This window comes from Mytilus edulis, chromosome 2 (assembly GCF_963676685.1).
Source record: "Mytilus edulis chromosome 2, xbMytEdul2.2, whole genome shotgun sequence".
Lineage (NCBI taxonomy): Eukaryota > Metazoa > Mollusca > Bivalvia > Mytilida > Mytilidae > Mytilus > Mytilus edulis.
The window spans coordinates 74,859,236-74,931,324 of NC_092345.1; the positions used below are offsets into that span (position 1 = coordinate 74,859,236).

The following is a 72,089-nucleotide window of genomic DNA, read 5'->3' on the forward strand; positions in this document are numbered from 1 at the left end:
ACGTCAACAACAATCACTTTTCCATTGTGGCGTCAGACATTTTGTTTTATGACGTCAAAATTTTACGGGAACCTGTGTGATTTCCAGCAATGGCGGACAAATAGCGATAAGGTGTATGAAAGATGTTCGTTGTAACGACCATTATTTTATTCGTCTGTGCGTTTCTCTGTGCTTATGTGTTCTTGTGTTTGTTTGTCCTGTATACCTGTCACACAGTGTTGTCATTTTAGGGGTATTTTTAAAATTGCCATATAAACGGGATATTTGGCTGGCCATAAAACCAGGATCAACCCAGCTTTTTTTCTTAAATTGTAGCGAGTCAGGAATTAGGCAGTTGCTACCAAATAGTTCTTTTCTATGTATGTTGGCGTTTGTTTTTGTTGCACTTCAGCGTTTCTTTTGTTCAGTTGTTTTTCTTTTATGATTGATGTGTTTCCATCAGTTTTAGTTTGTAAACCGGATATGTTTTCTCTCAATCGTTTTATGACTTTTGAACAGAGGTATACTCCTGTTGCCTTTATTTAACGTTTTATTTGCCATGAAGCCGGATTTTACATGGTAAACGTTTTAGGTAACATGACGCTCGCCAATAAAATGTTTTTGATTGCCAAAAGATACCTTTTACTTCTAAGCAGAATAATTTGCCCTGTTAATAGACTGATACAGAAGTTATATTAATCTGTTTGCAATTTTAAATTGTTGTTGAAAAATTCTTCTGGATTGAAGCAACATCAACCTGTAAAAGGAAACATTTAAAAAAATAAAACCGTTTACTTTACGAATGTCTTCCTTTTATTATAATACAACTCACCACAAAAAAAATGAAACAAAATAATAGAATATCAGAATTCATTAAAACCATTTTTCAAACTTGATACAATATGCAATTCATCAAAATGTGTTCTCAATTTTTATCATATTATGTGTAAATAAATTTCTAGCAAATAGAGAGACTATTATGTTTATTCTTTCTTGTTCAGGAATTCAGAGAAATAATAATCAACTAGTAGGCAGCCAAACATCGTACTTATTGCATGTATCAGAGGTGAACGCACCAAACCTGTATATCTCATATTTTGTCTGTTTCGGGACTTTTAACTTCACAAGGTGTCCACCTTAAAAGATAAAAGTGTTAAAACATATTGTAAAAAACTGAAAATAACATGAATTACTAATTTGAATATTGCAATGTAAATGGAGCATTCTTAGGAATGGTCCTTTCCCTTCCAACAAAACAAATATATTACGTTATCGCAAAGATTATGCATTACAGCGGTTAGCATCCTAACTTATTATCGTTTACTTGTATCAACGTAAAATATGTTCGACAAAATTATTTTTAATGATAGCATTTTAAACATTAAATTGTTTATATGTTTGTTCGTGAGATTTTGAGTCAGCCCTTTTATATGATAGCTTAAATAGTTCTTGGACCGTGTTTAAAAGGTCACAGCTTGTGATAAAACATTTTATCATAACCACGCCAATTCTACTTTAAGAACGATATTTTAAGATATTTTAAGGAACAAATGTGAAAAATAATATAATGTTCAAAACAAATGGCGTTGATCTGTTGACTGCGACGTCAATCGCCCCCCACTCATTTTTATTATTTTGATAATTTTATTTGCCTGTTTTTATTTGTAAGTACGTGAACTTTTGTCAGCCTTGTATGGAAAGCCGTTTTTTTTAAATTTTATTCCATTCTCCAGATATCTTAGTAGAAATTAAGAACTTTATTAATTTGATGAGATATATTATAAACGAAATGAGACATCTTTATATAAGATATCTGATAAATATCGTCTTAAACAGTCTATAAATATATCTTTAAATAAAACAAGAACTATCTTTAAAACAGATATCCGACGTATTTAAAATTTGAGTATATGTTTTAAACTATCATTTCGATAACCTCCAGAAGCACAATGACTTAATGATGCAGGACCTCTTTAATTAAATCTCCATCTGAATGTAACTACAAGAAGGCGATTGCAGTGCACTGAAAACCTGCATAGTTTGACACAATTTGTCCTTGGTGGCAACGCCCGTTCACTACCTTCATCTTGTGAACAACAATGCTCTAACTATCTAAAAAGCAATGAATTGCCAACAAAAGAACGTTACAAATTGTTTTGTGAATATTCCGATTATATTTAAATAAGTGATTTACCATTTAAATAACGTTTTCTCTGTTTGTGTTCAGTATTCTCGGTCCTCGTACCTTTCTGTTTACATTCACCAAAACCCCGCGGAAATCTCACATGCGTAGGTGCGTTCTAAAAGTCATGTTCGTTCGTACAACAAAGTTTACATTAAAAATTATATAATTGTCCCGAATAAACAGCTGTCATGGATGCAAAGAGCTATTGGAGAATCAATTATTTTAATAAAAATATAAATCTTTGTAAGATCTAGTTCAAATATTTATAGTTTTTCACTTGCTTTCCATCACGATATAATTAACGAGACGTTTATTCAAACACAACCAAATCACCCACCATGACAGCATTTTGTCCAATCACAGAAAGGATTTTCGAGCATGCGTATTCTGTTGCCATAGTTAAGCGTTCTTAAGTTCAAAGGGCACAAACCGAAACTATACCGACTACGTCGGAAAAAAGTTTGATTAGTTTATTACATAACTTATTTAGGTTATACATATAGAATATCTGATTTTGTTAAAATGTTATCTTGTTTATTGTAAAAGATATCTGTAAGTTATGAACTATTATTACAATGTATCTTATACGTTACATATGATTATGAATATTCTGATTCTTAATGTCAGTCCATGTAAAATTTGATTTTTTTCAGATTTTTGGCGTATTTACTCTCCTGGCATTTCTCGCAGGAATGTAAGTATAAATAATGAGTGTGGGGTTTTAAGTAAAAAATAGCAGAGTTGTGGGGAAAATACGAAAAAAGAAATGAAAAAAATGGGCAATAAAAATAATAGAACTACATTTAGAACGTCTCGTCCTTTTTCTAAAAAAAGTCATGGAAGGTACCAAGACCTTGTTGATAAATATTCCCTATCAACTTCACAAATAATACCTGATTGTCTTGATGTATATATTCTGCGCACTGATGTTATCATCTTAACAACGTGTTTTTATTGTTCTTTCATTGGTCTTTTATCTATTATCAATATTACTGTTGCATTGTTTTATGTGATATCCATTTAACGTGGCTCGGACCTTAAACATCCCGTCAATGTGTTTGTATTGTCCTTCATTTTTTGCTGGTGTGTTTTGTATATGCGACTTTTTGTATTTCTTTGGTTCTTATAACGTTACTCTGTACTTTAAAAGATCCCGTCAGTATGATATTGTTCTATTTTATGTCATTATGATATATTTCCATTATGAATCAGAAAATACGTGAACCACAAACGTCAAAATTATTCAATCGCGTAGTGGAATGAACTATTTGTGGATTCTTATAAATTCTATATAACCTTTGGACTATTTTAAATCTCGGTCTATTTCTGAAATTAATTCTTACATACTTTTGATTTTTTAACCCTGTATGCTAACATTGCCTATGTGAAATTTTAAAATTGTTTGTATATACATTAAACGACAAATATATGTGCCGTATAAAATTTTCTGACGTCAGACATGCGAATCAATGAATGTGTTTGTAGATAGATGTTTTTGTGTTCTGTTAAATTGTTCCTTTTAAAATTGTTACACGATGATGACTGCTGTACCCATATGTTGACTATTTTATTTATTATGTCTGTTTAGTTCACGCATCATTGTAAATATAACGGAATTTGATGAGACTGTCATCAAAGTGAGAGGGTTAGCGCTATAAAACCAGGTTTAATCCACCATTTTCTACATTTGAAAATGCCTGTACCTAGTCAGGAATATGACAGTTCTGGTCCATTCGTTTTTGATGTGTTTTGTTTTTTTATTTTGCCATGTGATTATGGACTTTCCGATAGGATTTTCCTCTAAGTTCAGTATTTTTGTGATTTTACTTTTTATCAATACAAAAATACCAATTAAAGTCAACAACACATTATGCAGAAATCTATGAATTGAACTACAGTAACACACTTACAACGGTTGCCACATGTGGAGCAGGATCTGCTCACCCTTTCTCTTCCTACCCGAGATCACCCGTAGATTTTGTTGGGGTTCGTGTTGCTTAGTCCTCAGTTTTCTATGTTGTGTCGTGTGTACTATTATTTGTCTGTTTGTCTTTTTCTTTTTTAGCCATGGCGTTGCAAATTTATTTTCGATCTATGAGTTTGAATGCTCTTCTGGTATCTTTCGCCTCTCTTTTACAAATCATACTAACAATATAATATCAATCTAATCCACCATTAACAAACTAAACTAACGATTAAGTTGACAAAAATTCTAATATGATTACTTTTTAGCGGTTTCCTTCACGAATTTGTTTTTCGATACAGTCAGTCTGAACACACAAACCCTTTCAATATTCACCAATATTGTTTGTCTGTTATACCGTGGTTTATGCTTATTTATTGACGTTGGTATACTATCACTACCTTCCATTTTACAGTCTTGCGGATTCTGAACCTCAGAGAGAGCAAATATTATTTGAAAAAGTGGATAAAAATTTGGATGGATATTTGACGAGGGCAGAACTTGATTCAGTTTTTCTTCTGTTTGATACAAATGGTAAGTCACGTAAAATATGTTTGTTTGTCAAGGTAAACACACGTGATGTTAAAGACTTTATTGACTCCAGGATATTGAAAACATATGGCCATACATATATACAAGTGGTCATATAAAACCCAAGACTCATAAAATCTCTATAAGAGATTTAACGTTCGGAAGATATTGCTATATGTAGCATGCACAAAAAATGTATACTATCAAAAGTAATGTAAGGCCATTCTTTTATTTGAAAAAACCCTTAAAATTTGAAAGGCAAGAACCATTTCAGAAGACTATAACCTAAAGTTGCTTAAATCCACATCATTTGGACTCTGTTGGATAGTCATTGACAATCATACCAAATCTTTTAATTCTATATGTGCATATTTCCATTTGGTTTTTATTTCTCATATTAATACAATCCTAGAAAAATATCTCAAACTTATTATATTATATCTGTATATGTTGTGTACAAATTATAATTTGTATTTTGACTTTGTACAAAATTTTACAAAAATTCAATTATAACTTGTAATTCGTACAAGCACTTTATGTACACATTACAATTTGTACAAAGTCAAAATATAAATAAGCCCTACATTATTATAATTTGTACATTTATATTAGTACAAATTATAATTTGAACAAAATGATAACTTGTACACAATATATACATATGAGTACATCTCTTACAATGTATAAAAGTTATGTATGTAACAGTGGTTTGAATTTCCTTTTAAAAGTTGCCGCATTATCATATTCGGTGTTTCAAGGAAAGACGGATACTTGCTAATGAAATAAAACATTATACACCCGATCTTTGTTTGAATTAAGTATATTAATTATTTGATTTTAGGAGACACGAATATAACTAAACAGGAGTTTGATACTGACTGGATATTTGATAAAGCTGATGCCAACGACGACTTAATTATCGATGCAGCTGATTTGCCATTTATCTTTAAATTCTTCGATGTAAATTGTAAGTTTTCTGATCAGTACCCGATGTCAATCGATGACAATGCCTTTACTCAATTCTTTATTTTATGAATTGTATAAATTCAGTGGAAACAGTATTTTTACAAAATTATAACCAAATTTAATTGTTTCGATATCAAGGTACGACAACCATATCACATTCAAAAGATTAAAGTTAGTTTCGGTATCAAGGTATGGCAACCATATCACATTCAAAAGATTAAAGTTAGTTTCTGTATCAAGATACGGCAACCATATCACATTCAAAGGATTAAAGTTAGTTTCTGTATCAAGGTACGCCAATCATATCATACCCAAATAAATTTAATAAGCATACATCTGTTGTATCTGAACAGAATACATCCATTCAAAAAGCTACAGATATACATTCTCTAACGTAATAAATTGTTTAAAGCCAGGCAAATGGTTCTGAAAAAAATATCTACAGGGAGTCATTTTGTCTATGTGTCCATGTGTCACCGTTCTGGTCTTATAAATTCTCTCACACGTACAATTCGTGCAAAAACTCACTTATTAAAAATTTGATATTTATGGAATTATTCTAAACCATTTTTTTCAAAAGTTATAACTACTAAACATATAGCCTATGCGAATAGATGGGGCGCTCTTCTCATTTATGTATGGGGACCTTTATCCACTCACTTTTATGTAATCAGAGATGTTTTTTTTTATATGAAATTTGTTTTCCACTTTTTAAAAGAAGAATATACCAAGGGGATTATAAAAAACCGCCAGACAAAGAAGTTCAGATAACATGTGGACAAAAGACAAACTATGAAAAAAAACCTCCAGAACACAATACACTGCACTGAAATCTAAAACGTGAGCAACACGATCTTCATAAAAAAAAAAGGATGAGATCATAATTTCGGAATGGTCAGCAGTCCTAGTCAACTGTTGACACCTGTCCGCTTTTCGTTATATTACATTTCTACTTTCTAAATGTCTATCCGATTATTATTCTTCAATACACACAATTTATTGATAACCATATCGTCAATATATTTTAGCTGACAATACAGTGAGTATTGATGAGTTTTTGACACAGTGGGGACAACTGACTCTAATGGCGTTTGGAACAGCACCAACAGTAACTCCAGACAGTACCACTACAAGTTGACAAGCCCATACTACACCAGGATTTTAATTTGACATTCCTTATAATCCATTCTACTAGTATTAATGAAAATAAAAGCAAGTGCATTAAACGACAAATAATTATTTTTCTATATTTTTTACTAATAAAAGTGATTTTGAAGTCGATTATTGGTGTATCAGCTTGACAGACTAACCTCATTGGTTGATATCTTTGGCGGAAGTACATGTGATACATCCTCATTCTTTCAATATCCAAGCTGTGGGAAGGTCGTGCTCCACGTGTTGTCGGCAAAGTAACTATATTATTTAACTTTTACTTACATTTGCCTTGGTGGCAATATAGCCTTGGTGGCTTTAAGACCTTGGTGGTCATTTATATATGCCTTGGTGGCAAAAGACCTAGGTGGTCATTTATATATGCCTTGGTGGCAATAGACCTAGGTGGTCATTTTTATATGCCTTGGTGGCAATAGACCTAGGTGGTCATTTTTAAGATATGTTACATTTGCCTTGTTTCTAACAATGAATTAAAAATACTAGCCTTGGGGACGTCAAGACCTTGGTGGTCATTTATATTCGCCTTGGCGGCTTCTTGATAATACTAGATGGTAATGTTTGACCTTGGTGGCAAAATGTTTTGGGATTTAGACCTTAGGTAGTTATTATCAACCCAGGTGGTCAGATATTTGTTATGCCGTGTGCCGGTTAAACGCAGGGCAAAGTGCTATCGCTATATAAAATACATGTGGAAGTGGGGACTCTGGCCATTTTGGAAAATTGTAGTTGAAAGGAAAATAATAAATTGTTTATAGGGTAAATAGTTTCTTTTGTTACTTTTGACTGTGTTGTGGAGTTTTCATTTATTTTTTCTTCGTACATACTGATCGAAATGCTATTTAAAGACTTTGTTAGAAAAGAATAGAATTATTGAGAAAGTGGAATAATGTAGTGTGACATGTCACTTGATATTCATGTTTTTTATCGGAGTGATGTGTATTGAATTATAAGGTGTCTTCGTCGAGGTCCGCGTTCAGCGGTCTGTTTGATTGTACATAGAATTGAATAGAATGTTTTTGTTTTCAGATGGTGTTACCTACAGCTTTGACAGGGTGACGAATGAAGGAGAAGTAATATGACATTGCACGATGATTCATGTCAATGAGTTCGAACAACCTTTTTAAAAGGAAAGGATTTTTTGTAATCAGAATATGGTGAGAACAAATTGCAATTGAAGTAATGTTTTGATATCTGAAAATAGGAAAATAATGAATGGGGAAAATATTGATACTACACTAAATTATGTATGTCTGTGTTGAGAAAGGCAGAATATGGCACAGTACTAAAAAAAAAAAAAAAAAAAAAAAAAAAAATCTGTGATGGAAGCAGCTTTATGTTCAAATGAACCTATTTAAAAGTAATGCTCATAATTTTTCCGTAATTTCATGATGTTTTCTATTGGATGTGTATTTAATTTCATTGATGTGTTGAAATATGTCACAAAAATCTTTTTGTCATGGGAGATTAAATAATGGTTGCAATATTTTTGTTTTGTTTTGTTTTATCTAAATTAATAAATAAATATAATGTTGAATGATTTTATATACTGGTACAAATGTATACTTTAATTTTGTGTATGGTTGAATTTTTTAATTTAAATTTCTTTGTCTACAGTTCGAGGGACACTGATTCCCTAGTGGTTTTCCACGTGGATTGTAGGCAAAGGGATTTTTCCTTTTCAAAGTGTGACTAATGCTGTCTTCAGTACAAATAAACAATTTGTTATTGGTTAATATATTTTCAGCAGACATGTGAAGAATCGAGTGGAAATACAATTGTCAATGTTCCTGATTATGAAGTAAAGAGTGTGTTTGATTCAACAACAGTAAAGAAAGAGACAAGCCAGCATAGTTTACACTTGGAGGTTAAGTCCCTTTGCTTACAAGCTTTCCACATGCTGAAGATGTTATTAGAATAATGACAATGTTCATTTTGATATGAGTTCATTGCCTTAACTCAATTTTTAAAAGTCAGTATGTGGTCAAATTCATGAGAATTTATTGAATTATGAACGATTTATAAAGAACTGTTTACATGCATCTTAAAATGTTTAGAAGTGTTTTAAAGTAATTTTAAAAGGAATAATATTTAATAAAAGTGTTGAATTTGTTTTGAGTATTGGGAATACTATTCCTTAAGTGAAAGCCTTGCTAGTGGTGTATTTTGAGATTGGCCTGTAAATATGCTGTATGGACTATAGAGTTTTCTATGCCCATAACTTAACATGAACTGGATGCAAGATTATATCAATCACTGAGGATATGTGTATAACCTCATTGGTTGATATCTTTGGCGGAAGTACATGTGATACATCCTCATTCTTTCAATATCCAAGTGGTGGTTGGTTTAAGGGCTATGTTTGGTCAGGCAATACATATTGCCTGTTTGGGTTGATGAGGTTATTGATAAGTTCCCCCCCTCTCCCACCCATAAGTACCAAAATGTGGATATGTTTTTATATTTATATTTCAATATTGGTATTACATGAATGCATTTTGGGTTGATGAGCACGAGACAACATTAGAAAAACATGAGCATTACCATGGTATCATGTTGACAAAACAAACCTTCGCTTTATCGATTTTCAAGGGAAAGGTCAATTAGGGCAAGTGTATTGGCAGTTTGTGTTTGCTTTTTCATTACAATGGTAAAAATAAGATTATATATCTCGGATGACAATAATGTTGATTTTAATGCTCTTCATTTTATGAGCTCCAGAGTAGTTTTATAACTGAAAAACAACTGTGCACTATATCCAGTGAGCTCTTCTGCATTGCATTGTGCATGGTAGTCCACATTTTGGTTTCTGAAACGTTAAGATATTATCTTGTATTCGGTTCTTTCCTCTAGAGTTTTCTATGCCCATAACTTAACATGAACTGGATGCAAGATTATATCAATCACTGAGGATATGTGTATCTTCAAAGCTAGATTATAATAATAAGTAAGATGGATTTTTGTTTAGTTTGTGAGTGAAAGGTTAAATTAACACATTTAACCCACTCTGTGATAATACGTGTTAAATACTTATATATCCAACAAATTACTATAACATTTATACCTTGATATCAAACATTTAATCAACACTTATCTAACGTCTTTTCCTGTGTAAATAAATCCTTCTGGTGATGTCATGAAACCTGTTTATACAGTGATGGTACATTTTGGTTTCTATTAAACCAGTTAATACAGGTTTACGTATTGGTTGCCATGATTACAGATTATACAGTGTTAATACTGGTCTTTTTAATCGACAATATATTTGATGAGTTCAGAGGGTTGACATTTAAATAGACAGTCGGTATTCCAATGGATACTAATTGTGCACCCCTTCTCGCCGAGTTGTATTTGTACTCGTATGAAGTAGAATTCATTCCGAATCTTCTAAATGACAAAAAGTACCACGCAAACATTTTTTAATTTTACTTTCAGCTATATGGATTTCCTTTCACTGAATAATCCATAATTTAATCAGTAGTTGCATCATATATATCTCAGTGAATTTGAAATTAAAGATACTAATGGTACTAGAAGGTCTGCTTCATGCATTGATCTTTTCCTCACTATTTACACAGATGGACAATTCACACTAAAATCTATGAAAAACGGGATGATTTCAACTTCCAAATTATCAATTTATCATTTCGCAACAGTAAGATACCCTCTGCTACGTCGTATGGTGTTTACATATCCTAATTGATACGTTATAGTCGTGCATTTTCACACTATATGCAATTCATATACAAGAGCATGCTCCTTACACAGAAACTGCTTCAGTAGAGTTTTGTGGAGAAAGATTCAAATTGACACTCCGTAAATCTTGTGGACACCATCATGGATTGGTTTATCAATACGATGTGTCTGTGTCTATACTATCTAAAGACATTTTTACCACATCTTAGATTGTGGTTTAACATATATGTCGTCTGTCTGCTAAGTATTGAACTTGACATACTTTCGAAAATAATGTTTTGCCGAGTGTGTATTTATACACTTTATAAATATTTTGATATGAGCGTCACTGATGAGTCTTATGTAGACGAAACGCGCGTCTGGCGTACTAAATTATAATCCTGGTACCTTTGATAACTATTTACACCACTGGGTCGATGCAACTGCTGGTGGACGTTTCGTCCCCGAGGGTATCACCAGCCCAGTAGTCAACATTTAGTTGTTGACATGAATATCAATAATATGGTCATTTTTATAAATTTTCTGTTCACAAAACTTTGAATTTTACGAAAAACTAAGGATTTTCTTATCCCAGGCATAGATTACCTCAGCCGTATTTGGCACAACTTTTTGGAATTGTGGATTCTCAATGCTCTTCAACTTTGTACTTGTTTGACTTTATAAATATTTTGATATGAGCGTCACTGATGAGTCTTATGTAGACGAAACGCGCGTCTGGCGTACTAAATTATAATCCTGGTACCTTTGATAACTATTTACACCACTGGGTCGATGCAACTGCTGGTGGACGTTTCGTCCCCGAGGGTATCACCAGCCCAGTAGTCAACATTTAGTTGATGACATGAATATCAATAATATGGTCATTTTCATAAATTTCCTGTTCACAAAATTTGAATTTTACGAAAAACTAAGGATTTTCTTATCCCAGGCATAGATTACCTTAGTCGTATCTGGCACAACTTTTTGGAATTTTGGATCCTCAATGCTCTTCAACTTTGTACTTGTTTGACTTTATAAATATTTTGATATGAGCGTCACTGATGAGTCTTATGTAGACGAAACGCGCGTCTGGCGTACTAAATTATAATCCTGGTACCTTTGATAACTATTTGCATTGCTATACGATGTGTCTCTGTATCAATACATCCAACAATCATTTATTTAGCTAGGATGATTCTGTTGTGGGTGCATTGGACATTGTGTTATGGCTTATCGTTTGTAGTTTGAATTCTGTATTTTTGGTACATTTAACATATGTCTTATTTGTCAGTATAGTGGAGTTAATTTCTATTTTCCATGGATAAAGTATTTTATAAGTCCAAATAACGCTATCACAACATTTATTTTAAATAGTCTTTCAGTACCGTTATAATCATAATAATTGTTTGGACTAGTATTGTGACAATAATTGTATGAATTTCAAGTTGATTTATTTGTCACAAAAATACGACACTTTTTGTTTTGTACTGTGCTGTCTTTAATGAAAGATGTTCGTTGTAACGACCATTATTTTATTCGTCTGTGCGTTTCTCTGTGCTTATGTGTTCTTGTGTTTGTTTGTCCTGTATACCTGTCACACAGTGTTGTCATTTTAGGGGTATTTTTAAAATTGCCATATAAACGGGATATTTGGCTGGCCATCAAACCAGGATTAACCCAGCTTTTTTCTTAAATTGTAGCGAGTCAGGAATTTGGCAGTTGTTACCAAATAGTTCTTTTCTATGTATGTTGGCGTTTGTTTTTGTTGCACTTCAGCGTTTCTTTTGTTCCGTTGTTTTTCTTTTATGATTTATGTGTTTCCATCAGTTTTAGTTTGTAAACCGGATATGTTTTCTCTCAATCGATTTATGACTTTTGAACAGAGGTATACTCCTGTTGCCTTTAATTAACGTTTTATTTGCCATGAAACCGGATTTTACATGGTAAACGTTTTAGGTAACATGACGCTCGCCAATGTTTTTGATTGCCAAAAGATACCTTTTACTTCTAAGCAGAATAATGTGCCCTGTTAATAGACTGATACAGAAGTTATATTAATCTGTTTGCAATTTTATATTGTTGTTGAAAAATTCTTCTGGATTGAAGCAGCATCAACCTGTAAAAGGAGACATTTAAAAAAATAAAACCGTTTACTTTACGAATGTCTTCCTTTTATTATGATACAACTCACCACAAAAAAAATGAAACAAAATAATAGAATATCAGAATTCATTAAAACCATTTTTCAAACTTGATACAATATGCAATTCATCAAAATTTATTCTCAATTTTTATCATATTATGTGTAAATAAATTTCTAGCAAATAGAGAGACTATTATGTTTATTCTTTCTTGTTCAGGAATTCAGAGAAATAATAATCAACTAGTAGGCAGCCAAACATCGTACTTATTGCATGTATCAGAAGGGAATTACTGCTTTTAGTGATAATTTCCTAGGATTCCTTTCTCTTGTATTTGTCAAAACTTTTAGGAATTTTTGGTCCTCAATGCTCTTCTACTTCGTACTCTATTTGGCCTTTTAAACATTTTTGATTCAAGCGTCACTGATGAGTCTTTTGTAAACGAAACGCGCGTCTAGCGTAAATATAAAATTTTAATCCTAGTATCTATGATGAGTTTATTTGTATAACATTTAAATATCATCATGATAGATTTTTTTCGCAGACTTTGTCAAAATGTTTCATGTGATTTACAAGTACATTGTATAATCAAAAATATCAAAAATGATATGATATCGAGCTTGTTTTCAAGTAAACGGTTGTAAAACAATTACACATTCGATTTGGACTATACAGTGAACAAGATAATATGTGATTAGAAGGTAAACTAAAATACATAATTTAAAAAAATATATATTTAAAGATTGCTATTATTAACAGAAAATTGAAAATAAAAAGGATGTCACTGTACGTTACTTCCTTATATAACAAAACTAGGAGAAACAAAATCCTTTAGATTCCTTTATAAATTAAACAATTTCTGAGTAAACGTCCCTTAATAAACCGAATAATAAAATGTGTTCGTTAAATATTATAGTAATTATAAGATAAAATCACACAAACTTGGTTCATTTAAATGCTTATCCCTAATCCCCATTCCAAGTGTACTCCTACGTCGATTGCATTATTATCTTGACTTATTGTGTTCTGCTATTTTACATATCGAAGAAGACTGAAGACTCCCATACTGCCTCAATTCAAAACACTAAATGTATTTTTTGTAACTATAATAAGAAACGATCAGTTCCATAAGATACCTGGATTGCTCTCATTTCATTACTACTTAGTGAAGATTAACTGGTGGAAGAAGTAGGGACATCTGAAATACACAAAACACCCAAGTCTTAAAAAAAGTCATTGTTTGTGAAAAAACTAAGCAATAGGAAACAAAATAACAAGACGAATTATAATGTGGTAAACTCATTGTCGAAAATCTTTTTGAAAAATCTCTTTTATTTCTACGCTAAAATGAGACCAAACAAGTTCAATATATTTCTGAAAATAAAAGTAGCTAACTTTGCTGTTTCTATTTCATTCGAGTAAGAAAATTGTTCGCAACAACAATGTATATATTTGAAGTCAATTGGGATGAATTCATTCAAATCTTCGTAGTTCTACAACTGTATTAACACGCAATATATATAGTTTCAATACTTTAAACTGTTGTTGTAATAAAAACTATAACTTACCTTAACTGTTTCAATAATATCAAGGTGGCTGTCATCTACAAAGAAAGTACATTTTTTGGTAATTTTGATAATAAAGTTTCAAATATTTAGTATTTTAGTAAGTTTATGCTATCTATTAGGTACAAAATAAGCGAAAAACTAAAATAAAATTTAGAATGGAAATGGGGATAGTGTCAAAGCGACAACAACCCGACCATAGAGCAGACACAAACCGAAGGCCACCAATGGGTCTTCAATGTAGCGAGAAACACCTGCACCAGGAGGCGTCCTTCAGCTTGCCCCTAAACAAATATGCATACTAGTTTAGTGACAACGGACGTCATACTAAACTCCAAATTATACACAAGAATACCATGCCAGCTTTCAGTAACTGCGAGTACTCTTACTTCGGTGCTTCGTGTCTATTGTTTTATTATATTTGTTTTGTACCTTTATCCGACCGTTTAAGTTAGGCCAATTGTAACTGAGACTACCGAATGTTCTTATGCAGTGCGTAAACACCAATGTCCTAACAGTGGAGAATTCAGAGCTCACACACATGTTTAACCCCCCCCCCCCCCACACACACACACACACACACAAACACACTCTCTGTATGTGTCTTTCCCAAGATAGGAGCCTGTAGTTTAGTGCTTCTCGTTGGTTGATGTCGGTCATATTTGTTTTTCGTATACTATTATGTTATAAATATACAGTTATTTGTTTTCAATTGAATTATTTCACATTTTTCATGTCGTAGCCTTTTATAGACAACTATATGGTATAGGCTTTTCTCATTGTTGAAGGCTGTACGGTTGTCTATAATTGCTTACATCCATTTCCTTTGAACCTTGGTGGGTAGTTGTCTCATAAGTGGGTTTTTGAATATTACGCAAAAATTAAGTGCTCTCGTCCCAACATTTCCATTTTACTGGCTCTGTCGATGTTGACCGATGAATAACTCATTATATACTCACGGTTAGTGTCGTAAAAGTGAAACCATCAACCGGTGATTAACTCATTATATACTCACGGCTAGTGTCGTAAACGTTAAACCATTAACCGGTGAATAACTCATTATATACTCACGGTTAGTGTCGTAAACGTTAAACCAATGGCTCATGTCTGGACTGGATAAAAATCCATCGTGATTGTTGTCTAGTTTATCGAATAGAATATCAGAGTCTTTTACAGTATCGGCAAACCCATTTGCCTTCCAAGCCGTCTCGATCTCAGATTTACTCACTTTACCATCATCTTAAATAAGTGAAATACAAATTAGGATTGAATATGATTGAGTCCCGTAGTTTAAAACTTAATACAAAAGAATAAGATTAAAATTATGCCCGATGGTACACCAGCCCTGTAGTCAGCACTTCGGTGTTGACATGAATATCAATTATATGTTATATTTAACATTGCCATTAAAGCGCGAGGTTTGGCATTCCACAAAACCAGGTTCAACCCACCATTTTTTTCTTTAAAAATGTCCTGTACCAAGTCAGGAATATGGACATTGTTATATTATAGCTCGTTTCTGTGTGTGCTACATTTTAACGTTGTGTTTCCGTTATGTCGTTTGTTTTCTCTTATATTTGAATGTGAATTCACATTACTATAAGACGTGTCGCGGTACTTTTCTATCCCCAATTCATGTATTTGGTTTTGATGTTATATTTGTTATTCTCATCGGATTTTGTCTAATGCTTAGTCCGTTTCTGTGTGTGTTACATTTTAATGTTGTGTCGTTGTTCTCCTCTGATATTTAATGCGTTTTCCTCAGTTTGAGTTTGTTACCCCGATTTTGTTTTTTGTCCATCGATTTACGAGTTTTGAAAAGCGGTATACTCCTGTTGCCTTTATTTATATGGTCATTTTTATAGATTTACTGTTTACAAAAGTACTGATTATTCGAAATACTAAGGATATTCGGATCCCAGGCATTGATAACCTTAGCCGTATTTGCCACATTTTTTTGGAATTTTTGGTTATTATACTCTTCCCCTTTGTACTTGTTTTTCTTTCTAATTATTTTGATCTGCGCGTCACCGATTAGTCTTAGGTAGATGAAACGCGAGTCTTGCGTAATAAATTATAAGCCTGATACCTTGATAACTACTTATGATTAAAAGTTCATTCTTAGTAAGATGGATTACTTATATGATCTATAAAAAATATGTCTTATGCATATTGTTTTCTTATCGCTGTGTGGGTATATGAAGCAATACATTAAATTAAAGCATAAAGTAGGTTAAAGAGTAATAAAATAAACAATAAGTCGATTTCTACTAGGATTTTATTTTAAATGGAAACTTCATTGCACATATTTCAATTAATCGACATATTCATTAAGGAATACAACACAACTTACGATCTGCATCGAATGATATGAAGAAGTTATTGTATTCTGTCTTATTGAGGAGGTTGTTTTTATTCAAGTCAGACCTCACAAATAACACTGTGAATGGTGTTTCTCTTATTATCTGGAAAATATTGCATCACAGGGCAATATGATAAAAATGCAATCAATTGTATAAGAAAAATTGTGCCTTGTACAAAGCTAAAACTGTGTTGTCGATTGATTAACTTTCATCTGTGTAAGGTGGAGACCAACCTACATTAACAGACCATCAATATAACACTGAGTTCAACTTTGCTCGACAAAATTCCTCCTTGTTTCTTATAAAAAATATATTTACAATCACAATCAAGTAAATCCTTTGATGAAACTTGTTGAAAGCATTTGCATTTCGACCTAATAACAAAATGTTTATGTTAATTATACTGAAATAGACTTTCAATAGTCTTTCAATACCGTCATTATCAATATGATTGCTTGCTTGGACTTGTATTATGATATAATCAAGATTACATATTCGTTACAAAAATGCGTCACTGTTAGCATATTCGTTACAAAAATGCGTCACTGTTTGTGATGTCCTCTGCTGTCTGTCGTTGATGGGAGATGTTCGTTGTTGTTCTGTGGTTTGCATGTTGTGTGGACTTATGTAAAACTTGTATGTGTGTTTCTCTGTGATTAGTGTTCTTGTGTGTGTTTGTGCTGTATTTCTATCACGTAGTGTTGTCATTTTAGCGATAGTTTTTAATAAAGTCATATAAACGGGATGTTTGGCTAGCCATAAAACCAGACTCAACCCACCATTTGATTTCAAAATGTCTATACTAAGTCATGAATATTGCAGTTGTTATTAAATAGTTCCTGTGTATGTTGGCGTTCGTATTTGTTACACTTCAGTGTGCTGTTGTTCCTTTGTTTTCCACTTATAGTTGATGTGTTTCTTTCGGTTTTAGTTTGTAACCCGTATTCGTTTCTCTCAATCGATAAATGACTTTTAAACAACGGTATTCTACTGTTGGCTTTATTTACTTACACCCATCCACTTTTCACCAAACTCTTTGGCAGTCACATTACCATTACCTATAAAATTCAAGATTATGATAGTGAATCCATTTTAATATCTCCTTCAAATAAGCTTTTACAATATTATGTAGACAGACAAAGAAAAGTTATTCATATTTATGAATATCTGTAAATGTGTCCACATTACATTTTCATATACTTTAAAATTTCATTTAAATTATGATTATGCCGACTTTGCTATTTTAGGACTACACGATGACTGGTATCGTATTTCGTACTTGATAAAGGAGCTATAGACTCTTAGTTTACCATCAAGATCAAAAACATGGTGCAGTGGTGCTAAATCTTTAGAGTTTATAATTCCATCGTCATTTAGATCTGCCAGATAGAAATATGCTTCCGAATGCTCTTTTGACTGGTGTGTCAGTAACTGCCAGAAACTCACAAACTCCTGTTTTGTCACTGTGCCATCGTCTGCAAGAGAGAGAGAGGAGATCAATAAGAGGTAATCAAAAATAGTCTGTCGAATCAAATATGCAACATCATGGCCAAACAAAAAAACTATCCATTCTACATTTTACCTTAAAATTGGTTATTTTTTTTAATTACTTATCATTTCTTACTTCATTCTAAATGATTTTGTTTGAACCTGACAATATTATCAAATTGGAACCCTTCCAATGATACAATGACATTTCTTAAGCACCTTTTATGCAACAGTAGTTTACCAAAGTCCGAATGTCATAAATCGATCAAAAATACAAATCAAGGTATCAGACAAGAATGGACTCGCATAGCAAACTCGGCTGCATCGACAGGGTAATCAGACTTGCGTTTTTAAATGCACAGGTGAAGGGTGATCGACACTAAACGATGAAAATTTGACAAGTGTCGTCTAAACTTGTAATGAAAATGATGAAATAAGTAAAACGAACTCGGAGGAAAATTAAAAACGCAAAACCCTTTTTGATTTGCAAAATCAAACGCTCAAACACATAAAACGACTGCATAACAGCTGTAATATTTCTGACTTGGTACAGGCATTTCTGATGTAGAAAATGGTAGATTAAACCTAGTTTTATAGCTATCTAAACTTCTCACATGTACGACAGTCGCATACAATTCCATTATACTGACATCAAAAGAGGGACGAAAGATACCAGAGGGAAAGTCAAACTCATAGATTGAAAATAAACTGACAACGCCATGGCTAAAAATAAAAAGGCAAACAAACAGTACAAAAAAGTACAGAAGACAAAACATAGAAAACTAAAGACTAAGCAACACGAACCCCACTAAAACAGGGGATGATATCAGTGCTCCGAAAGGGTAAGCAGATCCTGCTCCACATGTAACACCCGTCGTGTTGCTTATGTTATTACAAATCCGTTAAAAATCTAATTTGGTAGGTCAAAATCGTGAAAAGGGAAGGATATTGTAGTAACGACACAAGAAACATATCCGATATCCTCTGTGAAACTGTTATCCCATAACGGTCAACCAACTCGTGATGGCGTTCGTAAAATTTAAGAAGGGATGCTTTCAACTTCACCATTTTAGAATTCTTGCTTTAATAGCTTCCTTGTGAGCAGCAATCATCTATCAAGGAAACCATGATGGGAAATACAAGCCCGGGAATATCGTATCAATCAATGTTTTAACAAAACAAACAGTCATGATAGATATTATTTCAAAATGGAGTGCAGCAGTCCACATTGTTTTATAATCTTGCTCACTATAAATACAAACAAATATGTCAACTACGAAAAACAAACAGGCAAAAACACTCGCAAATAGAGATTGGTGTACGATCTTAACAAAAGTACTGTAGGTAGGCTGTTTGTAGAATATGCATCTATTCACAACTTTTCTGGGGCAAACCTCCTTTTACATGTGCATTATTTAAAAAAAAAACTTACGGTTGACATCAAATCCTTGGTAAACACCATCTAATTCTGGTATGGTGATAATACCGTTGGCATCTCTGTCTGCTTTTAAGTACAGTACATTGATTACGCCGTATAAATCTAAGACGCTAAAAACAAATTTAAAAAAAAATGTTGAAAAGTAATGATTGAAAAAGTATATTATATATTTTGAAAAGATACCGTTCTCTTTTTATGAACGTTAAGTTCTCGTGGTTCAATCAAACGTTTCACTGAACGTATTTATACTGATTTGCAAATGCCTATAGTGTTGACAATTTTAGTCAAGCAAAAACATACATATTACTAGTATTCGAATATAAGAAGAAATTAGAAACAGTCTCCGCCATTTTCAGTTGCCCCTTGCTAGTTAGCCTATCCCTGAAGAGTTTAATGAACATTTAAATTCAGTAATAATGTACTCAACTCCAGTTTTTCAATGCTACTGATGTTTTGTATATTTTTGTTAATTCATTATTTTAAAATTGAGAATGGAAATGGGGAATGCGCCAAAGAGACAACAACCCGACCATAGAAAAAAACAACAGCAGAAGGTCACCAACAGGTCTTCAATGTAGCGAGAAATTCCCGCACCCGGAGGCGTCCTTCAACTGGCCCCTAAACAAATATATTGATCGAGTATACTACTATTTTGAAGTCGTACTTTCAAATAATACATTTTTAGGGGGTGTTTGTCATCCTTTTCTGCCGTTTTTTATTTTATATTCTTTGACACAGATGATCCACAAGAGTCAATTTTAGATGATCAATATCACTTCTAATTATTCCTGTATTTCTGCTTGATTGTCGTTAAATCGGAAAGGCATGTTTTAGGTTATTCATCCTCTCTTCTGTTCTGATACACCTCAACTTATTATTTGTATATGACATGTATAGTATTAATTTAAAGCATGTTTACATAGACTTTCCTCTAAATGTAACAAAATCGTCTATCATCTTCTATTGTCTTCCCATGCCTGTGAGAAATTTGACAATTTCACAGCGTAAGTGCGTAACAAAAATCCGGGGTGATTGAACAAGTAAAAGAAAGTGGAAGGAAGGTAGTAGATCATGATACAAAAATATACACCAAAACATTAAACTATTAAATGGTAGCTGTCGATTAAGTAATAAATGTGAAAAACGTGTACAGGGGTTAATGCATATTCATGGATCGGTGCAATAGTTTCCATGTCATTATAATTACTTACCTAGAGGCGCATGTAATTGCAAAGAAACCCACCAACAATAGAGATTTCTGGGGAAAAAAAAAGATTTATTATCAGTACTTAAAATCAGATAAAAGACAGAAGAGATGAAGATCCGCAAATTCAAACGTCGAATCATAGAACTTAGAACACGAGCTTTTTTCTAAATAGTGTTTAACAGGTTAGGCCAATTTCTATCTCGAATTTTGTTTTAAGAAACAATTGTTTCTGTAAGAGGAACAATATTACGGATTGCAAATTTGAAGTGATGAACAATCAAAAAGGTGTATTTATTCACGTAGCGAATACTACTTTTTATGACGTGAATTTTACGTGTCTTATAACTTTTGCTAGGTTGCTAACATTACTGTTTGACTGATGGTCTTTGAGGTTGTATCTACCCGGAAGACAGTGCTTTGGTTTTGGTATGATTCGAATAACACATTTTGATACTACGTATGTCATGTCCTTCCGGTTAAGCTCAGTTTCTATTGATTTTCTAAACATTTGATTAAGAAGGAGTCTGATGAAGATTATTTTTCCTTAAAAGGGTATAATTTCCTTTTGCAGTATAATTTTAAATAACACTTTAACAATTAATCAAATGTTAAACCCATGTTAAAGTTCACAAATTCTGGTTCCGGTGTATTTGGCCTTTAAAAACCGATATAGCAGTGTTTTGTCAGAAAGTTTTATTATACCTTTTTTATCTTATTTTTTTGTGGAATATATGATGGAATTTTTTAAAAAGTGAACTGAAAGAAAAACTACTTTAATCATTTTGTTTTTTTAGTAAAAACCACAGATTCATTGGAACTTTTAAGGTAAATTTATAAATGTTACGTTTTTTGTGGTTTTGTTCAATGCAGTTTATAACCACGACAGATATCAGTGCGATCTACAACACATCTTCCGTTATTCCAAACGAAGTTTCATTGAATTTTAAAGTTTAAAGAAAAACTATATATTGCATTATGTAAATAGATAATCTGCATCAAGTGTCTGGAAAAGTGCAGTACAGATTTATTTTTAAAGTCAAGTAATATTCTGACCTGCGTTATAGATCTTATAAAATCTTACCATATTGCTGCGTTTAGATATTCAGGAAAATGATTGTAAGATAACCTCATATAAAGACAAAGGTCATAGTCAACAGTACCTTATCTTTCTTTATTCAAATGATAATCTTTGTATTTACGTCGACGAAATTAACATATGTTACATAATGTGTTACTACGTTTGGACACATTTAATCTCAATCTATGTCTTTAGTACTTCGGCACTGACATGAAAATATGGATACTGTGATAATAAAGTTTGCTGATAGAAAAGTGTTAATATCATTCGAAACTAATGAATATATTTCCCTCTTGCAAAAATTTGATTCCTTGCCCGATTTTGGCTATAATAATTTGTTTATTTTTGTTAAATATTGAAAACAACACGTTATTAATTTCTTGCGTCCGAAGCGCTTTTCTGGATTTACCTTCATCAGGAACGCTCAAAGCCAAACATTTGAAATCCGAAGATGTATAAGTACCGAAACCGTTGAAGAGCTGTATGTCAAAAAATACCTAAAATAATAGCCAAATTCATCTAAAGCCAACTTTGCCTGAGGGAGTTGAAACCTTAGTTTCTTAATAATTTATAAATTTATAAACGGACAATTTTAGTAAAGTTTGTTAAATCATGTCAGTACCGAAATACTGACTACCGAGCTGATGATACCCTCGGGGACTGATAGTCCACCAGCAGAGGTATCGACCCAGTGATGTAAAATATTGAAAACAACACGTTATTAATTTCTTGCGTCCGAAGCGCTTTTCTGGGTTTACCTTCATCAGGAACGCTCAAAGCCAAACATTTGAAATCCGAAGATGTATAAGTACCGAAACCGTTGAAGAGCTGTATGTCAAAAAATACCTAAAATAATAGCCAAATTCATCTAAAGCCAACTTTGCCTGAGGGAGTTGAAACCTTAGTTTCTTAATAATTTATAAATTTATAAACGGACAATTTTAGTAAAGTTTGTTAAATCATGTCAGTACCGAATATGCTATTATTTCTTTAATACGTTTTGCTTTTTTCAAATATTTTTTGGCTCGAGCACCACGGAAAAGACATTTATAGTCGGATACGTATCTGTTGCAGTAAAATTGGTATCGTTTATATTATCATTTATAGTTGTCTTGTTCAAATAAACTTTGGTTGGGATATATTCTGATATACATTTCCTTTTTTTTCTAATGCATGGCTGCCTATAATATGTGAAGAACTGGCTTTTAAGTATATTTTTTACCATGTAAATATAGAAATATTTGTTTTTGTTGCAATATTTATACTTCCTCATTTATTTTTAAAATCAATCACTTTGTTTTTTGGTACATATTATATATACCAAATCGGACTTTGTTTAAAAGAGGGACGAAAGATACCAAAGGGACAGTCAAACTCATAAATCTAAAACAAACTGACAACGCCATGGCTAAAAATGAAAAAGACAAACAGAAAAACTATAGTATACATGACACAACATAGAAAACTAAAGAATAAACAACACGAACCCCACCAAAAACTAGGGGTGATCTCAGGTGCTCCGGAAGGGTAAGCAGATCCTGCTCCACATGTGGCACCCGTCGTGTTGTTTATGTGATTACAAATCCGGTAAATAGTCTAATTCGGTAGGTCACATTCATGAAAGGGAAGGGGATTGTAGTTACGACGTAAGGAACATATCCGATATCATTTGTGAAACGGTTATTTCATAACGGTCAACCAACTCGTGATGGCGTCCGTAAAATTTACGAAGGGATGATTTCAACTTCACCATTTGGAACTCTTGGTTTAATAGCTTCCTTGTGAGCAGTAACCCTCTATCAAGAAAATCATGATAGGAAATGCAAGCACGGGAATATCGTATCAATTGGGAGATATATACCCCGTATGCAGGTGCTGCTGGAATGTTGCTACTTAGAAATGGAAAGTTCACAATTGGAAAGCTGAAATCATCTCTTTTGTCGTAAAGTTTAGTTTTCAATCGACCCTCATTGTCAATTTCTAGATGTAAGTCAAGATATGAAGCCGACTTAACTGTATCTGTAGTATCCTTTATCTCCAATTCGATGGGATAGATGCGTTCCACATAGTCACCAAATTTTGAATTGTTTAGTGAAAGAACGTCATAAGGTGTGTTTATATTAGTTATACCAAATCGGACTAACAACATAAGGGTTGTTTCAAATACATGTGTCTGATTTGAGATAATCTTATTTATATTAAAAAGTGTGTCGACAGTCTAAAAGTTTTAGGTTTTTAACCTCAAGAGACATTTTTGTAACTGCTAAAGTGTAAAACGTCGCTAAATTAACACAGGTTTACGTAAATATCGGTCAGTAAACAACGACTTTAATTGACAATCGCTATGTGCGTGCCTTCTCAAACTAAGGAGCCTGTAAAGAGCAAAATAACAAAAAATACATAACTCCGTGGACAATTCCAAACCAAAAGTTCCTAACCAAATGCCAAAATCAAAAGCTCAAACACATTAAACGGATGGATAACAACTATCATATTTCTGACTTGGTACAGGCATTTTCTTATGTACAAAATGAAGTATTAAACCTGGTTATATATACTTTCTTTGTTGTGATGTTATGCTATTGTTTCAGAAAAAGGGAGAAGGTTTGGATCCATTAAAACGTTTAATCCCGCTGCAAATGTTTGCACCTGTCCTAAGTCAGGAATCTGATGTATAGTAGTTGTCGTTTGTTTATGTAATATATACGTGTTTCACGTTTCTCGTTTTGTTTATATAGATTAGACCGTTGGTTTTCCCGTTTGAATGGTTTTACACTAGTAATTTTGGGGCCCTTTATAGCTTGTTGTTCGGTGTGAGCCAAGGCTCCGTGTTGAAGGCCGTACTTTAACCTATAATGGTTTACTTTTTAAATTGTTATTTGTATGGAGAGTTGTCTCATTGGCACTCACACATAAGCTTATTATTCGGTTTGAGATTACCTTATTGTTAAAGTCTATGGTAACTTATGGTTTCTTACATCCACACCTTATATAGGTCTCACGTGTAAAGTAGTCGCTTACATGTATTTGATACTTTTTAAAATTTAATCATCAATAATCATTCAAATAGTCCAAACCCTGAACTTTGTCTGGGGAGTCCTTATAAATGGTCCGAGTTTACATTATGGACGGTCCGAGTTGACTTAAGAAGATGACCCGAATGGTCTCTGCACCGAGAAATTCCATATTCGTCAAACTGACAATCGTACCACATCCACTTATAAATTTTTAAACTGTCACCATCACTAATCGATGTGTCTCTGTCTGAACACAAGACAAAAATGTTTTGCTTTGACCATCACCAATCAGTTGACCGATATGATGTGTCTCTTCATGAACTGAAAAAAACATGTTTTTTGGGGTGTTTTTTTATTATAAAGGCACCCGAATACTTAGAGTAGTCAGTAACCAGTTAACTTTATATTTTGGATTCATTTATTTTCGTGGGTATCAATTTTCGTGCATTGCTGAAAACTTGCATATTCGTGGATATTTGATTTCATGGTTTTGTCAAACTCTGTATACAAAGCCTATTCAATATATGCTATTCGTTGAACATTTGAATTCGTGGTTCAACTGAACCCACGAAATCCACGAAAATTGGAATGCAATGAATATTAATGAATCCACAGTAGTATATGTCACATTCCCTTTCTTGACATATTTTACTGAGTCTGTATATTTTTTTTTATTAAAATTCTTACGACAACATTTTTGTGTATGGAATGAGTCGCTTATTCTCGTGACAACTTTACCCTGTATGTGCAGTCGACCTTTCTTCATTAAGAGATCATGTGATTCTCAATGGGTTTGTTCTCTTAATTTGAATCTTTTATGTGTACTTGATTAATGCATTTTGAACGAATAACTACTGTTGCATTTATCAACTCTTATTTACAGACATATATAATATCGATATAATACATTTACGACAGACAGCTAGATACCATAAACATACTATGTATACACATGCCAGAGTCTGAGCTTGATTTAAAAACTAAACTAACGAAAAAAGGTCATTTTTTCAAAATCATAAAATGCAAAAAATACATTTTGCAAATATAACATTTGACATAAAAGTTCATATTTAATATGAAATAATAATACATAATTAATACTAAATTACATCAACTAATATCATATCAATTGAATAAATGACAAAGAATAGCAAAGGTGGGGAGAAAAATCTACTTAAAGATAACATTAAGGGAGGTATGTGGGTGGGAATTTTGAACAAATAGTTTGATAAGAATCACAAGTTAACACATCAAATGCTGATGATAAAATGAAGTGACCACAATGAACTTACACGTGAACTCGTGCTGACCGGCAAGATCATTGACCAATAAGAAAGATGAAATCCAATCATGCATTGGTCACAGGTGAAATTTCTCTGCACGTGAAAACATGTTATCTTATTTCAACAATTTATCGTTTAATTAAGTAGGACACTCTGACCCTTTAACCAGACTAGAGACATCATACATTTAGAGTATTAATAGCTCACTCTTTTATTTAAATCGGTTAGTAATAACCAATTAAAACAGAATTATCTTCTCTGCTGTCTTAAATAATTTTATTCAGCTTAATTTTCAATTAGCAAATAAAATTGGTTATTATATTTCATTAACGTGTGATTGCACTAGAAATGAATCTTAAACATAATCAATCGGTTAATTATCATTGTATTTAATTTTCTTCTTAACATTATTTTCACCGTGGACCTTGATCAACTGTCATTTTAAACAGCAGTGCCTATGAATGATACCGAATTCATGAACATGTACCATTTTCTGACTATTTCCATGCAATTGGTGTTGCAATGATCCTTTTTTCTGATTTTTTTCCAACATTTCTGTGTTATCTTTAGAAGTTTTACTGTTTTGTGTTACTTTAATTACTTATTGTAAGTAACGCAGACAAAATATAAAAAAAACCATTTAGACGTATGTACACAATTGTCAAAAATATTAATAATAACTTCCCAAACATAAAAAAAGAGGAACAAATCATGGTAACAAATGATTAACAAATATTATGATTTCTTTGTGATTTGAAAGTGATAAAATTTCACATGCAAATTAACTTACTAATCACAATAACAAATCACGAACAAATTGCTTACAATTCATAAGCAAATCATAAACAAATTGTCAAGAAATTGTTTTGAAATCATTAACAAATCAGAAGTAATTGATTTCCTACTTCAAGCAAATCACAAACAAATTGTTTTCAAATAGTAAAGAAATTGTAAAGAAATTGTTATCAAATCTTTAACAAATCAGAAGTAAATCTTATTTCTACCTCAAGTTAATCATAAACAAACTGTTTTCAAATCGTAAAGAAATTGTAAAGAAATTGTTATCAAATCTTTAACAAATCAAAGTAAATTATATACTCCTGCCCCAAGCAAATCGTAAATAAATTGGCATCAATCATCAATTCACAGATTAATCATTTACATCCAGATCAAAAATATGTTCTGCCCCCGAAACCCCCAAACTTTCTAGCGCTATTGTCTTCATTTTATCTTTAATAGCTTCTTCTCTAATTGTAAAAGGAAATACTATCTTTGGTTGCGACAAGGGACGAAATATTCGCTCTATGTAGGTTTCTCTTACTTTTTACTCTTACTCCCGAATTTGACTATAACGAAATTTGAAAAAAACATAGGCAACCACGTGTACTTAGTAGAAAGATGTCAAATAGGTGATGGATCTTAGTCTTAATTGGTCCAAATCTACTTTATTGTAATATAGCTTTGCTATTTTTGCCCGGGACCTGGTCAGTAAACATTATGAAAAATTAAAACATTAAACTTGTCAGTGAATTTTGTCTGCTGCCGCTCGGGAAGCTAGTCTTTAAATGAATGTTTCTATCTGTTTACACATCTTTTTCACATTTTTATTTTGAAAATGAATCCTTACAGTACAAAGTTATCATGATTATAACGAAATACTGAAATGCACAGATTCTAAATTTTAACGGTTAACGTTTGAATAGTATTATTAGTTGAATATGTGAAATTATAAATAAATAACTGAGATTCCTTACCACCATCATCTTTCAAATACTGAATAAAACTCCTGATCTTGCAACCCTCTTTGTTCAGTTAATATAGAACAGTATTTGAAATTGTTGAATTTGACCTCAACCGGAAGTTATAGAGAGATAGATAAACAAAGATATTGGAATGCATTATCATTTTATTCATTGTAGCAAATCATCAATGAATCACACCATGATAGTTAACAAAGTTAACAAATCATTTTTAAATCATTTCATAGGATATTCAAAGTTAACAAATCTTAACGAAATCACACCATTCTAGCTAACAAAGTTAACAAATCTCTTTCAAATCATTTAATACGATTTTCTAAGTAAACAATTCACAAAGAAATCACACATTAACAGAAACAAATTGCTTACAAATCATACAATAGAAAGAAATCACAAAGAAATCAGTTTTAAGGAATTTGGACAATTCTATTTTGTTTATGATTTGTTTAATGAATCGCAAGCAAATGGTACTAACAAATTGCAGAATCACGATTTGAAAGAGATTTAAAAACAATTTGTTCATTTATTTTTCTGTTTGGGTTGGCATCATTGATTTACTATAATCAAAAAGTATTTTCCACAAAATGTGAAAAATATTTGTCTACCATTTGTGACGCAAGTTAAAAGGTGTGAAGATACCAAGAGGCAACACAACAACACCATGGAGAAAGAAAAAACATGATAACAGCCAATCGACAGCTTATAAAACAACGCCTAAATATTCAATCATTATTTATTTCCGTGTACATCATAAAATAAAACGCTGTTGTTCGTATCGTATTCGTATGCTGTATTGTGATGATATTTATATGTTATCTTTTAATATTCTATAATTAGTTGAGTGACGTTTCTGAGTTATTTCATGTTATTTAAGGCATAACAAAGAAGGATGAACAACTCTATCATAGGTAAATAAGTTTTTTTTTATTTAAAGGGGGGAGTAGCTAATATTTAAGCTGCATGAATTGAAACATAAAATGTGTTTATATTGATTTCAAACATTTAAAAGAATATCATCTAATAACTCACTGTAAGAGATCAGTTTTATTCAATGTTGACAAAATATGCTCAAAACTTCGTTGATCCATATACATGCAACCTCCGATCGATTTCGTTCTCTGCATGTTTATACATTAAGTAGAATGTCGACTGAAAAGTAGGGTTGTCATGAACACAGTCATGGCAGATTTATTTGATATGCTTTATGATAAATTATCTTTACATTCTTCATATTGTTTGTGAGTTCTGATTGAATCACCCTTTATATTCTGTTTATTTATTTTTTAAATTATTTCTGCATTACTCTGGTGGTATATGGTGTGAACGACTATTAAGTGTTTGAAGTCTACATCGAAATGAGCGGATATATCGCATTGAGATCATGTGTGAAGCTTTTATTTTAAATCTGTTTTAGGCAATTTCATGTTTGAATAGATAACTAAATTTTAAAATCAAACGAAAAAACGTTTTTAAGATTTTGAGTGTCAGACATGACTAATACATAAAGGAAGTTTTGTTTTTCTTTTATTTCTTCATATTAAAACTAAGCACTATTTTCTTAGTGGATTAACGTTTAAAATGTAAATATCCATAGACATATAAAAATATAACTTTACAAAATGTTTGAAATGACTTTTTATTACAGCTTTTGGCTTGGAACAAGCACTCAACACCAGCACTATACATAACTATTCCATAGACAATTTCCATAACATAACAATTGAAGTGAAGAACAATACTGTGGGGATAGTTATACTATGTACCTGTATTGTTATTGCGTTCCTTAGTGTGTTCTTATACTGTTACTTCCGGAAAGGCCCATCTGAAAGTTTTGACGTCAGCTGTTCCTTTGAATCGGACAGGGCAAATGGGGCAACAGTAAGTAAAATAAACATTGGTTTTATTTAAAAACAACATTCAAACACTATTTAATCGTTTTAACTGTTTCATTTAAAAAATATCGAGATTGTGGGCAAAAAACGATAAACAGGGTTATCAATTATGTTTGTTCTGTGCATGATATAAAAGCGTTCGATTATTAAAAAAACTGTCATGGTTGAGTTTAATAATAAATGAATAACAATTTACTTCAATGTATAACAAACTCATTATCCTACAACCATTTCTTTTTTTCAGTTGTCAATGACGACATCGGGTCCGGGAAGAGTGATGGTCAATTATCAGAAAAATCATCCTAATCACGTGAACGACCCTGAAAGCTGTGTTGAAACTGAGCATTTGTAGATGGTTTTTAAAAACTAGTAAAGCAAATACATATATGTATATGAGACAATGTAAGAAGCCAGCATGTCTTTGTTGACATGAACTATCATTGATATGGTCATAATTTTAAATTAAAACAATGAATATTTCGAAATATAAAGGATTTTCTACCTCAGGAATGAAAGATTATATGTTTATTAACTGTTTTGATTCGCTCGTAGGTCTTTTGGAAACAAATCGCGCGTCTGACGTACACATATTTTATCCTAGTATTTAGGATGAGAACATATGCTTAGACAAGTGAAAATCCAAGCATGTCTGCCTTAAAACGCAACAATTAGTAGTAGTTTTACTTATTCTTACAACGCAAAATAATAATTGAAGAATTCAACAAACAAACAAAATTGTACAGAATTACTTATGAATTGCATTATTTGAAATATTTTTTATTAGGAAAGTAGTTTTATCAAAATGAAATGCGCATGTCCGTTGCCGGAATACAAATATTTTTAAATATATTGTAAAAGTGTCACCGGTAGTCCACATACTTTCTTACAGTTCATATTTTAATATATACTGCAGCTGTGCTATTTGAGCAGTCAAATTGCATTGACTGTATATTCATATGTGATATACAGTCACTGACCGTATTTCACCTTGTTTATGACGTTGACAATATGTTTCCGTAGAGTTTTATTTATGACGTCAATAAAACATACAGGTTCGCGGAAATTTTACGTCTTCCGTTGAAAATTAAGAACAGTTATAAGAGTTGCAGTATATAAAGAATAACCATACATTGTCTCGAAATATCAATGTTATTTGTACTCGGCTCGAAACAGGTAGAAATGCTCGGCACAGCCTCGCTTTCTACCTGTTTCTAAGCCTTGTACAAATAACATTGATATTTCGCAGCCGAGCATTTCTACCTGTTTCGAGCCGAGTACAAATAACATTGATATTTCGCAGCCGAGCATTTCTACCTGTTTCGAGCCGAGTACAAATAACATTGATATTTCGAGACAATGTATGGTTATTCTATATATATTGAAAGGTCGACATACACCATTCGTTATGTACCTGCCGCCATTCAGAATAATGTTATCTATTGGTTTTCGTTGGTTGCTGCATATCTTAATTTATTACTTTTTCGTTTATTGTTTTAGCACTTGGCAGGTTGTTGGTTTTCTCAATCGACTTGTCTCATATTTTTTCATGCTGGAGTTTTGATAGTTTTCTATGCGGTATTAGTTTTGCTCATTGTTTAAATATGTACTGCGGCCTGTAGTTGATAACATCTATGTCTTGTTGGTCTCTAATGAACAGTTGTCTCAGTGGCAATAATACAACATTTCCTCATTTGTATTCTTATATAAAAAAAATGTGGTAAGATTGCCAATGAGACAACTCTCCACTAGGGACACAGAAATTAACAGATATATGTCACGGTATGATCTTGAACAATGAGCAAAGCCCATATCGCATAGTCATCTTTAAAAGGTCCCGAACTATACTAAGCGTACTAGAATATAATGAACAGTCAGAAATTTGAACTGCGAATTATTTTCTATATTTGATGAAAAAAAAATGCTCATATGTTATTCTGCCATTTCTATTGTCCCCTTTGTCTCTATATTTTATAGGAAATTTCATAGTTAAAATTGTGAACGTTTTGAAAAACACTTTCATCAACATAAAATCTTTGCGGCATATTTGAATAAAAATGAACTGCTTAATCAACAATCTTCTATTATACCTTTATGTGCTGTGTGACGATCATAGATTAAGCATCATCTAATTTCCAAAGTAATGATAAATGTTGGTCGCGAAAGAACTGTCAAAATAAATGAGAAACTGCCTTATCTGAAATACAATTTTTCTTGTACAAAAATGTTCAGGTACGTAAAATATTATCTCTGGTAAGGCTGTTGCTCATGTTTTAATAATTTTACCAATAACTATATTTTTTTTAAAAGGACATATATGTTATTTTTTATTGTTCATTTCGCCATATTTAATATTTTATGTTTATTTACCTCATTATATATATATGTGTATCTGATCGTTGCTTTACAATAAAATCTTGAATCTTGAATCTTATATATGGTTATAGCAAACACAAAAAAGTATATTAAACATAATAGATAATGTATATGTAATATTTATGTAACATTGTGTTATATCGTCTTTCTTTCATTATTTTCAATAAAGGCAACAGTAGTATACCGCTGTTCAAACTCATAAATCCATGGACAAAAAACAAAATCGGGGTAACAAACTAAAACTGAGGGAAACGCATTAAATATAAGAGGAGAACAACGACACAACACTACAATGTAACACACACATAAACGGACCAAGCAAATTCCCACGAGAATAACAAATATAAAATCAAAACCAAATACATGAATTTGGGATAGACAAGTACCGTGACACGTCTTATCGCAATGTGAATTTACACTCAAAAATAAGAGAAACCAAACGACGCAACGTTACAATGTAACACACACAGAAACGAGCTATAATATAACAATGGCCATATTCCTGACTTGGTACAGGACATTTTTAAAGGAAAAAATGGTGGGTTGAACCTGGTTTTGTGGCATGCCAAACCTCCCTCTTTTATAGCCATGTGAAATATAACATTAAAATGACAACACAAAATGACAGGACTACAATATAAATAAATTGGAGAACACAATTGACAGAGAAACACACGAACAACAGCCAACAAAAGGCAACAAGATCAAAATTTTGATACGCCAGAAGTGCATTTTGTTCACACAAGATCTTCTAGTGACGCCCAGATACGAAAGTTTGAAAGCCGAAACAAGTCTGATATTTATCAAAATTACTTTAATCAAATATATTACAATAGTTGAAAAGAAAAGATATGGTGTATTATTTTCTGATACGAGCGAACTAGAAACAACACAGAAGCAATGAACAGAGCTTTTATTGTCTTGTCTATCACAATGTCAAAATGAGGACTTCAACACGAACCATGCCATTGTATAACATTTTCAGTTCAATTCTAAGATGGTTCCTGGCATCGGTTTAAGTAGTATTTTTTGCTATATGTCGCTCACAACACTTCAGTGTTGTAAAGAACACAGTTATGGGAAAGTAACAAAAAATGAAATAACTAAAATACCGAACTCCGAGGAACATTCAAAACGGAAAGTCCCTAATAAAATAGCAAAATCAAAAGTTCAAACACATCAAACGAATGGTTTACAACTGTCATATTCCTTACTTGGTACCGCCATTTTCTTATGTAGAATATTGTTGAATAAACCTGGTTTTATAGCTAGCCATACCTTAATGACTAAAATTTACTTAACATATTTTAGAATTCTTGCTATACTTTGGTGCAGAAACGTCCGATTTTTTTCACAACAATGTCCTATCGGTTGTTTTGAATGTCCATAGTATATCAAATCAATTACATGATATTATCTATCAACAACTTCATCTGCTGTGATAACTCATATTAACACATATATCTCTTCCAGCTGCCGTGTTAAGATTTAACAGTGACCACAAAACACTTCACACAAAAGTAAAGTTTATGAACACAGTTTATCTCTCATATTTTGTTTTATAAATCAGAAAGAAGTTTTTTAGTTTAAACATATTTTATTTACTCAAAGTAAAATGGATTGGACACAAGTAAGCCATACTTATGAAGTCTGCTCCGAATGACAATAATTTACAATAATTACATTAGATGTATGTATCGGATATGTTCCTTACGTCGTAACTACAATCCCCTTCCCTTTCATGAATGTGACCTACCGAATTAGCTATTTACCGGATTTGTAATCACATAAGCAACACGACGGGTGCCACATGTGGAGCAGGATCTGCTTACCCTTCCGGAGCACCTGAGATCACCCCTAGTTTTTGGTGGGGTTCGTGTTGTTTATTCTTTAGTTTTCTATGTTGTGTCATGTGTACTATTGTTTTTCTGTTTGTCTTTTTCATTTTTAGCCATGGCGTTGTCAGTTTGTTTTAGATTTATGAGTTTGACTGTCCCTTTGGTATCTTTCGTCCCCCTTTCAATATAATACTTTATTTTGATTGGCTAACTGCACATCACGTGTTATTTCGTAAGCAATTGCATCACTCAATAAAACTTTTCATTCATGATAACACGTGGTCCAACAATAAAGTGCACAGATGAATTAAATAAAAACAATATAAAATTCGTTTTTTCTTGATAATAGCTAAAAAAAATGTAATTATAAGTATTGAATGCTTCTTTTTGTAACTTCATAGGGTTGTAAAAGCGTTGACCGTGCGCACATTTTTAGAATGAAGCCATTCCGCGCTTCATACAAAATGTACTTCGGTCAACGCTTTTACACCCCAAGGAATTTACAAAAAGAAGCATTCAATTCTTAAATACAATATTAATATGAGCATGCAATATCAAAATAATTAATATTTTACGAGTCTATCAATTGAGAAAAAAAATTGAAACAGAAATAAATGTAAACATTGAAAACGATGATGATGATGATGATGATAATGATGACGTGGATGTACCGTAAATATATTTCTACATAACAAGAAATCTCTCAGACCTTTTGATAAATTCGAATATGTGTCTGAATATGTTCACGTTTTGTTCATACGAGAGATTCGGATTACCAGATGTAAGTAACTTAACATTCTGTATAAGGTCATCAGGAAGCCATATTAGATCGATTGTTCATCAGAGTTTCTCTCTGGTATGTATATAAAGAGCAGTCGAAAAGGAAATGGTGTACAGTCTTAATGTTACATCCACAAAAGCAAGATGGATCAGCAATTATATTGACTCTAAACAAGTCATAGTTCAAGAAAGATGAGTAGCATCTGAATTGTGTTAGAATCATATTTAGTTTCCTCGGTCCATATAGATAGTGCTTAGGTACATCTTTATTTGTGGTATTTAACCTTTTTAATTGGATTTTAAACTTTGATATAGAGTCTGATTTTCGAAGGGACACATCGGTATGATTCCATAGGTTAATAGTTGATGGTATAAAAGATACTTTAGTGAGAGATAACCTACAAAAAGGAACAATGCTGTCATTGCCATTTCTCAAGGGATATGCAGTTGTGCTCTGAACACTAGGTGGAACAAGTTTGCATAGATAATCCGGAGCTTGGTTATGTTGAATGTTATAAAACATTTGTAATTTTCGTCTTTTCCTCCTGTCAGCTAAAGTTTCCCACCCAATTTTCTCATACAGAATTTCAGATTTTGTAAAAATAGGCAAACCAGTAACTATTCTAGCAGCTTCTAGCTGCAAACTTTCAAATAGCAATAACATTTGCAATCTTCCAGCTAGAAGGATAATTACATTGTTGAAGAGATTTATTTAATATTATTTGTAAAGGAACCGCCAATTTCTTAGGGCAAATTTTCAGCATTTTGTGACTAATCAAATCTGGTCCTGATGCCTTATTCGGATCAATAGTTTTGATAATATCAATTATTTCATTTTGATTTATGTATATATCTTGAATATAAGTATTAGTTTTTTCTTTAGACTCTGGAATAGGAACATTTTCTTCCTCGAGTTTGGATATCAAACCAAAGTATTTGTTCAAAAAATCGCACTTCTCGCTATCCTCATAAACTATGTCACTGAACTTCTCATCTTTTATTATGTTTTGTAGAGGAGGAATATTATTTGAACTCTTATTCGACTTTATCAGCATTTTCATTATTTGTCAATAGTTTTTTGAATTTGGGGCATTACTCAATATGATGTTATCTAAATTAGTTTCAAATCTTTCCTTAGCAAGTTTTTTTTAAATTGTTAACTCTGTTTCTCTGTTTCTGTTAGAAAGAAGTAATTATCATTTTTCGGAGAGAATATAACAGGATTAATTATGAATTCAGATTAAATATTAAATTTATTTCATTATTTGTTTACGTATCACCTCGTGCATACATAATATTTTGTCTTAGATACCTATTTTTTACCCAAGTGTTTTTGACTTTGAACTATATTTTAGTAACTGTGCGGAATCTCAGAATGGTTCTTTGTGTATTTTTCAAGTGTTTTTGTTGGTAGGTGTTTTTGTGTTTTGTATCGACCAGATGAATCTAGTCCTTTCAACAGATTTATATAGTTTGTTCTTATGTGGTGCGATTGTGCCACTGTCTACGTTGGGGGAGCGCTTTGAAGCCCGCAGACGTGTTTAAACCCACCACATTATATATGTGCCTCTTACACGTCATGAGCCCATGATTCAGTTGTTGTCATTTTTTTGCTGTACATCATATTTGTTTTTGTTTATTTATTATAAAGACATTTTAGCGTTTGTTTTTGTTGAACTTCGGTTTTTCTGTTGTTCCTCTGTTTTCCTCTTATAGTTGATGTGTTTCCCTCGGTTTTAGTTTGAAACCCTTATTCGTTTTCTATCAATCTGTTTATGACTTTCGAACAGCGGTATACTACTGATGCTTTTATTCATAGCTTGCTATTAAGTATGGGTTTTGCTCATTGACCACCCAAGACCGTTAGGCTGTACACATCTATGTCATTTAGACTCGGTTGGATGGATGACTCATTGGAAATCATGCCTACATCCCATGAAGTTATAACGTAAAAACATTCATAAAAAGCCACCAATGGGTATTCATTTCAGCGAAAAAATCCTACACCCAGAAGCGGGCTAAAGCTGACACTTAACAAAAATGTGTACTAGTTCAGGGAAGACGGACTTCACACTAAACTTCAAATGCCAAAGGCTCCTGACTTTGCACTGGCGCAAACGTGCGGTTGGTTTTTAAACAAACACATAGTATAAAAGAAGTCTGCCTTCGATTTCAGAATGGTTTTCAAAAGAAACTAAGCAAAAATACAATGATACATAAACAAACAAGGGATTGCTAGCAGTTACTGACATACCAGCTCTAGACCTCAATTAAACTGATTGAAAGATTATTTACATCACGTAAACGTCAAGCAATAAATTATGCATAAGCCAACAGATTAATCATACATACAAGATTTTAAAAAATCAAGTAAAGAGCCCATGATGAGCAAAGTAATTTATTCAAATGATTTTTTTTTTTATAGTTGACAGAATAATTTTGATATAAAGCATATATGAATATGAATATACTTATCTCTATTCTTGTATGTTAAACCACAGCCATATCGAAGCCATATACATATTGCGTTGGTTCTGAAATGATTTATAACATAAACTTATTGAAACCCCGTTCATAGATAAAATAACCAATCTAGAAACTAAAATTCAAGCTCTTTCAGGCAAAGTTGAGCTAAGATGGATTTGGATCTGTTTATGTCCTATTTATCATATAGCCCCTAACGTTGTAGCGTATGTACGTATTCATGTCTTCAAATGTATAGTTTTGAGCGTTCTTGATGAGGGTAAATACAGAAAAGTGTGTCTAACGCACAAAATTTATACAGAGTTTATCACATTTTCTGTCAGTCTGAAAAAAAAGATTAGGCTCAATGTCAAGAAGTTCATTAATAGAATTTTAGAAGTACCTACAAGACGGTTCAAAATACTATAAATTCTTCTTCAATAATATAAGAACATTAAAGACTAAGAAATATGAAGTTTTAAAAAATATATATATTACAAGGAAAAAGTAATTAGGAAAAATTTATATGACTTAAATAAAATTTAAATATGACTATTTTCTAATGGTAAATATAAGTTTTAGATAATATATTTCAAAAAATATATTACTCTGATCAAAACTCTATTTCAGAAATAAGAAGACATCCTCATTTAGATGACAGAATTAACATCATCGTTTCAGCTGTGCACAATATGGTAGACACATTGTCGCATCATAAAAACTTTCCTTTTTCTTAGTGAATTCATTCAAATTGACGTAGCTGTATTTTAATTATTTTGAATGACGTTTTTTATTTATTAACAGCTTCCGGTATTCTTATCGTTCATTCAACTCAATATCATGATTCCTTGATCAGAATTTAAAGTCAATCAAATGTGAACAGTATATTTAGTGCCCCATTAATTGACCATTATCCAAGGATGTCTACATATCTTAATATAGATTTACGAAAAGTCTCATTTATGTATTATTGTCATTTTGTTTATTTTCTTTGGTTACATCTTCTGACATCAGACTCGGACATCTCTTGGACTGAATTTTAATGGGCGTATTGTTATGCGTTTACTTTTCTACATTGGCTAGAGGTATAGGGGGAGGGTTGAGATCTCACAAACATGTTTAACCCCGCCGCATTTTTGCGCCTGTCCCAAGTCAGTAGCCTCTGGCCTTTGCTAGTCTTGTATTATTTTAATTTTAGTTTCTTGTGTACAATTTGGAAATTAGTATAGCGTTCATTATCACTGAACTAGTATATATTTGTTTAGGGGCCAGCTGAAGGACGCCTCCGGGTGCGGGAATTTCTCGCTACATTGAAGACCTGTTGGTGACCTTCTGCTGTTGTTTTTTTCTATGGTCGGGTTGTTGTCTCTTTGGCACATTCCCCATTTCCATTCTCAATTTTATTGTTTCCGATTGTTGACTCCGATTTTGACACCACAAATTATAGGGGACGTCTCAAAAGTGAAGTTAGAGGCGCATTTGATTCATAAGTAGTCCATAAACGGAGCCAGAGTTTTCGTAACAGCACTTTGTACATTATTTGGCCTTTTAAATTTTGTTTTGATTCGAGCGTCACTGATGAGTCTTTTGTAGACGAAACGCGCGTCTGGCGCGTCTGCCATACTTTGGTGCAGAAACGTCCGATTTTTTTTCAAAACAATGTCCTATCGGTTGTTTTGAATGTCTATAGTATATCAAATCAATCACATGCTATTATCTATCAACAACTTCATCTGCTATGATAACTCATATTAACACATATATCTCTTCCAGCTGCCGTGTTAAAATTTAACAGTGAGAAAATGTACACAGATTATAACAAGTTATATTAGTCCAAGAAAAACGGTCAACACCCTAACATTACGACGAATTAACAAGTAACTGACCACAAAACACTTCACACAAAAGTAAAGTTTATGAACACAGTTTATCTCTCATATTTTGTTCTGCATCTATAATGCCATAATCAAAGTTATATATATAAATGTAGTTCATACGTTTGGTAAAATTTACTTTTTCCTAATTTTGGTCTTTTGGCAAATGTTGTTTATGCTGTATTCTGACCCCTCTACCAAGAAATTTGTTTTGCATGTACACTTTATAAAATGGCGGTTTTTATCCAACCCATTCATAGATTTGAAGGTTGTTTTCAGTTTCTACTTGTATATGTTTTTCCCTCTTGAGCTTGTATAATATTTGCCTTCGGGTTTATATAATCCGTTCATCCTATTTCGACTCTTCAAAATTCAAGAGTCAATCCTAAATTGTGGTAAATTATATGGCCTTCCAAATACCGTTTTGATTCATAACATCACTGAAGAGACATTAATTGTCGAAATCCGGATCTGGTGTACTCATTTTTGCAACTCGTGTTTGCGGTATACAATCTTTTCCGCAAGTTTATTGTTTTCTGTTTGGTATTAAATTCATAATTAAGATTCAATTTGCTGCATCTGGTGATCCGTTTATTTGGTGGACAAATATTTGCACTGATGTTTGAAGTTTTTCAATTTATCAGTGATTTTTTAAAATCACTAATTAGTGAATAAATAAAATCCCTGATTTTGACCAGGGATTTAAAAAAATGGAATTTAAGTAAATAGACTTAAATTCAGTTATCGCTGGGGCCACTCATGGATTGTGTTTCATGTTTTAGATGTACCCAACATGAGTTACGTTATATTCTGTGACGTCATTTAGTCCTTTTAGAATTTCATCGCAGCTGCAAGGCCGTAGCTACCCTTGAGGCAAGTGAGGCAATTGCCTCACTAAAATTTCGACATTGATTTTTTTTTTATACATATATATATATGAATATAATAGTCATTTGTTGTTCTGTCTCAACCTTAATTTCTATAACTTGTCATCCTTCCCTTTAAACTATTCTTCCTGGATATAACTCAGCATCTCAACGGGTGATGTTTCTCGATTCAGTATATTAACCTAGTAACGATAATCATCATGGATCTTTAGTTAAAAACAGGCTCTTGCAGAAAAAGGAAAAGCGACACTGAAGGAAAAGAAGGAATAATTTTAGTAAACTTTTTTTTAACAGAGTCTGAGTATTGCATATAACTTCATTAGAACAATCAAAAAACGACAAGTAGACTGACAAAAAAAGTACTGGTCTTCGGAAGGGGGCAGTCCTGTCTGCGTATTCACTTCTCTTTTTCACCAACTTTTGACAAATCAAGTAGTGGGCATCGCAAGGGGGCAGTCCTGTCTGCGTATTCATTTCACGAACTTTAAACTTTCTCTTTACAGATAAATGAAATATAAATAATATGAAACATGAATGCATGGATTAGTTTTTATCCATGTTTCTTTAACCTTAAAAATTGAAAGAATATCCCATATTCTAATTTGATATTATTGAGGAATGGTAGAACCTTTAACACAGGATTTTGTCTTTACTTATTCGGGACTACGGAATTTCGTTTCTATATATTCGGGGTTTCGGAATCGGACACCCCCAAACCCTAACCCCTAAATTTATAGATTCTGGAACTAAAATACCACCAACTATTTCCAGAAATAATTTGAAATTACGGAACTGCATGTACAAACGTCAAAAACTCCATTCCAATTCCCCTGTACCCATATATATACTTACTCTATAGATAGAATCATATACATGTATCTTATCTCATTCTATTCCTAGTTTGTCTACTCTTTGTCAGCATAAAAGCGAGTTTAATATTTTGTAACTGCGACTGTATGATGGTGCTTACAGGAAAACTTAACTTTCCCTTTTGCAAACAAAACTGTTACTACCGATGCTGCTACCCAGTTGCTGATGGAGACGGAATTGGAAGAAGACATTGATCATTGTGTTGATAATGATGTGCTACCTTTAGAAACACAGACTGCCCTAAAACAACTGAAAACTTGCAAACATGGCATAGGTGGCGCGAGATTGTGCGGTCTTGCCATGCTCCATGTTCATCGCGATAAGGATATCAGCAGACCAAATTATGATTCTGGAACGATTTTACTGAACCGGCCATAGAAAAATTTGGAAAACTCTACTGAATCGATGTTTGTTTGTTTGTTTTATGTTCTGACAGCAGACTCAAATGAGTGATATTTGGATGATTAACACATAAATTTTTAAAAAGTTGTTAAAAATTTGGAGTTAGTAAAAGTCTTAAAAAATGAAAAATTGATATAAAAAGTGTCAAAATTCAAAACATTATCAAACTCTCTAAAAATGACTAGAATGCAGGATTTTGCACCATTCATTTCATACCCTCCAAAAAAAAATTTCGCCTCGCTTCGCTCGGCTCAATTATTTTGCCTCACTAAAATAAGATGCCTAGCTACGGCCTTGAGCTGGCAAGCTGTTTAAATTTCGTAAGCGGTAAAATTGAAAACCCGCCCTCCCACTCCTTTTTTTTTGTACGAGATACTGCTCTTTTGTTTTTATTTTTCAGGTTTGTGTCGGTGACAGTGGTGATACAAATTTGACTGATGATGTTAACTTGTTTGCTGTTGAGAAAAGTGACTTTTATTTGAACTTTGAGCATCATAATTATATATTCCCGTAAATGGCAGAATTCGCTGCATAGAATCTTAATGTTAACTATGAAATTTTAGGTTTTTGGATAATACTGACAGACTACACTTGTGTATCCCACAGTGTATCTAAATTTAAAGTACCAGTGTATCCCACGGTGCATCTTTACATTTTCATATATATCTATCTATCTACATGATCTATCTATCTGCCTGGTTGCCATATTATATTCGGGTTACCGACCATATATCTATCTACATATACATATACATCTATGGTCTATCTATCTATATATATATATATTATATATCATATGAATCTATCATATTATGAATAAAAGCTGTGGCCAGATATCGCCAAACCATATATGTATTTTGTTTTAATGGCACCATCTGAGATAATCACTGAATTGATGAAGATTTATTTTACAGAATCCCTGATTGAATTCAGTGAATTTGTGAAAGAACTTATATTTTTTTATTAAAAATTCTTTAAAACAGCAGTAACACTAAACAAGTTTGAGGTTAAGTTTTTAATCAGTGAGCAATTTTCACTAAACAAATGACATACTGTAGAAAAATTAGTCTTTACAACAAGAGCAAACTTTTACACAAAACTGAGTTATTTCAATAATGAAAAATACATTTCTATCCTCAAGTTTAAACCTTTAATCAGGGATTTTACAAACTCCCCAGCAATATTTTTTAGTGATTTTGTAAAATCCCTGACATATTTTTACATAATCACTAATTATTCCAGGGATTTTACAAAATCACTGATTTAACAAATTCACTGTAAAAATATAAAACAACACGTTTAATAATTCATTGCGTCCGAAGCGCTTTTCTGGATTTACCTTCATCAGGAACGCTTAAAGCCAAACATTTGAAATCCGAAGATGTATAAGTACCGAAAATCGTTGAAGAGCTTATATGTTAAAAATACCTAAAATAAATAGCCAAATTCATCTTAAGCCAACTTTGCCTGAGGGAGTTGAAACCTTAGTTTCATAATAATTTCAAAATTTATAAACGGACAATTTTAGTAAAGTTTGTTTAATCATGTCAGTACCGAAGCACTGACTACTGAGCTGATGATACCCTCGGGGACTGATAGTCCACCAGCAGAGGTATCGACCCAGTGATGTAAAAATATAAAACAACACGTTTAATAATTCATTGCGTCCGAAGCGCTTTTCTGGATTTACCTTCATCAGTACATATATATAAATGTATATAGATATAGGAACATGTAGTGTGAGTGCCAATGAGACAACTCTCCATCCAAATAACAATTTATAAAAGTAAACCATTATAGGTCAATGTATTTGCTATGTACATAAACACAACGCGTTTCTTGATATAAATATTACATATACACAAATGAAAGGATCAGCAAGGTTAGGAAGGGCCTAGTCTCATTTTCTATATTTTCTTTATTAAAAAAAACGGAATGTTTGGCATAATTTGATGGTTCACCAAAAGTAAAATCCAATACTAGTATATTTGGCAGGTACCCGTTTCTGGAAATAATGGATCTACCACTTGTCAAATCAAAGACTAAAAATTGATAAACACGAAGCATGGTCGGAGCTGAGTCAGAATAATGTCTTTGGGTTGGTTGACATGTTTTACTGCAGAACGTTACCTTTGCCTTTTGAAATGGAACTTTAAAAATTAGTGTGTCGGTCTTATACAATACAAGGTCAAATATTCATATCTAGTATTTCACCTTCCTGAATTTAGCTAGCCACTTTAAATTGAAAATCCAACGATCCATACATCAATACAACATTCATTAAGGCTGCGATGGCAATTTTGAAATTTGAAAGGCTTGTGCTGCATTTGTTAAAAGATGACCAACCTTATTTGATTAAATAATCGTTATGTAAACTCTCGTTTGTTATTTCCAAGTATTACCTTGCAAAGCTTATTATTTAGTACTTTTTTTAATTATGAGACGAACCCTTCATGTCTGTGTCAACAGCCGGTACCGAAACTTTCCATAAATGTCTTGTATGACAAATAAGATTACTCTTTAAATTTCTTTATCGATATTATTATTATTATCATTATAATTTATAGAGAATAACTACATCACACTTTTTTCTTCTTTTTACAATTGTATTTAAAATATGACAAGACAAGACAAGACAATATTTTCTAAGTCTCACCTCTCCGTTTGAAAAGTTATGAGAGACTATCTAAAATGGTTTTACACTTAAATTAGCCATATAAAATACACCTTCTTTTCAACAAAATGTCACCACAGATTTTGGGAGTATAAAAGTACATTTTTTCATCTCTGAATAAAAATAAGAATTTATAGTAATCAGACAACTGCATAAAATTAACATTAAATAGAGATGCTTGATGGAACAAATAACAACCAAATCTTTATACACTGACAATTCATTACTTGTACATGATTTTCATCTTTAATTATACATATACATATTATTACAAATGATGTTATTTTTAGCTACCTTCATACCTTCTAGTCTCAATTTTCAAAGGAGCAGTACCACTTCTAAATTTGGCATAATCACTCCTATATTTACCAGGTATGCTTTTTGATAAATAATTTTCTTCATTTAAATTTAAATAATTGTTAACCAATTGCTTTGCATCGTTTCGACATCATAACCCAAGTTTAATCCACCATTGTCTGCTTCAAGACAGAAATGTGACAGTTGTTCTCCATTCGTTTGATGTGTTTGCACTCTTGGTTTTTCCATTTGATCATTGACTTCCGATTTGAATTTTCCTCTCAGTTCTTTAGTTATGGTAATTTACAAAGTTAATTTTAAATCATAATGGAAGGAAAGCTATGATGTGTCTTTAACTAAAGTTAACGCTGACCTTGAACCATGTGCATTGCCAACAATGACCTCTGCAATATTGTAGTCTACGATAAAAATATAAGTCGAGAATAAAATAGTTTTTCTTATGTGTTTTGCTTTCCTTTTTTTCATTTGATAGAATCGTATTTTCAAATATATATTTACAATAAAAGATGAATTGACAAAAAACAATGTTCACTTTTACATGATAACCATTTATTTATATCAATTGCGTCATGGGCGTCAAGTTGGTTACCTATTCCCTATTCCCTATTCGTTACCTATTCCCTATTCCCTATTCGTTGCCTATTCGTTACCTATTCCCTATTCCCTATTCGTTACCTATTCGTTACCTATTCCCTATTCCCTATTCGTTGCCTATTCGTTACCTATTCCCTATTCCCTATTCGTTACCTATTCGTTACCTATTCCCTATTCCCTATTCGTTACCTATTCGTTACCTATTCCCTATTCCCTATTCGTTACCTATTCGTTACTTATTTGATTTTTAATATCCTTCCCCCTTTTTAATTATGGCATGGAATAGTTTAATATGGCTGCCGTTACCATGGAAACGGCACAATTGTGAAAAAAATGAGTTTTTGGTTTTTGGTGAACTGTTTGGATATGCTTCAACTTAGAATCATCATATTTTAAAACAATGTAGGTGCCCACTATATACAGGTGTTGGATGATTTTGGCGATCATTGGAACTACTATGTTGCCATGGAAACTACACCAAAATTTTCAAAATTCTAAAAATGCTCAAAACTTCATGAAACTTCACAGTAATGATGAGCAACATTGGAGTTGGAATTTCCAAAATAGGTCTTGTTACCATGGAAACAATGCAAAAAGGTCAAAAATTTCAAAAATAAGAATTTTCCGCAAACTGGATGAAACTTTACAGGAATGGTAACTGGCATAGGCAGAGTTGGATTTTGAAGTTAGAATTTTCAAAATGGCCGCCGTAACCATGGAAACAGCAAAAATATCAAAAATTCAAAATGTTCAAACTTAATGAAACTTTGCAAAAATGTTACTAGACATCTGTAGATGCTCTCTTTGACTTTGGAATTGTCAAAATGGCTGCCGCTCACCTGGTAATAGGGGGAAGGGGTGCCTTCCGTTATTGCTAGCAATTACAAATCTAGTTGTTAATAGTCTTATATATGGTAATAGTTCTGAATTGGTTGAGGTAAAATGATCTTTTTATGACCTATTTATATGTGTTTGTGCTCAACCGATCCTTTTACTTCATGTTCGATACGCATTTGTTCCTTACTTGTTTTTTATACGTTCTACCTTTTAACTGCTTTATGTCCGTATGTTTGAAGATGGATCTTGGTTCGACGGGATGAAATCACCGTGTTAGCGCTTGCGTAAAAACGAAGATGTGGTATGATTGCCAATGAGACTACACTCCACATTAGACCAAAATGACACAGAAATTATCAACTATAGTTCACTGTACGGCCTTCAACAATGAGCATAGCCCAAACCGTGTAGTCACCTATAAAAGGCCCAGACATGACAACCTCATACAATTCAAACAACAAAACTGACGGCCGTATTTCATATACAAAAAAATAAACGGAAATATGTAACACAAAAACAAACGATAACTACTTAATTTCAGGCTCTTGTCTAGGGACAGGCATATACTTACATAATGTGGTAGAGTTAAACATGTAAGCAGGGTGTACATCGTTTCGGAGCATGCTATTACCTTATTTAATTCGTTCCATCACTCGCTTATAATTCGCTTATAATACGTGTATCTTACGTTGCACCTTTTAAAACATGATTTTCAATTGTTTTGTTGTCTCTGGTGGAAGATTTGGGCTCTTAGAGGTGATATAACTCTATAAGTGCATTTGTATCCGTTCCAGCGGTCGGATAATACCCTGTTAAATATTCGTTACTAATTCGCTTTTAAAAAGTTTGTTGTACGTTGCACCTTTTAGAAAAGGATTTCCAATTGTGTTCATATCTCTGGTGGTAATAATGTGTTCTTATAGATGAAATACCCCTTGAAGCGCATATGTACTCGTTCCAGCGATCGGTTAATACCCTGTTACCTATTCGTTACCTATTCGTTACCTATTCACTTATAGTACGTTTGTTGTACGTTGCACCTTTTAGAAAAGGATTTTCAATTAAATTCATATCTCTGGTGGTAACAATGTGTTCTTAGAGATGAAATGACCCCATTAGAGCGCATGTACCCGTTCCAGCGCTCGGTAAATAACCTGTTACCTATTCGTTACTTATTCGCTTTTAATGCGCGGGGTATACGGTGCACCTTTAAATAAATAGTTTTTTAATTGTGTTCAGGTCTCTGGTGGTAAGAATGTGTTCTTAGAGATGAAATGACCCTATTAGCGCGCATGTACTCGTTCCAGCGCTCGGTTAATACCCTGTTACCTATTCGTTACCTATTCGTTACCTATTCGCTTATAATACATTTTTTTATACGTTGCACCTGTTAGAAAAGGATTTTCAATTATGTCCAGGTCTCAGACGGTAACAATGTGTTCTTAGAGATGAAATGACCCCATTAGAGCGCATGTACCCGTTCCAGCGCTCGGTAAATAACCTGTTACCTATTCGTTACCTATTCGCTTTTAATGCGCGGGGTATACGGTGCACCTTGAAATAAATCGTTTTTTAATTGTGTTCAGGTCTCTGGTGGTAAGAATGTGTTCTTAGAGATGAAATTACCCTATTAGCGCGCATGTACCCGTTCCAGGGCTCGGTTAATACCCTGTTACCTATTCGTTACCTATTCGTTACCTATTCGCTTATAATACATTTTTTTATACGTTGCACCTGTTAGAAAAGGATTTTCAATTATGTCCAGGTCTCAGACGGTAACAATGTGTTCTTAGAGATGGAATGACCCCATAAGAGCGCATGTACCCGTTCCAGCGCTCGGTAAATAACCTGTTACCGATTCGTTACCTATTCGCTTTTAATGCGCGGGGTATACGCTGCAACTTGAAATAAATCGTGTTTTAATTGTGCTCATGTCTTGTGGTAACAATGTGTTCTTAGAGATAAAATGACCCCATTTGAGCGCATGTACCCCCGTTCCAGAGCTCGGTAAATAACCTGTTACCTATTCGTTACCTATTCGCTTTTAATGCGCGGGGTATACGCTGCAACTTGAAATAAATCGTGTTTTAATTGTGTTCATGTCTGGTGGTAACAATGTGTTCTTAGAGATGAAATGACCCCATTTGAGCGCATATACTCCAGTTCCAGCGCTCGGTAAATAACCTGTTACCTATTCGTTACTTATTCGCTTTTAATGCGCGGGGTATACGGTGCACCTTGAAATAAATCGTTTTTTAATTGTGTTCAGGTCTCTGGTGGTAAGAATGTGTTCTTAGAGATGAAATTACCCTATTAGCGCGCATGTACCCGTTCCAGCGCTCGGTTAATACCCTGTTACCTATTCGTTACCTATTCGTTACCTATTCGCTTATAATACATTTTTTTATACGTTGCACGTTAGAAAAGGATTTTCAATTATGTCCAGGTCTCAGACGGTAACAATGTGTTCTTAGAGATGGAATGACCCCATTAGAGCGCATGTACCCGTTCCAGCGCTCGGTAAATAACCTGTTACCGATTCGTTACCTATTCGCTTTTAATGCGCGGGGTATACGCTGCAACTTGAAATAAATCGTGTTTTAATTGTGCTCATGTCTTGTGGTAACAATGTGTTCTTAGAGATAAAATGACCCCATTTGAGCGCATGTACCCCCGTTCCAGCGCTCGGTAAATAACCTGTTACCTATTCGTTACTTATTCGCTTTTAATGCGCGGGGTATACGGTGCACCTTGAAATAAATCGTTTTTTTCAATTGTGTTCAGGTCCCTGGTGGTAAGAATGTGTTCTTAGAGATGAAATTACCCTATTAGCGCGCATGTACCCGTTCCAGCGCTCGGTTAATACCCTGTTACCTATTCGTTACCTATTCGTTACCTATTCGCTTATAATACATTTTTTTATACGTTGCACCTGTTAGAAAAGGATTTTCAATTATGTCCAGGTCTCAGACGGTAACAATGTGTTCTTAGAGATGAAATGACCCCATTAGAGCGCATGTACCCGTTCCAGCGCTCGGTAAATAACCTGTTACCTATTCGTTACCTATTCGCTTTTAATGCGCGGGGTATACGGTGCACCTTGAAATAAATCGTTTTTTAATTGTGTTCAGGTCTCTGGTGGTAAGAATGTGTTCTTAGAGATGAAATTACCCTATTAGCGCGCATGTACCCGTTCCAGCGCTCGGTTAATACCCTGTTACCTATTCGTTACCTATTCGTTACCTATTCGCTTATAATACATTTTTTTATACGTTTCACCTGTTACCTAAGGATTTTCAATTATGTCCATGTCTCAGGTGGTAACAATGTGTTCTTAGAGATGAAATTACCCTATTAGCGCTCATGTACCCGTTCCAGTGCTCGGTAAATAATCTTGTTACCTATTCGTTACCTATTCGCTTTTAAAGCGCGGGGTATACGCTGCAACTTGAAATAAATCGTGTTTTAATTGTGTTCATGTCTGGTGGTAACAATGTGTTCTTAGAGATGAAATGACCCCATTAGAGCGCATGTTCCCGTTCCAGCGCTCGGTAAATAACCTGTTACCTATTCGTTACTTATTCGCTTTTAATGCGCGGGGTATACGGTGCACCTTGAAATAAATCGTTTTTTAATTGTGTTCAGGTCTCTGGTGGTAAGAATGTGTTCTTAGAGATGAAATGACCCTATTAGCGCGCATGTACCCGTTCCAGCGCTCGGTTAATACCCTGTTACCTATTCGTTACCTATTCGTTACCTATTCGCTTATAATACATTTTTTTATACGTTGCACCTGTTAGAAAAGGATTTTCAATTATGTCCAGGTCTCAGACGGTAACAATGTGTTCTTAGAGATGAAATGACCCCATTAGAGCGCATGTACCCGTTCCAGCGCTCGGTAAATAACCTGTTACCTATTCGTTACCTATTCGCTTTTAATGCGCGGGGTATACGGTGCACCTTGAAATAAATCGTTTTTTAATTGTGTTCAGGTCTCTGGTGGTAAGAATGTGTTCTTAGAGATGAAATTACCCTATTAGCGCGCATGTACCCGTTCCAGCGCTCGGTTAATACCCTGTTACCTATTTGTTACCTATTCGTTACCTATTCGTTACCTATTCGCTTATAATACATTTTTTTATACGTTGCACCTGTACGAAAAGGATTTTCAATTATGTCCAGGTCTCAGACGGTAACAATGTGTTCTTAGAGATGAAATGACCCCATTAGAGCGCATGTACCCGTTCCAGCGCTCGGTAAATAACCTGTTACCTATTCGTTACCTATTCGCTTTTAATGCGCGGGGTATACGGTGCACCTTGAAATAAATCGTTTTTTAATTGTGTTCAGGTCTCTGGTGGTAAGAATGTGTTCTTAGAGATGAAATTACCCTATTGGCGCGCATGTACCCGTTCCAGCGCTCGGTTAATACCCTGTTACCTATTCGTTACCTATTCGTTACCTATTCGCTTATAATACATTTTTTTATACGTTGCACCTGTTAGAAAAGGATTTTCAATTATGTCCAGGTCTCAGACGGTAACAATGTGTTCTTAGAAATGGAATGACCCCATTAGAGCGCATGTACCCGTTCCAGCGCTCGGTAAATAACCTGTTACCTATCCGTTACCTATTCGCTTTTAATGCGCGGGGTATACGTTGCAACTTGAAATAAATCGTGTTTTAATTGTGTTCATGTCTGGTGGTAACAATGTGTTCTTAGAGATGAAATGACCCCATTTGAGCGCATGTACCCCCGTTCCAGCGCTCGGTAAATAACCTGTTACCTATTCGTTACTTATTCGCTTTTAATGCGCGGGGTATACGGTGCACCTTGAAATAAATCGTTTTTTAATTGTGTTCAGGTCTCTGGTGGTAAGAATGAGTTCTTAGAGATGAAATTACCCTATTGGCGCGCATGTACCCGTTCCAGCGCTCGGTTAATACCCTGTTACCTATTCGTTACCTATTCGCTTATAATACATTTTTTTATACGTTGCACCTGTTAGAAAAGGATTTTCAATTATGTCCAGGTCTCAGACGGTAACAATGTGTTCTTAGAGATGAAATGACCCCATTAGAGCGCATGTACCCGTTCCAGCGCTCGGTAAATAACCTGTTACCTATTCGTTACCTATTCGCTTTTAATGCGCGGGGTATACGGTGCACCTTGAAATAAATCGTTTTTTAATTGTGTTCAGGTCTCTGGTGGTAAGAATGTGTTCTTAGAGATGAAATTACCCTATTAGCGCGCATGTACCCGTTCCAGGGCTCGGTTAATACCCTGTTACCTATCCGTTACCTATTCGCTTTTAATGCGCGGGGTATACGCTGCAACTTGAAATAAATCGTGTTTTAATTGTGTTCATGTCTGGTGGTAACAATGTGTTCTTAGAGATGAAATGACCCCATTTGAGCGCATGTACCCCCGTTCCAGCGCTCGGTAAATAACCTGTTACCTATTCGTTACTTATTCGCTTTTAATGCGCGGGGTATACGGTGCACCTTGAAATAAATCGTTTTTTAATTGTGTTCAGGTCTCTGGTGGTAAGAATGAGTTCTTAGAGATGAAATTACCCTATTGGCGCGCATGTACCCGTTCCAGCGCTCGGTTAATACCCTGTTACCTATTCGTTACCTATTCGTTACCTATTCGCTTATAATACATTTTTTTATACGTTGCACCTGTTAGAAAAGGATTTTCAATTATGTCCAGGTCTCAGACGGTAACAATGTGTTCTTAGAGATGGAATGACCCCATTAGAGCGCATGTACCCGTTCCAGCGCTCGGTAAATAACCTGTTACCTATTCGTTACCTATTCGCTTTTAATGCGCGGGGTATACGCTGCAACTTGAAATAAATCGTGTTTTAATTGTGTTCATGTCTGGTAGTAACAATGTGTTCTTAGAGATGAAATGACCCCATTTGAGCGCATGTACCCCCGTTCCAGCGCTCGGTAAATAACCTGTTACCTATTCGTTACTTATTCGCTTTTAATGCGCGGGGTATACGGTGCACCTTGAAATAAATCGTTTTTTAATTGTGTTCAGGTCTCTGGTGGTAAGAATGTGTTCTTAGAGATGAAATGACCCTATTAGCGCGCATGTACCCGTTCCAGCGCTCGGTTAATACCCTGTTACCTATTCGTTACCTATTCGCTTATAATACATTTTTTTATACGTTTCACCTGTTACCTAAGGATTTTCAATTATGTCCATGTCTCAGGTGGTAACAATGTGTTCTTAGAGATGAAATTACCCTATTAGCGCTCATGTACCCGTTCCAGTGCTCGGTAAATAATCTTGTTACCTATTCGTTACCTATTCGCTTTTAAAGCGCGGGGTATACGCTGCAACTTGAAATAAATCGTGTTTTAATTGTGTTCATGTCTGGTGGTAACAATGTGTTCTTAGAGATGAAATGACCCCATTAGAGCGCATGTACCCGTTCCAGCGCTCGGTAAATAACCTGCTACCTATTCGTTACTTATTCGCTTTTAATGCGCGGGATATACGGTGCACCTTGAAATAAATCGTTTTTTAATTGTGTTCAGGTCTCTGGTGGTAAGAATGTGTTCTTAGAGATGAAATGACCCTATTAGCGCGCATGTACCCGTTCCAGCGCTCGGTTAATACCCTGTTACCTATTCGTTACCTATTCGCTTATAATACATTTTTTTTTACGTTTCACCTGTTACCTAAGGATTTTCAATTATGTCCATGTCTCAGGTGGTAACAATGTGTTCTTAGAGATGAAATTACCCTATTAGCGCTCATGTACCCGTTCCAGTGCTCGGTAAATAATCTTGTTACCTATTCGTTTCCTATTCGCTTTTAAAGCGCGGGGTATACGCTGCAACTTGAAATAAATCGTGTTTTAATTGTGTTCATGTCTGGTGGTAACAATGTGTTCTTAGAGATGAAATGACCCCATTAGAGCGCATGTACCCGTTCCAGCGCTCGGTAAATAACCTGTTACCTATTCGTTACTTATTCGCTTTTAATGCGCGGGGTATACGGTGCACCTTGAAATAAATCGTTTTTTAATTGTGTTCAGGTCTCTGGTGGTAACAATGTGTTCTTAGAGATGAAATGACACTATTAGCGCGCATGTACCCGTTCCAGCGCTCGGTTAATACCCTGTTACCTATTCGTTACCTATTTACTTATAATACGTTTGTTGTACGTTGCACCTTTTAGAAAAGGATTTTCAATTGTGTTCATGTCTCTGGTGGTAACAATGTGTTCTTAGAGATGAAATGACCCTATTAGCGCATATGTACCCGTTCCAGCGCTCGGTTAATACCCTGTTACCTATTCGTTACCTATTCGTTACTTATTCGCTTTATATACGTTTGTTGTACATTGCACTTTTTAGAAAAGGATTTTTACTTGTGTTCATGTCTCTGGTGGTAACAGTGTGTAATTAGAGATGAAATGACCTTATTAGCGTGCATGTACCCGTTCCAGCGCTCGGATAATACACTGTTACTTATTCGTTCCTTATTTGCTTTTAATGCGCGGGGTAAGTATACGTTGCACCTTGAAATAAATCGTTTTTTAATTGTGTTCATGTCTCTGGTGGTAACAATGTGTTCTTAGAGATGAAATGACCCTATTAATGCATATGTACCCGTTCCAGCGCTCGGTTAATACCCTGTTACCTATTCGTTACCTATTCGTTACTTATTCGCTTTAAATACGTTTGTTGTACGTTGCACCTTTTAGAAAAGGATTTTCACTTGTGTTCATGTCTCTGGTGGTAACAATGTGTAATTAGAGATGAAATGACCCTATTAGCGTGCATGTACCCGTTCCAGCGCTCGGTTATTACCCTGTTACCTATTCGTTTCCTATTCACTTATAATACGTTTGTTGTACGTTGCACCTTTTAGAAAAGGATTTTCAATTGTGTCCATGTCTCTGGTTGTAACAATGTGTAATTAGAGATGAAATGACTCTATTAGCGCATATGTACCCGTTCCAGCGCTCGGATAATACCCTGTTACTTATTCGTTCCTTATTTGCTTTTAATGCGCGGGGTAAGTATACGTTGCACCTTGAAATAAATCGTTTTTTTATTGTGTTCATGTCTCTGGTGGTTACAATGTGTTCTTAGAGATGAATTAACCCTTTTAGCGCGTATGTACCCGTTCCAGCGCTCGGCTAATACCTTGTTACCTATTTGTTTCTTCTTATTTGAAGGTTTTACGCATAGCACGCGTATTTAAAGCGAATAAGGAACGGGGTATTAGTCGAGCGCTGAAACGGGTACACATGTTCGATTAAGGTTATTTCACCTCTAAGAACCGACAGTTACAACCAGAGACACAAAAATATTTCTTTTTAAAGTGCAACGCATTACACACGTTTTAAAAGCGAATAAGGAACGAATAAGTAACAGGGTATCACTAAGCGGTGAAATGGGTACATATGCGCTAATAGGGTTTTTTCAACTCAGATCAGAGAACACATAATTACCACCAGAGACGTGAAAGCAATCGATAATCGATTTATTTCAAGGTGCAACGTATACCACGCATATTTAAAGCGAATAAAGAACGAATAAGTAACAGGGTATCAGTCTAGCGCTGAAACGGGTACATATGTTCTATTAGGGTTATTTCACCTCTAAAAACCGACAGTTACCACCAAAGACACAAACATATTTCTTTTTTTAAAGAGCAACGCATAACACACGTTTTATTTTTTAATTTAAATATATTTATTTATAGTGGATTGAGAAACAAGTTTTGCAACTTATATTTACCCCTTTCCACTTTTCAGGTGCGAGTGCTGCCTCTAAGAACACATTGTTACCACCAGAGACATGAACACAATTGAAAATCCTTTTCTAAAAGGTGCAACGTACAACAAACGTATTATAAGTGAATAGGTAACGAATAGGTAACGAATAGGTCACAGGGTATTAACCGAGCGCTGGAACGGGTACATGAGCGCTAATAGGGTCATTTCATCTTTAAGAACACATTGTTACCACCAGAGACATGAACACAATTGAAAATCCTTTTCTAAAAAGTGCAACGTACATCAAACGTATTATAAGTGAATAGGTAACGAATAGGTAACAGGGTATTAACCGAGCGCTGGAACGGGTACATGCACGCTAACAGGGTCATTTCATCTCTAATTACACATTGTTACCACCAGAGACATCAACACAAGTGAAAATCCTTTTCTAAAAGGTGCAACGTACAACAAATGTATTATAAGCGAATAGGTAACGAATAGGTAACGAATAGGTAACAGGGTATTAACCGAGCCCTGGAACGGGTACATGCGCGCTAATAGGGTAATTTCATCTCTAAGAACACATTCTTACCACCAGAGACCTGAACACAATTAAAAAACGATTTATTTCAAGGTGCACCGTATACCCCGCGCATTAAAAGCGAATAGGTAACGAATAGGTAACAGGTTATTTACCGAGCGCTGGAACGGGTACATGCGCTCTAATGGGGTCATTTCATCTCTAAGAACACATTGTTACCGTCTGAGTCCTGGACATAATTGAAAATCCTTTTCTAACAGGTGCAACGTATAAAAAAATGTATTATAAGCGAATAGGTAACGAATAGGTAACGAATAGGTAACAGGGTATTAACCGAGCCCTGGAACGGGTACATGCGCGCTAATAGGGTAATTTCATCTCTAAGAACACATTCTTACCACCAGAGACCTGAACACAATTAAAAAACGATTTATTTCAAGGTGCACCGTATACCCCGCGCATTAAAAGCGAATAGGTAACGAATAGGTAACAGGTTATTTACCGAGCGCTGGAACGGGTACATGCGCTCTAATGGGGTCATTTCATCTCTAAGAACACATTGTTACCGTCTGAGTCCTGGACATAATTGAAAATCCTTTTCTAACAGGTGCAACGTATAAAAAAATGTATTATAAGCGAATAGGTAACGAATAGGTAACGAATAGGTAACAGGGTATTAACCGAGCGCTGGAACGGGTACATGCGCGCTAATAGGGTAATTTCATCTCTAAGAACACATTCTTACCACCAGAGACCTGAACACAATTAAAAAACGATTTATTTCAAGGTGCACCGTATACCCCGCGCATTAAAAGCGAATAGGTAACGAATAGGTAACAGGTTATTTACCGAGCGCTGGAACGGGTACATGCGCTCTAATGGGGTCATTTCATCTCTAAGAACACATTGTTACCGTCTGAGACCTGGACATAATTGAAAATCCTTTTCTAACAGGTGCAACGTATAAAAAAATGTATTATAAGCGAATAGGTAACGAATAGGTAACGAATAGGTAACAGGGTATTAACCGAGCGCTGGAACGGGTACATGCGCGCTAATAGGGTCATTTCATCTCTAAGAACACATTCTTACCACCAGAGACCTGAACACAATTAAAAAACGATTTATTTCAAGGTGCATCGTATACCCCGCGCATTAAAAGCGAATAAGTAACGAATAGGTAACAGGTTATTTACCGAGCACTGGAACGGGTACATGCGCTCTAATGGGGTCATTTCATCTCTAAGAACACATTGTTACCACCAGACATGAACACAATTAAAACACGATTTATTTCAAGTTGCAGCGTATACCCCGCGCTTTAAAAGCGAATAGGTAACGAATAGGTAACAAGATTATTTACCGAGCACTGGAACGGGTACATGAGCGCTAATAGGGTAATTTCATCTCTAAGAACACATTGTTACCACCTGAGACATGGACATAATTGAAAATCCTTAGGTAACAGGTGAAACGTATAAAAAAATGTATTATAAGCGAATAGGTAACGAATAGGTAACGAATAGGTAACAGGGTATTAACCGAGCGCTGGAACGGGTACATGCGCGCCAATAGGGTAATTTCATCTCTAAGAACACATTCTTACCACCAGAGACCTGAACACAATTAAAAAACGATTTATTTCAAGGTGCACCGTATACCCCGCGCATTAAAAGCGAATAGGTAACGAATAGGTAACAGGTTATTTACCGAGCGCTGGAACGGGTACATGCGATCTAATGGGGTCATTCCATCTCTAAGAACACATTGTTACCGTCTGAGACCTGGACATAATTGAAAATCCTTTTCTAACAGGTGCAACGTATAAAAAAATGTATTATAAGCGAATAGGTAACGAATAGGTAACGAATAGGTAACAGGGTATTAACCGAGCCCTGGAACGGGTACATGCGCGCTAATAGGGTAATTTCATCTCTAAGAACACATTCTTACCACCAGAGACCTGAACACAATTAAAAAACGATTTATTTCAAGGTGCACCGTATACCCCGCGCATTAAAAGCGAATAGGTAACGAATAGGTAACAGGTTATTTACCGAGCGCTGGAACGGGTACATGCGCTCTAATGGGGTCATTTCATCTCTAAGAACACATTGTTACCGTCTGAGACCTGGACATAATTGAAAATCCTTTTCTAACAGGTGCAACGTATAAAAAAATGTATTATAAGCGTATAGGTAACGAATAGGTAACAGGGTATTAACCGAGCGCTGGAACGGGTACATGCGCGCTAATAGGGTAATTTCATCTCTAAGAACACATTCTTACCACCAGAGACCTGAACACAATTAAAAAACTATTTATTTCAAGGTGCACCGTATACCCCGCGCATTAAAAGCGAATAAGTAACGAATAGGTAACAGGTTATTTACCGAGCGCTGGAACGGGTACATGCGCTCTAATGGGGTCATTTCATCTCTAAGAACACATTGTTACCACCAGAGATATGAATTTAATTGAAAATCCTTTTCTAAAAGGTGCAACGTACAACAAACGTACTATAAGTGAATAGGTAACGAATAGGTAACGAATAGGTAACAGGGTATTAACCGATCGCTGGAACGAGTACATATGCGCTTCAAGGGGTATTTCATCTATAAGAACACATTATTACCACCAGAGATATGAACACAATTGGAAATCCTTTTCTAAAAGGTGCAACGTACAACAAACTTTTTAAAAGCGAATTAGTGACGAATATTTAACAGGGTATTATCCGACCGCTGGAACGGATACAAATGCACTTATAGAGTTATATCACCTCTAAGAGCCCAAATCTTCCACCAGAGACAACAAAACAATTGAAAATCATGTTTTAAAAGGTGCAACGTAAGATACACGTATTATAAGCGAATTATAAGCAAGTGATGGAACGAATTAAACAAGGTAATAGCATGCTCCGAAACGATGTACACCCTGCTTACATGTTTAACTCTACCACATTATGTAAGTATGTGCCTGTCCCTAGACAAGAGCCTGAAATTAAGTAGTTATCGTTTGTTTTTGTGTTACATATTTCCGTTTATTTTTTTGTATATGAAATACGGCCGTCAGTTTTGTTGTTTGAATTGTATGAGGTTGTCATGTCTGGGCCTTTTATAGGTGACTACACGGTTTGGGCTATGCTCATTGTTGAAGGCCGTACAGTGAACTATAGTTGATAATTTCTGTGTCATTTTGGTCTAATGTGGAGTGTAGTCTCATTGGCAATCATACCACATCTTCGTTTTTACGCAAGCGCTAACACGGTGATTTCATCCCGTCGAACCAAGATCCATCTTCAAACATACGGACATAAAGCAGTTAAAAGGTAGAACGTATAAAAAACAAGTAAGGAACAAATGCGTATCGAACATGAAGTAAAAGGATCGGTTGAGCACAAACACATATAAATAGGTCATAAAAAGATCATTTTACCTCAACCAATTCAGAACTATTACCATATGTAAGACTATTAACAACTAGATTTGTAATTGCTAGCAATAACGGAAGGCACCCCTTCCCCCTATTACCAGGTGAGCGGCAGCCATTTTGACAATTCCAAAGTCAAAGAGAGCATCTACAGATGTCTAGTAACATTTTTGCAAACTTTCATTAAGGATGTACTTAGGTGAGGTTAGGTGAAAATTAATAAATTAAGAAGTTAAAATTGATACTATAAGCTGGTAGGGCATCAATTAAGGATAAAAAATAAGCTAAAAATATTGATAGGTAATGGACCTTCTTTTCGAGATATTTGAGATTTAAAATATGGCGGGAAAAGGCTGACTCGGACTTTTACCTTATATTTGCATTGGTACTATTAGTTCTCAAAACAAAAGAAAGAAAATTAAGAATCTTCTAAAATTTTGGTAAATGACCTTTCATGAGCTTCTAAGTCTTATATGAAAAAATAAATGGGTGTTATGGGGCAAAATATTTTACATTGTATTGTATGGAAAAACACCAAGGAGTCCGAACATTTGACACAAATTCCAAAACCTCACCTAAGTACATCCTTAAGTTTGAACATTTTGAATTTTTGATATTTTTGCTGTTTCCATGGTTACGGCGGCCATTTTGAAAATTCTAACTTCAAAATCCAACTCTGCCTATGCCAGTTACCATTCCTGTAAAGTTTCATCCAGTTTGCGGAAAATTCTTATTTTTGAAATTTTTGACCTTTTTGCATTGTTTCCATGGTAACAAGACCTATTTTGGAAATTCCAACTCCAATGTTGCTCATCATTACTGTGAAGTTTCATGAAGTTTTGAGCATTTTTAGAATTTTGAAAATTTTGGTGTAGTTTCCATGGCAACATAGTAGTTCCAATGATCGCCAAAATCATCCAACACCTGTATATAGTGGGCACCTACATTGTTTTAAAATATGATGATTCTAAGTTGAAGCATATCCAAACAGTTCACCAAAAACCAAAAACTCATTTTTTTCACAATTGTGCCGTTTCCATGGTAACGGCAGCCATATTAAACTATTCCATGCCATAATTAAAAAGGGGGAAGGATATTAAAAATCAAATAAGTAACGAATAGGTAACGAATAGGGAATAGGGAATAGGTAACGAATAGGTAACGAATAGGGAATAGGGAATAGGTAACGAATAGGTAACGAATAGGGAATAGGGAATAGGTAACGAATAGGTAACGAATAGGGAATAGGGAATAGGTAACGAATAGGCAACGAATAGGGAATAGGGAATAGGTAACGAATAGGTAACGAATAGGGAATAGGGAATAGGTAACGAATAGGCAACGAATAGGGAATAGGGAATAGGTAACGAATAGGGAATAGGGAATAGGTAACCAACTTGACGCCCATAATTGCGTCTTTATAGAATAGTAAAATATATGTTCAGTATATTGATACAGTAATTAGGTTCAAATAATACACGTCGCCGCGATATAGCCTTTTTGTGCTAATGCGGCGTAAAGCAACCAACAATCAATTAATCAATTCAAATAATACATTTATTCCTTACACAGACTTAACTAAAACAACTAGAGTGACCCCTCTTTGCTTGATAAAATAATGCTCGTCTGAAATTGTTCAAGTTTCAATGACTCTCAAAATGGTATTTTAATGTGTTATCCATTCTAATATGGTAAAATTACGTGTCTATATATAAAACAGTATTTCTTATAAAGATCAAATAAGCTTGTTTTTCAAGAAAATTGATACAATAACGTATATTCCGTGATTTTTTTGTAGAATCAATGTATTTATTTTCAAAATACTTTCAAATTTCTAATTTTGTCAATTGAAAGTCTTGTGTAAGCGTATATCATTCCAGAGTGTAGATTATTTTCCGATGAGTAAATTTCCTTTTAAATTAGTATTGTCTTTTAGTAAATCGTGTGAAATAGAACAAACACACAATAAAATTTTGTTTATCAATTATGATTTTCTCAATTAAATGTTATTTTCCGAGGTACTAGGTTATTTCTTGCCATCGCTAGTGTTAAAATCCTCTTGATTGTCTTATTCTTTGAAGAGTAACTGAATTAAATTACTTTGTTTTATTTTATTTCTTACCATCAAATGTTTTCCCAAATACACCCAAATTTGCAAAACAATGCAAAAATAGGTAAAATTTCTCATTAAATGACACTAATTCATATAAAGAGTAAAATGACAATATCTACCATCTTGACCTAGTAGACCATGTCATGCTGACTGTGTTTTTTTTTTGGCTTTCACAATTTCTATCTACCTATCTCAGTTTTCAAGAAAATTGCAAAATTAGTAACCATTATCAATCTAACAAACTCAACAAATATATTATCGATAAAAAAAGTACAGCATTTTGAAGGATAATTTGGGTTTCTTCTTTTAAAAAATGGATATCAATCATACATGTCCCAGTAATACAAATTTTTTTTTCAACTATGTGCCTGTATTTCAGTAGTTGTCGTTTGTTAAAATGTTACATATTTGTTTTTTGTTCATTTTTTGTTCCTAAATTAGGCCGTTAGTTTTCTCATTTGAATTGTTTACATTGTCATTTTGGGGCCTTTTATAACTGACTATGCGGTATGGGCTTTGCTCATTGTTGAAGGCCGAATAGTGACCTATAGTTGTGTAATTTGGTCCCTTGTGGAGAGTTGTCGTATTAGCAATCATACCACATCTTCTTTTTTATAATTTAGATAAGGTCCATATAAAAACATATTGAGCTCTGGAGTTGGCTTGTCACTTACTGCTAGTAGTCCTTTTTGGATGGAGTTTTGTCTCATTGTCACTCATACCACATCTGCTTGTACATAATTATTTGATTTATGTATCATTTTGCTTAGTTTCGTTTATTACCAATTCTGACATCGAACTCGGACTTCTTTTGAACTGATTTTTAAAGTTTTTATAGCTGTGTGGGTTTTTTTCTACATAGGTTAGAAAAGGTAGATGGAAGGTTTGAGGACCAAAATATGCTAAACCCCGCCACATTTTTGTGCCTGTCCACAGTCAGGAGCCTTTGGCCTTTGTTAGTCTTGTATAACTTTTAATTTTAGTTCAATTATATATATTGGATATTAGTATAACGTCCATTTTCACTGAGCTAGTACACATTTTTGTTTAGGGTCTAGCGGAAGCCCGCCTGCGGGTGTGTGATTTTCTCGCTGTTTTGAAGATCAATGATGTTCTTCGGCTGTTTTCTGCTCTTTTATCGGGTTGTTGCCTATTTGACACATTAGCCATACCCATTCTCAATTTTACATTTAAATTTAACACTGCAGTGATATCTTTAATGTTGTTTGATCGTTACTTACATTTATTTTGCTCTTGTTGATAAATTAAAACATACTTGAGTAGCTTAACAGTTTTTAAAACTGCAGCTCAATCCTAAATCTACTTATTTACATTTTGCAATTCACTGGGTAAAGTTATAATTTGATTGTTTATGACGTCTTACTCTTTCTTCGTTTGATGAGTTCTCATTGATTCTTTAGACTTGAGTAACATTATGTATTCTTTAGCTGTAAATAGTTGTGAGTCTGTCAGTACTCTTAGATCAGTAGTTCTGTGTCTTATTTATTTTAGTATTTTTGTTCCAATCTATTTTTCAACAAATTTTTACTGTTTGTTCTTATGCTGTACTGTTATAAAATTGTCCCAGATTAGACGTTATTTTAATTTTTGAACATTTTGTTATTTTGGTTACCCTTGTTAGTTGTGCGGTATGAGTTTTGATCATTTGTAACCCTCCTGTGGTTATCTTACATACACGTCATTTGGAATCGGGAAATTGTTGTCTCATCTGCCATCATACAACAAATTGTGACTTGGGTGGATAGTTGTATCGTTGGCACTTAACCTAGATCTATTTATATCTTACTTCTCCTTATTTTTATGATATCACTGAGCATCGGTTCGATATCATGAATATATTAGAAATCACTGCATTTTGTTTTAAATAACATTATCTAGTATCTTTTTATATTCAAGTTTTATAGTTTCCATTTAATTTCAGATTTTGATTGACTCTGTAAAAAGTAAAATCACAAAAATATTGAACTCCGAGGAAAATTCAAAACGGAAAGTTCCCAATCAATGGCAAAATCAAATGATAAAACACATTAAACGAATGGACAACAACTGTCATATTCCTGACTTGGTACAGGCATTTTTTAAATGTAGGAAATCGTAGATTGAACCTGGTGTTATAGCGCTAAACCTCTCACTTGTATGACAGTCGAATATTATACCATTATATTTACAACGATGCGTGAACAAAACTGACATAATCGGTAAAATTGTCAAAATAGGGGTAAAGCAGTCATCACCGTGTCACAATCTTAATCAGAACAAACACAACCAAATATTTAACAAAGAAGCACAAAAAAAGCATATATCAAATTTAACAATCACGCTCATTGTTTACTTATTTTTATATTTTAAAGTAGCACAATACAAAGATTTTTCATTCCCAATCAGACATCTTTAAACTGATGTAATTCCACTCATCCTTCTTTAAATTTTATAAATGAGGTACCGAAAGAAAGAAGAAGGATTAATCTTTCAAATTGTGATAATTTCATTATGACATAATTATTACATAATTAATTTTTATGTAATTATTTGCTATATTGTGATGTCCCTACTTGAATGAATTTAGCATCTTTGTTATTCATAGCATCCCAAAATATTTTATAGATTCTTGCACAACACAGTTTGACCTCCAAAACGTTGTCTCAGATTTTTCCTATTGTACTTCATTCTCTCATAAATCTTCAATGAAGTTTGCATTATCAATTCATAAGAGATCTATAAATTCAATTGGGTATAAAATTTGTTCTATTGATGTTTTTGGAAATCTGTGAAGTTGCTTTTTGTGTACTATTGTTCATCTGTTGGTCTTTTTTAGCCATGGCGTTGTTAGTTTATTTTCGTCTTATGAGCTTCAATTCCCCTTCTTTTTGGTATATTTTGCCTCTTTTTTTTAAATTTCTTGAAGTATATATTAAGAATGGTTCAATATTTACAATGTATCGATATAAGCACGCATTTTAAAATAGCATTAAATAAAAGTTTACAATGAAATAACACTCCACGTTTTGGCAAATAACACAACCTCGTTTTATTTTATGCAGACATACTATGAATTATCACCTTTAAATTGGACCTTTTTGTAATATTGCAAAAAGATATTTACCAAACCAACTCACAGATGACAGTTTCGATTATCAAACTACTCGGAATGACTAATGAAATATACGGTAATAAAACTCAGAAAACGGCAAAAAATAAGATAGATGAAAAACTTATTACATTGTTCTGAAATCATTCTCTTATAAAATCTTACACGTAAATGTTAATAATTTTTCTATATAAGTAAATCGTAAAACATCAGTTAACATGTAATGGAATGACAATTTTGCAAATGTTTTTTGTTAGTTTGTTTGATATATGAAGCTTCTTGTTTGATATACCATTTTCGTGTTGCTTTAGTTATTAATGTCCTTTTTGTGTTTTTGTGGACGTGTTTGTCTTTCGTCGTCCTTGGGTTTTTTTCTATTCTGTTTTCCGACTTTTTGTAAATATACCCTAGTACTTTCCGCCTATTTATTAGCGCATATCTACAAACCTTGAGATGAACTAATTATTGACTATCCTTTGACAGTTGTTTGTTTTATGAGTGACAGTATAATAATGACTGTAAAACTAAGAATTATTATTTCAAAGAAATATGGATAAATGTAAGTTGTTAGCTTTTTTCTGATTATAGTCAAAAAATATAATTTTCAATATTTACAAGATGTAAGAATGTTTATTGATTTTACCAAATATAGGAATGATTTTGATTCACTTTAATTTATTGTTACCTCACATTCTTAATAACTGCATATTTTTTAATTGTTCATCTCACTGTCATTAGAAGGTTTGTAAATGTTTTGGTACATGTTTAGTTGTTATAAAAAATCTAAATTCGAAAAATAGACCCATAAATCCGAAAAAAAAACATGAAAAACAAACAACAGTCTTTCAGACACTACATAGAAAATTAGCTACGAAGCAAAACTTACCCTCATGAAGAGTAAGCATATGTGGCATCCATCTTGTTACAAATGGTAAGTAAAAATTGGGCTGTAAAGTTTCATAGGATATCAAATTATTAATAAGACGTATTGATATACCTTAATAAAAGTGGGAAATGAGAATTGAAAATTTATTATCCAAACATCTGCTTACGGTGCGATGTCTTACGAATACAAAACTTCTTTTATTCTATGAAACCTAGTATAATCGGATCTTAACTTTACATTTAAGTCTGCAAATTTGGTCAGAAAACGGTATGTTACCCTCGATGCAGTCCGACTAATTAGATATGTGCCATCATAACCAAATCCAATAACAACTTCTGACAGTGAAAAAACATACAGAAATATCGAATACACGCCTTTTTCGTCAAGGCATGATGAGGAATTCATTGATTATGTTAATTCTTTAAAACTTGGTTGATAAGATTCAGCTAGACAAAGAAAACACATTTTGATAAAAAATTCTTATCAAGATTTAAATCAGTAACTACTAGTACACTCATGATAGAGGTGTCTGCATGGTTAGAAATTGAAGATTCGACTATTATGTAAGAGAGCGGCGAAAGATACCACTAGAGGGTCAGTCAAACTCATAGATCGAAAATAAATTGACAACGCCATGGCTAAAATGAAAGGCTTATTCTCATTTCGCCTTAGCTGTCAAAATTTATATAGAAAATTAATCCCAGTTTGCCTTAGTACAAATTTTCAGGTACACAAGAATTAACTAAGGCGAAATGGGAGCTTCTGTAAACATTGTTATTATGTTATGTTTTGTTTGTATTGCAATTAGTTGATATTTGTTATTTTGATGTCAAATTCTACCATGAAATACTTTTTAAAGGAAAGATATTTTTTTTAATTTTTGGTGTCCCACTTTTTATAGTTGCTCTTTTTTTTTCTGAAAGTGTTTTTTTTTTTTTACTCATGTGTTATATTTTGTAAATAAAGTCTTATTAGAGATGACAAATTGGATATGAACATTTCATATTTTAATGAATAAATAAAGACAAATAGCATACAAGTACAAGGCACTGATATACGCATTTGAATGCTCAAGGTTAATTTAGTTTCCAAGTTTGAGGATGTAAGATGCTGCATCACCATACTGAATAGGGTTCGACGACTTACAGAAAAGAGCGACGATTTACAGAAAAGAACCGAAAAGGACCGAAAAGGACCAAAAAGAATCGAAAAGGACCGAAAAGAACCGAAAAGGATATCGATTTTTTTGTAATCGAAGGAAATAAGCAAATTGCAAATCATTGAAAACCTTATACTGTGAGAGGACTAATTTTAACTCATATGTATGTGAAAAATTACAGGTAGGGTTGGATGCCTATTTTATAGAATAGAAAAATAGAAAAGATTTTTTTTTATTCACCAAATAAGGGCCCCTAGGAGGGCATATAGCCATACAAACAATATATATATATATATGCAATACACAGACAATAGATATGTAATATGAGTAATGAAAAAATACTACAGGAAACACGCAACAAAATAATAGCAATATACTCTAATAATTCAATAATACTAGTGTTGACATTGACTTATGCGCTCCAGGTTTATTAGTGTATTTTACCTATAAAAAGATAAACAATTTTCTAAATATTTACCTTAACAAGGACTGTTGGCAGTCAAAACTTTAACACTATAAAAAATCCATGTATATATACATGGTTTTAACTTTATTTAATAAATATATATGTATTCCTTTTCGGTTCTTTTCGGTCCATTTTCGGTTCTTTTCTGTAAATCGTCGCTCTTTTCTGTAAATCGTCGCTCTTTTCTGTAAATCGTTGGACCGTACTGAATATAGTCATTTGTATCTTTGTGTAGGGTTTCCTTTAAAGTGGTGAATCTTTCTTCTATTTATCTATACTTTTTTGATTTTCCTCTCATCTTGCCACCTGCTGCACACTGTACTTTCTTTGCCTCGTAAGCTGCTTGCTCTTTCTTGAACACATTGATAATTTAAAATATGTTTGGATGTGCTGTTTTGGCTCTCTTTTTTAGCTTGTTATGCCAGCTCTCTAAATGCTTATTTGTCCTGGGTCCTTCTGTCTGGTGGTGATTTTTTAATATTTATTTTATTAAAGTTTCTGTTATGCAATTAAACAAGTCTGTGGGAAAATATGTGGGTTTTATTTCTATTAAACTTTTTGTGTTGCAAAATGTAAAGGATAATTACAATATTTTGATTTTTCTAACTGCATGAATTAAAAAAAGTTGCAACTTTTATTAAATATGAAACAAACAATATTTCAAGAGAAGCAACTTTCCAACTACATTTTTTTTATTGTAGATTTTTCCTGATTTCACAACTTTTGAAATCATAAAAATTGTCACTTTTATTAAAGATAATAATTCAAGAGAAACAATTCCCTAATTACATGTTGTTCAAATTGTTATAAAAGCACAAAGATTTAATTTGTTTATTTAACATTTTTATCTAAATTCACATTTCGCCTTAGTTCAATTCCCATCTGGCCTTAGTATATTTTTTACCTTTTTTACCTGGAATTCACAGCTAAGGCGAAATGAAAACACACCAAATGAAATAGACAAACAGACAAATAAAAGTACACTATTATTTAAGGATTTCAAAGCACGAAATGAAACTAAATAAAACCAGGCCACGTAATTTTCAATTTTTATTTTTTTTGGTAATTTTGAATCAAATGTTGTCATTTTAATCAAACTTTTTTGGGGTTTCTTTCAGCAGGTTTTTTGCCTGATGTATTGCATTTATTAAATTTAGAAGTAATTGGTTTTCATTACTACGTCATTCGAATATAAATGCGTCTTTTAATACCTTATTTGTTTCCACTTAGTATATACCTTTACATACTTTCAACAAACTATGGACATCAATTGAAAGTCATTTACCTCCAAACAAAACTGTCAAAACTAGTTTAATGTGTCAGATAGGGATATCGTTTATTTGATCTTTGTGAAGATTTAGTAAAGAAGCATTATGAGATCTGTTAAGAAAAAAGTAAAATCACAAAAATACTGAACTCAGAGGAAAATCAATTCGGAAAGTCCATAATCACATGGCAAAATCAAATAACAAAACGCATCAAAAATGAATGGACAAGAACTGTCATATTCCTGACTTGGTACAGGCATTTTCAAATGTAGAAAATGGTGGATTGAACCTGGTTTTATAGCTAGCTAAACCTCTCACTTGTATGACAGTCGCATCAAATTCCATTATATTGTAACCGATGCGTGAACAAAACAAACAGACACAATAGGTAAAAATGTCAAAAATAGGGGTACAGCAGTCAACATTGTGTTATCATCTTAATCACTATAAAAACAACAAATGTAACGAAGAAGCACAAAAAGGCATACATCAAATTAACATCCTCATTTTGATTATTAAAATATTTCACTTCATTTGTCCGTTTACTTGGACTAAATACATCATAAGGTGTTCTTTTTTTTTTATATTTTACCTCATTTCGTCCAGAAAGGATTCTTATATATAGTTTACTTCATTTGGTCCATTTACTATGACTCTATACAATATGGGGGTTCTTATATATATTTTACTTCATTTGGTCCATTTACTATGACTCTATACAATATGGGGGTTCTTATATATATTTTACTTCATTTGGTCCATTTACTATGACTCTATACAATATGGGGGTTCTTTTATATATTTTACTTCATTTGATCCATTTACTATGACTCTATACAATATGATAATAATAATAATAATGAAAATTAATAAAGCGCCCTAAATAAAAAAATAAAAATTACTCTTAAGGCGCTGTACATTCACATAGTAATTAAAACAAATCAATGACAATGACATAAAACATAATACATACATTGTGTCGGATTCAAATACTAATACTGAAATAAAAAATGCCTATCATAAAATAAAACGTCAAAACGAAATACATGTTAAAACAAAGAATTAAACATTAACAATATAGGCTAAAAGCATGCAAAACAAGTAAAAGCTCTATAACGAAATACAAAAAGTAAAAAAGCCGGTAAAAGAGAAAAGAATTCAATCTAATTAAAAAGCAATGCGGTAAAAATGAGTTTTTAGCTGTGATTTAAAACACTCTAGGGACTTGCATCGTCTTAAACTGTTCAGGAGATTGTTCCATAGAGATGCCGCTCCCCAATCAAATTGTCTTTCACCGTACGTCTTCGTCCTCACTTTTGGAACGGTGAGTAGTTTTGTGGAACTTAAACGCAAAGATCGGTTTGGCACGTGTATATTGACTAGTTCCCGAATGTAAGCATTCAAAGCGCAGTACATATAAGTCAGTATTTTGTATTGTGGTCTGTGGTCTATATTGGACGAGAAACCAATGTAAATCAGCAAGTATCGGTGTAATATGTTCATTTTTTCTTGTCCTGGTGATATGACGAGTATTTTGTACTTTTTGTAATCTGTTCAATGTAGTCTTGTTGATACCGTTCAGCAGAATATTCCCATAATCAAGTCTGGATGTTAATAGACTGTTCACTAGTTTTTGCAAGCAGTTGTTGTTATGAAGCTGCGAATGCGTCCAATATTACTGATGTGAAAATGACAGGATTTTACTATGACAGAAACTTGCCGTTCCATCGTAAGATGTTGATCAAAATATACACCTAGGTTTTTCACGCAGGATCCACTACTTATAACAGTATTGCCGACTTTGAGTTAGAGATTTGGTACACTAGTCTTCAGATGTTTCGGTGTGAATATGATAAGTTCGGTTTTATCTTGATTCAGTTTTAACATATTTGTTGACATCCATGAACTAATGTCGGAAAGACAGAGTTCAAGTTTTGAAAAATAGTTCTCCCAGTTGTCTAGTGGCTCGATAACCATGTACACTTGTGTGTCGTCCGCATAGCAGTGATATGTCATGCCATGGCGACGGCATATTTCACCTATTGGCCTAGAGAAAAGACAATACAATTTCGGGCTTAGCACGGAACCTTGTGGAACACCGAATGTTAGATGACATTTCTTCGATTTTGTTGTTCCAATCACTACACGCTGGTGTCTATTCGTCAAATACGACTTAATCCATTCGAGAGCGCAACCAGTTATGCCATATGCAAATGAAAGACGTTCTAGAAGAATTCTGTGATCTATGACATCGAATGCAGCGGAAAGGTCCAATAGCACCAATACTACTGATGACTGTTTATCTAAAGCCGCATTTATATCATGATGTACTCTCGCTAATGCAGTTTCAGTTGGATGGCCTGGTCTGTATGCTGACTGAAGTGGATCACACAATGAGTTTGAGTCCAAATGAACATCTAGTCGCTTATCAACTACCTTTTCTAGAGTTTTTGAAACAAAGGGTAAATTGGACACTGGTTTGTAATTTTTGTAAATTTCGGAATCAAGTCCAGGTTTTTTCAAAAGAGGTCTCACAAGAGCCTGTTTGAAGTCTGACGGCACGATTTTCTCATTAAATGATGCATTGACGATATCTGAAATTTTGGCGCGACAACATCTGAACACTGTTTCAAGAGGTTCGACGGAATAGGATCAAGCTCACAGGACTTTTTGAATGATAGTTCGTATCTCATCATTTGTTGTGTGTTTGAATGACAACAAAGGTGTACCAGTGAATTCAACATCAGCCTGTAAAAATGCAATGTTGTTACCCTTCACAACGTTTTGGTCTCTTAGTCCATCTCTTATTGTTAAAACCTTATTGACGAAAAAATCAGCAAATGAGTTTGACAGTTCTTAATCCGAGGATGAACTTGGCAACTTGGTTTGTTGTTGTGTACCCATGAGATGTTTTGTTAGTTTAAATAACTGTTTGTGGTCATTTCCACAATTCTCGATTTTAGAAGAGTAATAAGTTTCCTTGGCGATATACAACATAAAATTGAGAAAGGAAATGGTGAATATGTCAAAGCGACAACCACCCGACCATAGAGCAAACAACAGCCGAAGGCAACCAATGGGTCTTCAATGTAGCGAGAATTCCCGCACCCGTAGGTGTCCTTCAGCTGGCCCCTAAAATATGCATAATAGTACAGTGATAATGGACGTCATACTAAACTCCGAATTATACACAAGAAACTAAAATTTAAAATAATACAAGACTAACAAAGGCCAGAGGCTCCTGACTTGGGACAGGCGCAAAATTGCGGCGGGGTTAAACATGTTTATGAGATCTCAACCCTCCCCCTATACCTCTAGCCAATGTAGAAAAGTAAAACAATAACAATACGCACATTAAAATTCAGTTCAAGAGAAGTCAGTTTACCAAAAGTTCAAGGTAAAGTTCTACACTTTTCCTTAAAAATTTGATGATGGTCTTCCAATTTCTAATCCCACCATTTTCTCTCCGCTTTTCGTTTATCTCTTTTAGCATTATTTAGATCGTCTGAATACCATTCTGTATTAGGTCTTAAAACAACTGATTTAATCTTCACTGGTGCGTGTTTATCAAAGATATTGGATAAATTACCGTGATAATGTCCGACTTGTTGCTCTACGGAACTATCTATTCCAGTACATGAAAAATAATCTACAATGTCCTTCTTAAGTTCCGTCATGTCGATCTCTTTACACTTTCTCAATGAAATATTCTTGCGCATACTCTTTGGTTTATGACATGCTAACGTTGCATGAGGGTATCTTATTTATATTTTACTTCATTTGGTCCATTAACTTAAACTCAATATAGTATAGGGTGTTATTACTTTTATATTTCACTCTATTTTGTCCATACACTAGAACTCAATACAATATAGGGTGTTCTTTTTTTTATATTTTACTTCAATTTATCCATTAACAAGAACTCATTACAATATAGAATAAAGCTAACATATAATCTTCAGTGTCAAAGGGAAATTGGATGAAAACACTTTTCATTTCAATAAATTATTTAGTGAGTGAATTCATTTTGTACATATCCACATGGTTGCAGTGGACAAAATGCATAGTCATTCTCTTGCCACATCAAAACATTGAATATGTCTTAGAATGGAGTTGACCTAAATGCTTTTTGATAAAAAAAAAATTGAAAAAGTTAACCTAGACTAGTTTAGAAACAAGTGTAGCGGTTAACACTTTTTTATATTTTTCTTTGGGGTGGGGCTAGATTATTTTGATATTTCTGATCAAACAGTATGTTGGTTCCTTACCATTATATATCAATTTCATTAAATTCTTTCAAAATACTTTAGTTTATCATATATAAGCATTCCATCAAGTCTGCAAATATTGTATTATATTTTTCAGCATACGTAGAACGTTATTTAATAAATCATACTAGACACTACCAGAATTCTTCCAGTATACACATCATAGATTCCAATGCTACTAGTCTTCTGCCAGTTGTAATATTCGGTTCCTTATTGTTCATGACACTTTTGGTTGTACTTTGCTGTCATTACTGGCCATTCAAAGCCAAGCATCGACCAATGGAATTTCAAGATTATGCAAGTGTTACATCAGAATTTTCGGTAAGTTTTGCTTATTACAGGTGTATTTATGTATATAAAAGAAATGATATAACTTATTTTTGTACACTTTCGAAATCATTAAAATAAGTTCTATTGCAGCTTTTATTCATGTCCCTAAACAAAAAAGTCTCAATTTTCCTGATTTAAGCATTTAAAACAATCG

The 72,089-nt window shown here is 33.6% G+C and overlaps 2 protein-coding genes and 2 long non-coding RNA genes across 5 annotated transcripts in view; 3 read left to right on the plus strand and 1 right to left on the minus strand.

Annotated features, from left to right (window-relative positions):
* Positions 1–678: 678 nt before the first annotated feature.
* Positions 679–21,836, minus strand: LOC139512933 (uncharacterized). 2 transcript variants are annotated; one of them, XM_071300918.1, is made up of 10 exons: positions 21,753–21,836; positions 20,676–20,722; positions 19,459–19,574; positions 17,849–18,013; positions 17,550–17,596; positions 16,529–16,640; positions 15,247–15,414; positions 14,179–14,213; positions 13,747–13,808; positions 679–736 (listed from the first exon to the last, which is right to left on the minus strand). In XM_071300918.1, exons 1-9 carry the CDS (start codon positions 21,753–21,755, stop codon positions 13,773–13,775), a joined length of 729 nt encoding a protein of 242 aa, XP_071157019.1. In that variant the 5' UTR covers positions 21,756–21,836; the 3' UTR covers positions 679–736; positions 13,747–13,772. The 2 variants fall into 2 exon arrangements, with proteins under 2 accessions (XP_071157019.1, XP_071157020.1); XM_071300919.1 differs by lacking the exon at positions 679–736 and adding an exon at positions 12,519–12,585.
* Positions 2,746–6,905, plus strand: LOC139512936 (uncharacterized). Its single transcript, XM_071300921.1, has 4 exons — positions 2,746–2,858; positions 4,543–4,661; positions 5,500–5,625; positions 6,653–6,905. The coding sequence occupies exons 1-4, from the start codon at positions 2,785–2,787 to the stop codon at positions 6,760–6,762; spliced, it is 429 nt and encodes a 142-aa protein (XP_071157022.1). The 5' UTR covers positions 2,746–2,784; the 3' UTR covers positions 6,763–6,905.
* Positions 6,940–9,707, plus strand: LOC139512937 (uncharacterized). Its single transcript, XR_011662363.1, has 3 exons — positions 6,940–7,033; positions 7,824–7,951; positions 8,542–9,707. It is a non-coding gene; the product is annotated as an uncharacterized lncRNA (long non-coding RNA).
* Positions 21,837–71,708: 49,872 nt separating the features above from the next.
* LOC139510682 (uncharacterized) overlaps positions 71,709–72,089 on the plus strand; it is a 1,546-nt gene continuing 1,165 nt past the window's right edge. Inside the window, exon 1 of the long non-coding RNA XR_011661955.1 lies at positions 71,709–71,926. This is a non-coding gene — a long non-coding RNA (uncharacterized lncRNA). The remainder of the gene's footprint in view (positions 71,927–72,089) is intronic.

Excerpts from the sequence above, each read along its gene's own strand:
- LOC139512933 (XM_071300918.1), bottom strand. Across the intron at positions 17,597-17,848 it reads CCATGTTTTTGATCTTGATG|GTAATGGTAATGTGACTGCC; the intron begins GTAAACTAAGAG and ends TGAATTTTATAG. Across the intron at positions 15,415-16,528 it reads CATATCATTCGATGCAGATC|ATGATGGTAAAGTGAGTAAA; the intron begins GTAAGTTGTGTT and ends CACTTATTTAAG.
- LOC139512936 (XM_071300921.1), top strand. The coding sequence starts at position 2,785 with ATGTCAGTCCATGTAAAATTTGATTTTTTTCAGATTTTTGGCGTATTT. Across the intron at positions 2,859-4,542 it reads CTGGCATTTCTCGCAGGAAT|TCTTGCGGATTCTGAACCTC; the intron begins GTAAGTATAAAT and ends TCCATTTTACAG. Across the intron at positions 5,626-6,652 it reads TAAATTCTTCGATGTAAATT|CTGACAATACAGTGAGTATT; the intron begins GTAAGTTTTCTG and ends AATATATTTTAG.